The sequence below is a fragment of the Pelodiscus sinensis genome, chromosome 19 (assembly GCF_052426305.1).
Source record: "Pelodiscus sinensis isolate ZL-2025 chromosome 19, ASM5242630v1, whole genome shotgun sequence".
Taxonomy (NCBI): Eukaryota; Metazoa; Chordata; order Testudines; family Trionychidae; genus Pelodiscus; species Pelodiscus sinensis.
Genome location: NC_143070.1, coordinates 17833053 through 17904246, shown reverse-complemented (window position 1 = coordinate 17904246; position 71194 = coordinate 17833053). Strand labels below are relative to the sequence as shown.

Genomic DNA, 71194 nt, shown 5'->3' with positions numbered 1-71194 from the left:
CTGGGGCTCCAGGTTCTCCCCCATGCACAGAGGGCCGGAGGCGGCTGCAGCCAGAGGGGCGGGCAGGGACCTGAGATCCGTGCACCCGCCTGTCAGCACCAGAACGCAGCTAGGCGGGTCCCGGCACCACAGCGACCTCTAGCGGGCCCGGGCGGAACTGCAGCCCCGCCCCTGCAAGGTGCGTTTGTGACAACGGGAAATTCTGCCCCTGCCCCCAGAGGCGCAGTGAAAGGGCGGCCCCGTCGTAGCAGACCCAAAAAACCACGCACCGACCCCGCCCTCGCTACCCAGCCAAAGAGGGGAGCAGCTGGGGCCGGGCGCCCCGAGATCCGCCGCTCCCCAATACAGCCCCCCCTCTGTGTGGGTCTCGCCTCCCTCCCTGCTGGTGGGGCAGCCCCCCAGGCCACGCCCGCCCCAAACGGGGCTCAGCCCCCGGTAGCTCGGTCCCAGCCCCAAAAACAAACAAATCCCCCCCCCATTATTCTGGGGCCCCCGCGATCCCCCCCCCGTGAGTCCCCTCCCAGTAAATCTCTCCTCCCCCACCCCGGGGCTGTGTCGCGCTGCGCTCACCGCTCCCTCCATGGGCGCCACCGCGCCCAAGCGCAAAGCCGCGGGGCCGAGGGCAGCAGCCCCCGAAGCGGCCCGGCCGGAGCGATGGCTCCGCTCCAGCCCTCTGCCGCTGCGCGGGGAGGCGGCATCGCTGCCCGCGAAATTCAAAGAAGCTTCAGCTGCTTATAGTGTTGCGCGGCGGCCGGAGCTACGGGCCCCCTGCGATGGCCAGGCCCTAGGGGAGGGAAGAGGGGGAGGGACAGGTCGGATCTCTGAAGCCCTTGGGGGAGAGGAGCCGATGGGATCTCAGAGATTTGCGCAGGACCCTGCCAGTAGGGACAAATTTAGGGGCACGGAGCACGCTAGTAGCTCTGCGGAAACCCCGCCCGTCGCCCTGCCCACAGGACGCGTCAATTTCCGCTGCCTACATTTTACAGCTGTGTTTAAAAGGGAGCAAAGGGACAGAGCAGAGGACGCGAAGTCTCACAACATGTCCCACGTGTGTTCTCTTCGCTGCCCTGGTTCCCTGAGTTGCACTCCCCTGCTTGCAATGATAGTTTTGCTCCTTGGCAAATAGTATCAGAGGGGAAGTAGCCCTAACAAAAGACAGGATTATGCAGCACTTTAAAGACTAACTAATGCTGTGTCTGGACTAGCAAGTTTTTCCACAAAATCATCTGCTTTTGCGGAAAAAACTTGCCAGCTGTCTACACTGGCCGCTTGAATATCCACAAAAGCATTGACGATCTCATGTAAGATTGTCACTGCTTTTGCGGAAATACTATGCTGCTCCCGGCAAAAATCTTTTTCAAAAAAAATTTTGCGCAAAAGGGCCAGTGTACACAGCAGAGATTTGTTTTCTGCAAAAAAGACCCGATCGTGAAAATGGCCATCGGGGCTTTTTTGCGGAAAAGCGCATCTAGATTGGCCACGGACACTTTTCCACAAAAAATGCTTTTGTGGAAAAGCGTCCTGCCAATCTAGATGCTCTTCCGAAAATGCTTTTAACAGAAAACTTTTCCATTAAAAGCATTTCTGGAAAATCATGCCAGTGTAGACGTAGCTGCTGGTTTATTAGGTGATGAGCTTTCCTGGGCCAGACCCACTTTCTCAGATGAAACTGTGGAAGAAAATTGGCATGAGCATATATACCAAAGGGATACAATAAAAAAAATGAACACATATAAAAAGGACAAATCAAATTTCAGAACAGAGGGGAGACGGGGGGGGGGGGGGGGTGAGGAGGAGGTTAATGTCTGTGAGCTAATGATATTAGAGGTGATAATTGGGGAAGCTATCTTTGTAATAGGTAAGGTAATTAGCATCTTTGTTGAGACCCTCGGTGGTAAAGTGTCAAATTTAAGCATGAATGACAGTTCTGAGCCTTCCCTTTGTAGTCTTGTGTTAAAGAGTCTTTGAAGCAGGATGCACGTGGTGAGGTCGTTGAGACAATGCCCAGTCTGGTTGAAATGGCAAGAAACTGTTTTTTCTTTGTGACACTGTCTGATAGCTGTTTTGTGGGCATTGATCCTTTGGCGAAGTGGCTGAGACATTTGTCCAATGTACATAGCAGACGGACACTGTCAGCACATCATGGCATAAATTATATTTCTGGGTGAGCAGGAATATGTGTTCTTGACCTTATAACTGAATAGCCCTGTTAGTCTGGATTAGCAAAAGCCAGAGGAGTCCTGTGGCACCTTATAGACCAATAGATTTCTTGGAGCATAAGCTTTCCTGGGCAAAGACCCACTTGGTCAGACACATGTAAACTTGGCAAATGTTATTTCTGTTGCTCGTATTACTCTGTACAGGTTCTGCTGCTGGGCTGTGTTTTTATTTTGATAGCTACTGCTCAATAGCCTTTAAGTACATAGTAGTCACTGATTTTCGCAATTCTTTCTGGCTACATCTACCCTATAGGCTTTTTGTGCCAGAACACCTGTTCTGGCGCAAAAACGTGCAGAGCGTCTACACAGTACACACGTTCTTGCCCAAGTAAATTTATAGTAAAGCGTTGGAACAGAGGCTAAAATGGCCATCAGAGCTTTCTTGCACAAGAGAGCGTCCACATTGCCATGGATGCTCCTGCGCAAAAGCACATGGCAGTGTGGACGCGCTCTTGCACAAAACAGTTCTTGCACAACAATCCCCCCCAAGAAAGAGACTGGTCCATCCGGTAAAAAAATTCAGAAAATACCATGTGAAATGTCCGGTATTTTCTGTTTTCCCTGGCTTGGGTATTTGCCAGAACATGTGCCTGGAGTATGGACACTTTTTTTTTTTACACAGGTCCTGGGAATTAAAGGGGCCGCAATTGTTTTTAGGCCCCAGTCAGTTTCCTTTTTTTAGCTCAACAAGGTTTTTTTTTTGGGGGGGAGGGTTTCTCAAAAATCAAAAGGGGAGCGTGATGCGACTGGTTTAATGGTTAACTGACAAACATCAGCTTTTCAATTCCTGTTATGGAAACACAGCTGGAAGCCAGAAAACAGATGGGGCTCTGTAGTCTAAAGCTTATACTGCAGTCTTTGCACCAAATCCAGCATTAGGAGTAGGACCAAGAGCTAGGAGCCAGCATGCACTTATACACCAGACAGTATTATATAGTGATTTTGTGAAACGTTTTCTTCAAATAAAACTTCTAAGTACCTAATACTTATTTCCTGTATCAAGCCCCAGATACTGAGGAGGCTCCCAGCTTCTCTCTTCCCAGCTGCCCTGAGACCTTCCTGAACCCCAAAGCAACCCCCCCGGCAGTTGGGAGCGGTGTTAGCACAGCTTCAGCTTTCTGGAGGCTGTGCCTTGTTTTGCCTTACAAACCAGATGCCCCATCCAGGGGAGCAAAGAGAACTGGGGGCCAGTCTGCTAGGCTTTCCCGCTGCTGCTGGTCAGTATGTGTGGGGATGAGGCAGGGCCAGTCCAAAGCAAGAGAAAGAAGGATCCGGGGTGGGGGTTGTCCTGAGCCTCACCCGGCGCGCTGGGTCCTCCCTAACCAGTTGCCTCTGCTTGGAGAGTACCCTGATCTAGGCTGTGCATAGGGTTACCAAGTGTCCAGTTTGGAACCGGACAGTCCAGTATTTGAGCTTTCTGTTCGGGAAACACATTGAGACAATAGAAATGAGAATATAGAAATGTCGGGTATTTTCTAACTCAGATGGAATGTCGATTGTGATGTCATGGCAAGTGCGTCTGGTATTTTTGTTGAAACCATCTGGCAGCCCTAGCTGTGAATGATAGGACACTGGGAAGAGTTTGCAAGCGCTTTGGCCCACAAGCTAAAGAAGAGTCAACAGTGTAAAACTGCTGCCAAAAAAAAAAAATCAGTAAGAGATCTGATCAATTAATTAGGACTCAAATGTGTTTTCTTGCATCGTTAGCCCCTAGATTAGGACACAAGTGAGAGGGTAACTCTTAGCTTGTCTCAGCCTGTTTCCGATTCCAATTAAAACCAGGCCATTGAGAAGGGCGGCAGCAACTGTATAGTGTAAGAGAGGGGACTCCTGAGAGTGCAGGAATAAAAAAAGTGTAGGCTTACCCAGCTCCAACTGTTCAAAGAGCCTATGATGGAGACACCTCTGCTGAAAGAGCCTCGTTCCCTGAGTGTCCAAAACTTATCCACATATTGACTGGACAATCTGGGAAGCTATTCAATCAGACAGTAGCACTCCATGCTAAAGAACACTTCTGTCTGGGTACGACCCGTCAGTATCCTTTAAAAATGACAAGAAGTCCCGTGGCACCTTATAGACTAACAGATTTATTAGAGCATAAGGTTTCATGGGCAAAGACTTACTACGTCAGATGCATGACAAACTGGGTCTTCGCCCACGAAAGCTTATGCTCCAATATATCTGTTAGTCTATAAGATGCCACAGGACTCCTTGTCGCTTTTGCAGATCCAGACTGACACAGCTACCCCTCTGATACCAGTATCCTTTAAGTAGCTGTAATTTCTTTGCTGTTGCCTCCTTAGTACAGTCACATGGCTCCACTACTGCACACGCTAGAATATCCGCTCTGCTTTGCATTATACTTTTATTCCTTTTACTCGTTTTGGAAACCAGTAGCATTCATTTAAAATATTAGACAAATACTAAAATACAAACTTTATTTGTTTAGGCTATGTAAAAGGGAAATGGCCAGGGATAAGTTGAATATCTTCTGTTGTAAAATTCAAACTTGTATCGATAACTAGATTGTGGGTAGCAAAGGCAGCTGCATTTTCCTAAGACACTTCCTGTGCAAAGCAAAAAGAACAAACATTGCTGGTTTCCTTTACTGGGTCTGTTTGAAATCGCAACTATCTTGAGGCTTAGTTTTGGAACCATAATGAACAGCAACCCCAGAGTTTGTGACGGTGATTGGTTAATACAAACATGAAGGTCACAATATTAATACTTGGATTTCCTCTATGGGTGTTACCCTCATTTTCTAATGCCTCCCACTTACAAGTTCACAGAGAGAGAACGGGGTCACTGGTAAACAAGAGTTTGCTTTCCCTTCTATGCGAATACTAGCTGCAGCCCAATGAATCAAAAGGATTAGATGTAACTTTTCTAAAGAGCTGGTTTTTAACTTTAATATTATTCTGATAAAAACCAATCCCTTTGCCCACCACTTATTTTCTCCAAAATGCTCAAATGTATTTCCCCTAGAGGTTTTAGTTAGTGAGCTTGCTGTGAGCTGCTAGTCAAAGATACGGGAACCTTTGGCTTCCTGTTGACCTAGAAATGATAACTAAAAAGCAGTGTCTGTCAGTCTGATAGAGTACAACATTTGGAAGAGCATCTGTATGGTTGAGGTGGGTAGAGGATAAGCCTTTCCTATCTTTTGGTAAGAAACCTTCCCTCCTCCCCTTTCAAATAGTTTGTTTAACCATTTGTATGCAGTCTAATTTCCTGGATTGTTAACTCCCTGCTCTTGGTAGAAGAGTAGCTTATACAGCAGCTCTTAGGCAGCTTCCAGTTCTTCTCTTTCCCCCAATAAGCTGTAGCTGTTTGTGATACCAGGTAAGTACCAACACCAGGTAAGTACCAACAGTACTTTTGTACCATTCTCTGGTCTTCTGTACTTTCCCTGACTAATGTCTTACCCCTGGCACCTGCAGTGACGCCCAGCAGCACTGCCCACCACTCATGTTCCTACTGCACCAGAAGCTGAAAGGTGCCGGTGATGGTCTAGCGGGGCCGAGTGATGACCGGCGAGTTGCCCTACCCGTTTGCTCCGGCTAGAGCCGGGGTGCAGTGGGGCTGTCCCTCCTGTGGCAGCTTGGGCTCCAGCTATGGCAGGCAGGACGCTGTGCCCTGGCTGACGGAGCCGTGGGGCTGGGAGTGGTTATTTGAGGTTCCGGGGCCGGAGTCATGTGGTGGGGGGCAGCTGTTCGGGTGCCTCAAACGGGGCTCAAGCCACTGTACGGTGCATCGTGGCGGCCGCTCTGTCTAGGTGGGAGGCTGCCAGCCACAGCCCTTGCCTCCTTACCCTAAGAGTGGGCTGGGAGCACTGGGCAGTGCAGCCCCTGCTCCCCGCTTGTCTGTGGATCAATGGAGCCCCATCCCTTCCTCCCATAAACAGCTGCCGGCTGGCCAGGGGTCGGGCAGTGCTCAGCTCCGCTTCCCCCCCCCCCCCCAGCCAGCAGCTTCCTGGGGGGCCGAGAAGCCTAGTCCTGCAAGGAACTGCTGGAGGAATGGGCAGCCACCTCCCCAACCTCTCAGCCCCCAACCTGAGATCCTCCTTGCCCTGAATCCTGCACCCCCTGGCCTGAATCCCTTCCCCCATTACCTGATTCTTGTACCACAGGGTCATGCACCTTGTTAATGATCCCTTGGTTTACTATTTTTTCTTGTATAAGAAGTTACATTTTTTAAGGTGTGTGTGTGTGTGTGTGTTTCTGGTGGGTGCCACGGTGGCACACATCCAAACAAGCGCACATGATGTCAATGTGGGTGCACAAGACCAAATTCATTCTGCTCACCGATGGGAAATCTTTGAGGGACCACTGCTACTCACCCTGCTGAACGCCTTTCACCTCCAATTTCAAATGAGCTCAATGAATAGGTTACCAGCTAGTCTCATTTGTGTTATATACACACATGTACAAAACCCAAACATTCATAGTGTGATAGATTCTCCCCACCCCCTCATGAAATTGTCCTATGGATACAACAACACAGAACTCAAAGATGCTTTGGACAAAATACATCATATAACCTATCAATTTTCATGCGGCAATCTGCTGGATCCATATATCTCATTTTGGTGCATGTATCACTCTTGTATTTAAAATGAGAGATATGGGATAGAGAATGGTTTATGAATTTAAATACATAAATGAAAGCCACCAAAGGTGTTTCCAGTGCTCGGACCCCTCAGTGTCTGGGTGATCACCTGTAAACAGCTTCCTTTGTCCTTTAAGTCTATGCAGTGGTTGGTTGTAGGAATACGTGACCTTCTGAACTGGTAGGGTCTAATCAAGTAATATTCCATGCAGGGGGGAGAATGTAGAATCAATGAATTCCAGCCAAAAGGAAGTCTATTTAAGATGCAGTTTGCAGGCTCTGGCTGTGTCTAGACTGGCCGCTTGAATTTCCGCAAAAGCACTGATGATCTCATGTAAGATTGTCAGTGCTTTTGCGGAAATACTGTGCTGTTCCCATTCGGGAAAAAGTCTTTTTCTGAAAAACTTTTGCGCAAAAGGGCCAGTGTAGACAGCTGAGATTTGTTTTCCACAAAAAAGCCCCGATCACGAAAATGGCGATCAGGGCTTTTTTGCGGAAAAGTGCGTCTAGATTGGCCACAGACACTTTTCCACAAAAAGTGTTTTTGCGGAATAGCGTCCTGCCAATCTAGACACTCTTTTCAGAAAATGCTTTTAACGGAAAACTTTTCTGTTAAAAGAATTTCCGGACAACTTTTCCATTAAAAGCATTTCCGGAAAATCATGCCAGTCTAGACGTAGCCTCTTAGTCTTTGGTTGGCACAACACACCCAAGGAAGTAGCCAGGGAGAAAAAGGTTTTCTCTGGCTTGGAGGGTTAGCCAAAATAACAGTAGTTTAAAGATAACTTTGCAATAAGTTTTAATGTGTTAGAACTAGTTCTGCATTTTCTGTTCTTTTAAATTTGTAATTTTCTTTGCTCTGCCTGTTTTCACTTGCAACCACTTAAATCCCATGGTTTGTACTGAATAAAATCACTTTTATTTACCATTAAGCCCAATGTAAATAGTTGTTCCCCAGGAGGGTGTAATGGGGACTACTCGCATGTGAGCACCACTCTGTGGCAAAGGGGTTGTCGCGCAAGATCTAAGCCTGGTCCTGTGGCCAGTCTTCGGACATGGGCCTTGTCCCATCTAGGTTCAGCTCGCACTGGGAGCTGTCCGTAGTGCTGGTTTCCCAGTCTGGATATAGATCTGGTTGGGTGGAGCTACTGAAGGGAACTGCCAGGCACTACCCCCTCAGCTTCTTTAATACCCATCTGCTAGGTCCTGATTGGCTGCTGCAGAAACATCCACTCTATCATGCCTGGAGGACCTCTTCTCTGCTCCTCACCCTGGCTTGGGGTGCAGCAAGGCCACTAGCCTGCTGTAGGAGGCGTTGGGCCTAGTCTGGCCCATCATAGGGAGCCCCGAGTGTACATCCTCCTGTTACTGTTAAAGGGGGCTTCCCTGAATGGTTTATTTGGGGTTCTGATCCCATTTGAGGAATGGGGTGTCCTGGACGTTATGCCCAAAACTGCATTTTCCTCAGAACTGAAGAGTTTCAGTGTCCGTATTGCTCTTGGAGGGAGGGGGGGGGGGTTGATCTCAGCTCCGTACCTTGGCTGGGGAACATCAGGAGATGTGACCCAGCAGGACAGGGTGTGGAGAAGCCCCAGAGAGCAAAGAGGGGATTGTTAGTGACTTTATCAGCACTCCGGGAAGGAGCCTTGTGACCATACTTCCTTACACAAGGGGTTGTCTCTCCTTAAATAAATAATCTCTTCTCTGGTTTTAGCAACTACTTGTTAACAGTAGAACAGCGTTGGGAGGGTGGGCAGGTCCAGCTCTTTCTCTCTTCCCTCAATGGCTAATAAGCTCATAACAATGGAGAGGTTATTATCCTGTCGGGACTGACCAAACAGCAAGGGGGAAGCTGCAAGGAGACAGATCTGGTCACAGCTCGGGACTGTAATAAAGTAACTTGAACCATACCAGCGCTGAGTTACTGCAACATTTTGGCGGCAATTATTAATACATAAATACACACCTTGGAGTGTGGATCATCGGATCTGGATGTGACGGCACTTGTGTCTTTTTCTGGTACTGTAATATTATCACAGTTCAATTTACAAAGCCCCCTTAATACATATGGAAAGGAATCTCCTTCTTGCAAGATTTTAACTCCAGTGACTAGTCAAAACTACCCCAGGAGAAGGCCTTCGAGGTGCAGTGAGAATTACTCATGGTTTCTTCTTATTAATCAGTGGGAACTCTGGGTACATCTACACTACCACCCTAGTTCAAACTAGGGTGGTTAATGTAGGCAACCGGAGTTGCAAATGAAGCCCGGATTTGAATTTCCCGGGCTTCATTTGCACGTTGCCGGCTGCCGCCATTTTTAAATGTCCTCTAGTGCGGACTCCGTGCCCGCGACTACACGCGGCACAAGCTAGCTAGTTCAGACTAGGCTTCCTATTCCGAACTAGCTGTACACCTCCTTCCACGAGGCGTACAGCTAGTTCGGAATAGGAAGCCTAGTCCAAATTAGCTAGTTCGTGCCGCGTGTAGCCGCGGGCACGGAGTCCGCACTAGCGGACATTTAAAAATGGTGGCACCCGGCAACGTGCAAATGAAGTCCGGGAAATTCAAATCCCGGGCTTCATTTGCAACTCCGGTTGCCTACATTAACCACCGTAGTTCGAAGTAGGGTGGTAGTGTAGACGTACCCTCAGAGTGGTTTGAAAGACCTACATCAATGTCTTACCGCTTGTTAAAGGGCAATCTAGGTTAGGACAAACATGACTGACAGATTCCAAGGTCAGAAGGGGACCATTGTAATCTTACCTAGTGAGTCTGACCGCCTGTGCAACACGGGCCAGAGACCAGTCCCACAATAATGCCTTTTGAAATAGAGCACCCCTTTAAAAAAATCCAGTATCAATTTAAAAATTGGCAGTGGTGGAAAAAGATGCCATTTAATGTTAATGTACCCTTTGTAAATTTTTCCAATGGTTAATTATCCTCTGTGTTAAACATGTTTTATGTAAACATGTGTAGGGAATAATTCCGGACACACTGGGTGCAGGTGAAAACAAGCAGAGGATTTATTGTACACGCAGCACTGGCGGAGTGCCAACCAGGTGTTAGCCTGGAGAGCACTAACATAACCAAAACATACATTAGATTATATAGGTAGCAGATGGATGGAGAGGAAGTGATTTGATAGGTCTAGCAGTGGAAATGAGATATGCACATAAGCCAATGAACTACGAAAGTTATCTCTGCCCATTGCCAATTAAACATGTTATCACTAATACAGGTAGTTATTCCTAACAAGTTAAATGAGCCAACATAAACAGGATGGACACCCCCAAAATGGACATGTTGCTGTTAGCTCGTTAGCTGAAACTGTGATGTCTACTGCAAAATGACTCCTTCCTTGTGTTGGCACAGTCCTTGTATCCAAGCTGATTAATCTAAAATTACAGGAGACAGTAAGAAAAACCGCGTAGCCTGGCTGATACCAGCCAGGCCTTATCAGAGTACGGCCCCTTTGGAATGTGTTGCCAAGGGAACCAGGGTCAAGTTAACTGCTGTCTATGTGCTTCCCGGGCCTGACCTAATTATTTCAGATTTGAGTACTCAGTTCTCAGCAAGATACCATGGACTGCCTCAGTTTACCCTACACATGTAAGACAAGGCACATTCATTCCCCACCAAAACTGGGGATGGTTTGATTACGGATTTGGTGCTTAGGAAGGAATTTAGGTGTCATGGTGGACCACAAGCTAAATATGAATCACCAGTGTGAAACGACTGCAAAAAATGCAAAGATGATTCTGGGCTGCATTCCCAGGAGTTAATGTGAGCAAGACACGAGAAGTCATTCTTCTGCTTTACTCTGTACTGGTTAGGCCTCAGCTGGAGTCTTGTGTCCAGTTCTGGGCATCACATTTCAAGCCAGAGGCGGAGAAACTGGAGACGGTCCAGAGAAGAGCAACAAAAATTATTAAGTTCAAAAATATGACCTATGAGGTAAGACTGAAGAATTGGGTTGGTTTCGTTTAGAAAAGAGAAGACCGAGAAGGGACATGCTAGCAATTTTCAAAGTACCTGAAAGGGTGTTACAAGGAAAAGAGAGAAAAATTCCAGTCAGGGTAGTTAAACGTTGGAATAAATTGCCTAGGGAGGCTGTGGAATCTCCATCTCTGGAGATATTTAAGAGCAGGCTCGATAAACATCTATCAGGGATGGTCTTTTTGGTGCTGGGTCCTGCAGAGCAGAGGCAGCTGCATTAAACAGCAGGCTGCTAAGTACTATGCAGCTGGGTAAAGAGGAGAACGCTTCACACACTTTCCCCGCCCTCTAGCAAAATCCTTCAGGTCCTATTGTCCAGTTTCCAGCCAATAAGACTGAGACATTTTGCTAAAGGCAGGGACAGTGAATGAAGCCTCCTCCCTCCCTCGTTGTGCTGGAGCAGAGCCACTTGGAGCTGCCCACCCAGCACTCAGGCAAGGAGACTGCAGAGCTGCTTGCAGGCAGCCACCTAAGGTAAGTACTTCATGGCCAGAGTCTGTCTCTGGCACCCCACCCCTATTCTTTCCCCAACTACCTGCCCCAGGCCACCACCCAAACTCTCTATATCCCCTCTCCGCATCTTCTCCAGGTCACATTTCTCTCCCAGATCCTGCATCCCCTCCTAGACCCCTCTCCCAGGCCAGAATCTCTTCCGTACACATACCCCTCCCTGATCCTGCACCCCATAACCCTGCCCCAGATCATAACTCCCTCCTTCACCCAAACTCCCTCTCAGGCCCCACACTCCCTCCTGCACCCCAGTCCTCCATCCAAGCTCCCTTCTACACCCCACCTGTTGTCCCGGACTTCATGCCCACTCCGTAGAAATGCGGCCCTTGATCACTTTCCAAAATTTTGGAGCAGTCCCCCATTCAAAAAAAATCATTGCCCGCCCCTCTTGTAAAGCATTGTTTGAAAACTAATAACTTGTGGGGCAGTAATATCATGGTGAAACATCTGCAGCTGCATTATATGAAAAAATTAGGAGTTCCCCCAAAGAGATCTCGGTGGCACATGTTCAAAGCCAGGGAGCCCCAGTTAGGCAGATCTGCTCAGGCAGGTCAGAAACAAAGAAAAGTGAGTTCCCCTTGGTTTACATATAACTTGTATACAGGATCGTCAGAGAGCAAGAGGGAGAAGATGGGAGACAAGGAAAATCCGCCTTTCCGGAGCCAGAGAGGAGAAGAAACAGGGCAGACCATGTCACCACAGACATGTTGCTTCTTTACTGTTTGAATTAATTTTGCTGAGAGAGGTGACCTTCAGGAAAATGCATCTCGAAGGAGCACTGGACTATAGAAGTGAGGGACAAAAGCACCCCAAACTTTCCCTCCTTCTCTACCTCTCTCTTCTCATCTATGACAAGAGAAAAAAGCCATTGGATTTTGAGAGCTGATCTGGTTTGAGACCTTGGGCAGAAACTTGACTGAGACCCTGCAGTGAGGGACATCACCACGAACCAAGTCTACTTTAAATTGTGAAACCTCTAATCTGTATTGTTCTTGACGCTGTTCCTCACTTTATGCCTCTTTACTTGAACACACTTTGAATTTCTTTATAAGTAAACTAAAAGATTTACCTGGCGTTGCTCAGGTCCTTAACTCACATAAGATTTGGTTTTCTTCATTTAAATCATTGTACTGGGGTAGGGCTGGGCATGAGGGTTCAGGCTGCAGGGAGCCCAAGTCTGAGAGGACGACTCCAGCCCTCTCTTACTCCAGTACCATGGGGCCAGGTGAGAACCAGCAGCGTAACACAGAACCAGGCTGCAGCACGAAGGGGACATGAAGGGGGACCAGATCCAGGCTGTGTCACATCTGGTCTCCAATTGCATTCAGTTCACAGGTCCCCTCCCCCAACATGCACCTCTCACTATAGAGGGATATCGGGTTTGCTGCAGAGCCATTTTCTCACCCTGCTGCAGATGGAGCTGCTGATGTTGAGGTCGTCATCCAGGTAGGCAGTGTAGACAGCCCAGTAGTCTTTTCCGCAAAAAAGCTCCGATCGCGAAAATGATGATCGGGGTTTTTTGCGGAAAAGCTCGTCTACATTGGCCACAGACACTTTCCGGAAAAAGGGCTTTTCCGGAAAAGCATCCTGCCAATGTAGACACTCTTTTTCCAGAAATACTTTTAACAGAAAACTGTTCTGTTTTAAGCATTTCTGGAAATTCATGCCAGTGTAGACGTAGCTCAGTGGTTTCAGAGGGAGGCAAGACACCCTCTACTGGTCAGTTGTGGAAATGGCTGCCCCAAGGAATAATTCCGCCCCAAAGTGCAGTTAGAGGCTGGCCAGGTCCCCAAAGCCAGAAGGTTTCTATTCCTTCTAGTCGTACCCTGATCCAGAGAGAGAGCAGCCTGCCTGAAGTGTCAGGACAACACATCTCCCAGGTCACGGCTGCCTCATGGCCTGAAACATCCCCCTTTGTAGAGGACTCGGTGTCTGACTCTGGATGATCTCATGATCCACATTAAAGTCCTGTCCTATTATGCATCCTGCTGAGCTCTGGGACTCAGGAACCTCCTGTGCCAGCGAGTTCCCAAGGCTGCTAGTTTGTACTCAATACAGCCACAATTCAATCAATTCCATAGAATGGTCATCTTAAATCAACTAGACTGCACTGAGGGTGTCCACAAGAGTATGGACAGGAGTGATCCAGGGGATATCGTGTGCTTAGATCTATACAAACCCTTTGACAAGGTCCCTCACCAAAGAGGGATGTAAAGGAGAAGTCGACTTGTTGACTGCTTGCCTCCCCCCCTGAACTAAATGCTAGTAGTTTTAAGGGTAAAGCCGCTTGCCTTTCAGCAACACCCTTTAACCCCGATAGGCTTCATGACTTTTTAGCTGCGCCCTACTCAGGAGATCTCATAACCTGTTGTGATATTGACCCCATCCGCATCCCCAGACAGCATCTCTGCTTGTTCAGAAACCATAATACCTCATCTTCCATAACACCCTCCTAGCTACGATGACAGACTCTTTTTATAGACCACGCACTGTGACTTTTGGCCTCTTCCCTTTCTTCCTTCTCTTTCCTTCTATCCCAACTACAAAAGCTACTGGTCCTCTCACAAAACACTCCTCGTCCTTCACTAGGTTCATTGGCTTGCCCTTCATCTGACTGTGTCTTTAGCTGCTAAGCCTCTTGACTCCACTCATGCCCTTTCTGTTTATGCCAGTGGCATGGCCAGGAAAATGGGGTGGGCCCAGCATTGGGGTGGACAGCATTAACTGGGGCTGCTTCCTCCACCCCTGACATGAGGATTGTGGCTTTGTGGGGCCTCTCCCCACCCTTGCCCCCTGCAAGTCCCCGCTCACTCCTGCTGGAGAAATGGTGTCTAGGAATGGGGGTCGTGCCCCTTCTTCCCACCTGATGCTCTCTGGGGGAGCAGTGTCAGGGCATGACCCTGCTCTGCCTGCCAGTCTAGGCTCTTCCCGTGAGGACCAGATCCAGGTATGTCCCATTCCACCTTCCTTACCCTGTAGGAGCCAGGCAGGCACAGAAACAATTGGTAGGGTGGAGGTGTTGAGAGCCATTGAACCAAACTGTGTGTGATAGAAACCCATTGAAGCCAGGGGCTGCAGTAGGACCACTAGTTCCCTCACCCAGTGTTCCTCAACCAGTGGTACGAGTACCTTTAGGGGTACTCGAGAAATGTCGAGGGGAGGAAAGGGAGGGTACATCAACACAACTGAAATTTGAAGAAAAATGAATTTTTGTTTTCAGTTTTACAGCATTTTATTATTGTTATGATTTTTACTCCCAAAAAGTCATCACCTGCCCAGCTATGGTTAAGCTGTTTAAACAAATGTGTTAGAATGGTAGAAAAAAATGTGTGTGTGTGAAAACTGTAGGTACTAGGGGTATATATATATATATATATTTTTAAAAGGGGTACTGTATAAAAAAAGGTTGAGACACACTGCCCTCACCTATGGTATCAGGCCATGATGGGAAGATACCTCCTGGGCCTGAACCAATTATAAGGATTCTGGGTGATACATATGGGCTGTGTCTAGACTGGCCAGTTTTTCCAGAAAATCATCCGCTTTTCCGGAAAAACTTGCCCACTGTCTACATTGGCCGCTTGAATTTCCACAAAAGCACTGACTTCCTACTGTAAGAAATCAGTGCTTTTTGCGGAAATACTATGCTGCTCCCGTTCGGGCAAAAGTCCCTTTTGTGCAAAAGTTTTGCACAAAAGAGCTGTGTAGACAGCTGAGATTTGTTTTCCTCAAAAAAGCTCCGATCGTGAAAATGGCGATCGGGGCTTTTTTGCAGAAAAGAGCGTCTAGATTGACCACGGATGCTTTTCCGCAAAAAGTGCTTTTGCGGAAAAGCGTCCATGCCAATCTAGACGCTCTTTTCTGAAAATGCTTTTAACGGAAAAATTTTCCGTTAAAAGCATTTGCGGAAAATCATGCCAGTCTAGACGTAGCCTATGTAGTAATGTTGCTAGGGCATAGATTATGGCTGTATATGCTCATATTTGTACTGAGGTAACCCGCATCAATGGTCTTTGGGGCTAAGAAAGGCAAGTGTGCATGAGCAATGAGTCAGGATAAACTTACGCGTTATTAGGGAAATTATTTCCAATGTGACTCAAAGAAAAGCGCTGGGAGTCTTGGTCTTTAGTATGCCAACTTCCCGAATGAAACTCTTCACAACGGGGCATGCATGTGGCGAGAGAGACTTTTCAGGGAGTCAATCCCAGCTCCTGTTAGGCCAGAGAAATAGAAGTGGAGCTAGCAATCAAGTCCCCCAATCCTCAAAGGAGCTTCCATTTTTCTTTTGAACGTTTTTATTCCAGCTTTGAAATGAAAATAAACAAACAATCCCTTGGAATATTGACCATGTGACAGATCACAAGCAAGCCTGCCTTCTGCTTCATTTCTGCAAATAGGGGGTCCTGGATGCCTTTTTAATTATATCAGGAAAGCTTCCTTCTCACAAATCCATTTAACAACAGCACTGCAGGTCTCAGAATGAATCTGCTTTCCTTTTATCACTCCACAGCTGTTCCTTTCGGCAGGGCCCACTATTGGGAACCTAGAACAAAGGAGAAATTCATAATTTGTGCATTTGAATGTATTAAACCAATGACAGCTTTTTCACCTCAAGAACTCACATTTGTAATACCTCTTGCTTTCTTCCTTCTCCTGTGTATTTTCCTACTGTGCCCTAGGGCAGATATGATGAGCAGGTGTGTCTCAGCAGAAAAGACTTGTCGACATTACCAAAAGAGTGATTTATTCTTAAGGGAAGTCTGTGCCACTGCATAGGCGCAGAATTCATGTGTCCCGGAGAATTTTCTTTCCGTAGAAATTACAGTCTGCCCCGGAAGTGCTGCAGTTCCATCTTTTGCCCGACAGAGGTCACTGTGGCACCAGAACACAGCAGGAATGAAGAATTGCTCCAGGAGCAGAAATTCAACACCAGCACCCAGGCCACAGAATGAGGTGAGCACAGACAGAGTGGAATGCACAGGGTTTTGGGGGGCGGGGTGTTCAGAATGGCTGGGGAGGACAAACCAGGGTGGGGGATCAGGAGATAGTGGGGGTGACAGTGATGAATCAAGGGTTGAATGGGGATGGAAGTGCAAGGCCTCATGAGGAGAGGGGAGGAGACTACGGAGGCACATCAGGATGATGGGTGAGGGGGACAGGGGCAAATGCATCTGACTGAATGGGAGAGCCTTCAGGCCAACCAGGATCTTCATGGAGAGGTTTCCTGATCCCTGAAAAATCTCCTGCCAAAAAAGCATTCTGTTCTCTGCTGATCCCACCCACCCCAAACAACCCTCCAAGTTCACTCCCAGGCTCCTCAGCAATTAATTCTCTCTCCCTTAGCTCCTTTGTTACTCTGACTCCCCCCAGCCTTTGCCCGGATCCTGGTTCCGTATTGTAGCCAAAATTATTACTCGAAGTGCTGTATTGATATGTCTAATAAGGAATCCATTTGTTTTAAAAAACAATGTCTTGCATCTTTTTTGTTGTCTGAACAGTTACAGAAATACTTGCTGATGGATATTTTGAAATAAATTATGAAAATAATTCAAACCCATGTGGTTATATTGTGTTATTTCAACAAAATATGCCGGATTTTGTAGACTTTTAAAATATTATGGGCAGAATTTTTATTTTTATTTTTATTTTGTGGGGACAGAATTCCACGAGGTGTAATAACAGCAACAAACATATAATAATTCCCACAGACATATGGCTGAATTACACTGGAGTGAAGTCGAGTACACACAGCTGGAATTTAGAGAGATATTGCCACTATCCTCAAAATCAGTGTTAAAAACCCAAAACATACACAAATAAGTTTATTTTAAAGACCTGCTGAGACGTGGAAATATAGAGTTGGCAAATTAAACAACCTTAACACTGTCCTATAATGACATCATTCAAGAACTAGACAATGAAGGTATTTTACTGTTTATAGTCCTATCTTAGATTAATAGATCTTAAGTCTCAAAAGGATGGTTTGGATCATCTACTCTGAATTTCTGTGTCCAGAAAGATACATTATGATAATCAATGCCATTCAGTATCACCCATGGAGATGCTATGGATTGTCAGAAGATTATATTCTCAGATGCAGGCCCCTTTGTGTTCTTGAACACAGCGTGCAGATGTGAATGCCTCATCTCAAAAAAGATACACTGGAATTGAAAAAGATTCAGAAAAGGGCAACAAAAGTGATTAGAAAGATAGAATGGCTGCCAGATGAGGAGAAATTAATAGGATTGGCAATTTTCAGCTTGGAAAAAAGATGACTAAGGGGGGGATATGATGGAGGTCTATAAAATCATGATCGCTCTGGAGAAAGTGAATAAGTAAAAGTTATTTATTCCTTATAGTAACACAACAATGAGGGGTCACCAAATGAAATGAATAGTCAGCAGGTGCGAAACAAACAAAAGGAAGTTTTTTTTTCACACAGTGGAAAATGCATGCTCTGTGGAACTCCTTGCCAGAGGATGTTGTGAAGGCAAATACCATAAAGCTACATCTAGACTATGGGGCTACTTCAGGATACTTTCAGTAACCCAAAATAGCTATTCCACATCTTTTAAATCTATTTCAAAATAGATTTCGAAAAAATGGGCTCACTATTCCAATATCCCTGTAACCTTATTCCACGAGGGTTAAGGGACATTTTAGAATAGCGGTTTATTCTGAAATTAGATTGAAATAAGATACACAATTTGCATAGCTCAAATTGCGTATCTTATTTTGACCTATGGGTTCAGTGTAGATGCACGCTAGTAGGGCTCAAAAAAGAGCTAGATAAATTATTGGAGGTTAGGTCCATCAATTGCTATTAGCCAGGATGACAGTATTGGTGTCCCTGGCCTCTGTTTGCCAGAAGTTGGGAATGGGTGACAGGGAATAAATCACTTGATTCTCTGTTCTGTTCATTCCCTCTGGGGCACCTGGCATTGGCCACTATCGGAATACAGAACACTGGGCTAGATGAACCATTAATCTGATCCAATATGGCCACGCTTATGTTCTGAAAGCATGATCTAGTCCCATTAGTGAATATATTCTCTTAAAATCTTGAAACAGCAGCACACTCGTGTGCCTTGTGGAAGCAGGATATCGAATGATGCAGGGGAGTTTTATATTATGCAGCTGAGAGGTGTCCAGGAGGAAAACAGTGCAATTCCCAGCACTTCCGGTTGTCCGGGCACAACCAAACGCTGAGCTTTCTTTCTGTTAGAAAAAGAGGAAGCTGCAATCAAAGTTGTTGGCCCTAGCTCTGACCATTTAAGAGTTCTGGAATAAATGAACTCATGCAGAGACACACAGACGGATGGACTCACAGACAGACAAACACACAAATCTCTAAAATATATAGAGAGATATCTTAGAGAAATTACCTTTTTATTGACCTCTGTCATGATCTTCAAGTCCTATTAGTGACAGAGGGAGGGAGTGTATCACTTTTGGTCCCTGTCAAAATCAGAAAGTCAAACTATTGTTTCTAAGCTGCTAGAAAATAGTCAACACCAGCAACGCTCACCGTGTTTGATCCAGATGGGAGTTGTCCACCCAGGTCCACTTCCTCTGTGGGGATGTCATGGTGAGTCCCAGCCAAACCGGATTTGTGTCCTGAGTGACATTGGCTATGAAATCCTGTGAAGTACAAATTAGAAGGGACTGAATGAACATGCCATAAGTTGATACCATTCCCTGCAAACTCTCTTTAGACACAGGCTGTTGATTTTCAGGGGCTATCATGAGCAACGATCAGCACTACCTGAGCCAAAGCTATTTCTTTCCAAAGACAGGTCATTCTGGAGTTAGAGGGGCTCCCTAGGAACTGGCTGTTGGTGTTGGGCTGAGATGCCTGGGAGAAGGGATTACCCTGCATGCTGTTTGACCTTCTCTGTTCCAGGGCTGGTATTCCTGTGTAAATAGCAAGTCATCCCGGACTCCATGTTGTTAACTTCTCCTGCACCAGAAATCACTCAACAAGGTCCCAAAATGCTGCTTCTACTTGGCAAAGGAGCAGCAGTAGTGTTAGAAATAGGGGCGATAATATTATAACAAGTGACCTATTACCCCAGCTGCAGTGTATGTAATTTCATAGAATCATAGAATACTAGAACTGGAAGGGACCTCGAGAGGTCATCGAGTCCAGTCCCCTGCCCTCATGGCAGGACCAAATACTGTCTAGATCATCTCTGATAGACATTTATCTAACCTACGCTTAAATATCTCCACAGATGTAGGTTCCACAACCTCCCTGGGCAATTTATTCCAGTGTTTGACCATCCTGACAGTTAGGAACTTTTTCCTAACGTCCAACCGAAACCTCCCTTGCTGCAATTTAAGCCCATTGCTTCTTGTTCTATCCTCAGAGGCTAAGATGAACAAGTTTTCTCCCTCCTCCTTATGACACCCTTTTAGATGAATGAAAACAGCTATCATGTCCCCCGTCAGTCTTCTCTTTTCTAAACTAAACAAACCCAATTCCTTCAGACTTCCCTCATAGCTCATGTTCTCTAGACCTTTAATCATTCTCGTTGCTCTTCACTGGACCCTCTCCAATGTCTCCACATCTTTCTTGAAATGCGGTGCCCAGAACTGGACACAATACTCCAACTGAGGCCTAACCAGTGCAGAGTAGAGCGGAAGAATGACTTCTCATGTCTTGCTCACAACACATGTTAATGCATCCCAGAATCACGTTTGCTTTCTTTGCAACAAATTTGCCTTTTACTTTACCATCTCCTTTTCATCCTGTATCACCAGGAGGTGAGACCTCTTCGCTAAGCAATCATCATTGCTCCTGTTCCAAATTCCACTCTCTTTAGATGCCCAGTAGCATTTTCCCTCATGCATGTGCCAGTCCGTAGGGCAGAATTTGCACCCGGAGCCCTCTGGAGTAAGGAAAGAAGATAGTTTAGTTTAAGGATAGGTCTTGTTGCCAGATGGCAGGAAACACTGCAGCCCAGGGGGAAGGTGCATTGGTAGAGGTGTCAGCCAGACCTCTGGTATTGCAGAATGGAATTGCAGAGCTGGAAGTTTGTGGGGATCTAGTGCTTTTATTTGAACGTGTAAATCATTAGACTGTGTACATAGACATGGTCAGTGAATGAAGTCTCCCCCATCCACCCAAACATCATGCAAAATAGAAAACTAGAGCTGTCCAGCAAAAAGATTGCAATTTCTGCTGGCCGCCTTCTGGTGCATTTAAAAGATAAGTAGTGGGTAATGTTCCCTCTAATCTTTTCCATCCATGTGTGGGCTTTTTCCATGTATGTGCAGAATAATTTCCTCAGCTCTTACAGTTTCCTCAGCTCTTATAGTTTTTCAGGTGGTGGCATCAAAATGGGATTATTACACCTCATTGCCACTTTTGAACAGCAATGTTGCTTTGCCAGTTTGGGTAGCTACATTTCCCCCCTCCCTTAATTCCCTGTGAAATTGCAGTTGGATATTTCTGCTCTTTAGCTCTTGCATACAGTGTTGTAGTGCGCTGCTAAAGAACCAGAAAGTTCCTCCCCAGAGATGGCTGCTTATTGTTGATAGATGATTTATGGTAGGGAGGTTGCTAAACCAGTGTTTCTCAACCAGTGGTATGCGTACCTTTAGAGGTGCTCGAGAGAAGTCTGGGGAGTATGTAAACACAACTGAAATTTGGAGAAAACTGAATTTTTGTTTTACGTTTTACAGCATTTTATTATTTTTGTATTTTTAACACCCAAAAATTTCATCGCCCACTCAGCTACAATTAAGTTGTTTAAACAAATATGTTGCAATGGTAGAAAAAATATTGTGTGTCTGAAAACTGTAGGTACTGGGGGTACTTATAATTTTTATTTTTTTTAAAGGGGTACTGTATAAAAATAAGGTTGAGAAACATTGCTCTAAACCATAGTTAAAGCCATAGGGTGATCTTTTCCCCCCGCAGGACACTGTTGTGTATATGGTGGGATATAGGAGGAGTGGAAGAATCTTTCAACCTTTGGGGATGCAAGATTCACAAGCAATGAGGGTATTTATGGCACATATGGAAGCAACCTGTTCTGTGTGTACTGAATTACAAAGTTGCCACTAGACGTCACCGCAGTGCAGGAAGCTGCAGTGGTACCTATGAGGTTACCTTCTGAGTGACTGTAGGAAGGCTGACACAGAAATTGTTTCAAGTGAGACAGGAACTCTTCCAGGTTAGTGGTGTGTCTGGTTCCATTGGTGAAAACGTAGGTGGCACCGTCGTTATTCATGCTATTCGTTGCTGCTCTGGTCTGTTCTTCACAACGGACGTGTAACTGGAAAACTTTACGACAGCACCAACATCAGTGACAAGAGGGGGTCAGAGAAAAGTTTCACCATGATTTCAACAGCTTCCACCCCACCATCAACCTCAGCATGGACCAATCTACACGGGAGGTCCATTTCCTGGACACCACGATACAAATAAGTGACGGTCATATCAATACCACCCTATACCGAAAACCTACCGACCGCTATACTTACCTGCATGCCTCCAGTTTCCATCCCGGACACACCACACGATCCATTGTTTACAGCCAAGCACTGAGGTACAACCGCATATGCTCCAACCCCTCAGACAGAGACCTACACCTACAAGATCTTCAACAAGCATTCTGTAAACTGCGATACCCACACGAGGAAGTGAGGAGACAGATTGACAGAGCCAGACGTGTACCCAGAAGCCTCCTGCTACGGGACAAGCCGAAGAAAGAAACCAACAGAACACCACTGGCCTTCACCTACAGTCCCCAGCTAAAACCTCTCCAATGCATCATTAGTGATCTTCAACCCATCCTGGACAATGATCCCTCGCTTTCACAGGCCTTGGGAGGTAGGCCGGTCCTTGCCCACAGACAACCCGCCAACCTGAAGCATATTCTCACCAGCAACTACACACCGCACCATAATAACTCGAACTCAGGAACCAATCCTTGCAACAAACCTCGGTGCCAACTCTGCCCACATATATACACCAGCAGCACCATCACAGGACCTAACCAGATCAGCCATACTGTCACTGGTACATTCTCCTGCACATCCACCAACGTAATATATGCCATCATGTGCCAACAATGCCCCACTGCTATATACATCAGCCAAACAGGACAGTCCCTACGTAAAAGAATCAATGGACACAAATCTGATATTAGGAATGGCAACATACAAAAACCTGTAGGGGAACACTTCAATCTTCCTGGACACACAATTGCAGATCTAAAAGTAGCCATCCTGCAGCAAAAAAACTTCAGGACCAGACTTCAAAGAGAAACTGCTGAGCTACAGTTCATCTTTAAGTTTGACACAATCAACTCTGGATTAAACAAAGACTGTGAATGGCTTGCTAACTACAAAAGCAGCTTCTGCTCTCTTGGAATTCACACCTCCAGATCAGCTGCTAGAAGTGGGCCTCATCCTCCTTGATTGGATCCACCTGGTTATCTCCAGCCTGATCCTGGCCTGCATATTTATTCCTGCCTCTGGAAATTTCCACTACATGCATCTGACGAAGTGGGTCTTTGCCCACGAAAGCTTATGCTCCTACACTTCAGTTAGTCTATAAGGTGCCACAGGACTCCTCGTCGCTTTTGCAGATTCAGACTAACACGGCTACCCCTCTGATACTTGAGAGAAAACTGAGTGTTTAATGGGGTTGTCACCTTTGCGGAACAAATATCTGGGACCTCCAGGATGATCCTGAGCCTGTGTAATTAAACAGCAGACTGGCTGTGTACACGGAGCATCTAGACTGATTAAAAGAATGACCTTGGGAAAACCTAGCCAGGAGTTATGAACCTGAGCAGATACAAAATTCGTTTGTAGATCCCTGCAAATTTACAGATATCTGCTTTATATCCACCGGTATCCGCATCCACATTATTGTGGCTGTGGATACCAATTTTGTATCTGCGCAGAGCCGTAACTGTAAGTTGTAATCCCCTTTTCCCTACACATTTAACTGGGACATGATCTAGGCACATCCCAGGACTCTCATGTTTCCAGCTCTGATGTACATTTTGTTCATAGAATCATAGAATCATAGAACACTAGAACTGGAAGGGACCTTGAGAGGTCATCGAGTCCAGTCCCCTGCCCTCATGGCAGGACCAAACACCATCTAGACCATCCCTGATAGGGGTCTATCCAACCTGCTCTTAAATATCTCCAGACATGGAGATTTCACAACCTCCCTAAGCAATTTATTCCAGTGTTTAACCACCCTGACAGTTAGGAAGTTTTTTGTAATGCCCAACCTAAACCTCTCTTGCTGCAGTTTAAGCCTCTTGCTTCTTGTCCTATCCTCAGAGGACAAAGAGAACATTTTTTCTCCCTCCTCCTTGTAACATTCTTTTAGCTACTTGAGGAACTGCTATCATTCCCTCTCTAAGTCTTCTCCTTTCCAAACTAAACAAGCCCAATTCTTTCAGTCTTTCCTCATAGCTCATGTTCGCTAGACCTTTCATCACTCTTGTTGCTCTTTTCTGGACCTTCTCCAATTTCTCCACATTTTTCTTGAAATATGGTGCCCAGAACTGGACACAATACTCCGAGTGACGTCTAACCAGAGCAGAGTAGAGTGGAAGAATGACTTCTCATGTCTTGATCACAACACTCTTGTTAATGCCTCCCAGAATCATGTTTGCTTTTTTTGCAACAGTCTCCCACTGTTGACTCATATTTAGCTTGTGGTCCACTATGACTCCTGGCTATCTTTCTGCATTACTCCTTCCTAGGCTGTCATTTCCCATTCTTCATATCATATGGTGACCTGCAATGAGGATGTGCCGGGGGTTCTGATCACATAACACATTGGAAGCAGAAGTGGAATCTCAATGGCATGTGGGAAAAGGAGAATTCATGGTACACTGTTACATACCTGTGCAAAGGGTTATAAGCCCTGGAACTACTCACCCCACAGTCCCAGTGCTATCACAGCAGCCAGCAGGACAATATTCCCAGCCCATCCGACCCCTAGAGCAATTCGAATACAGCGGGCACGCTCACAGGAATCTGCAACAATCCATATGTGGAGCTCATTCTAACACCCCTTCTGCTTCTCTGCCAAGCAGAAGCAACATGCCAGGGCCTTGTTGGGTGGTTTCCAGTGTAGGAGAAGACAACAACATGGAGTCTGGGACTACTTGCTATATTTATACATAAATCCCAGTCCTGGAACAGAGATGGTCAAACAGCAGTCAGAGATAATAACAGTGAGACATGGGATGCTGTTGTATAGCCCATAGCGTATTTATGTAACACCAGAAGCAATTATTTGAAGTGTCTTACCAGAATACCATATGTCAAAGCTGAAGATATACTAAAGATAACTATGGGTATGTCTACACTACAGCACTAAGCTAATTCGAATTAGCGCAAACAGACTTAAAAACTAGTTCGAATTAGCGTTTTGCTAATTCGAACTAGCATGTCCACATTGAGAGGACCCTGAACCGAGGTTAAGGATGGCCGGAAGCAGTGCCGGCAGGGCATCAGATTAGGACTTAGAGCGTGGAGCTGCTGTCTCAGGCTAGCCGAGGGATGTTCTTAAAAGGACCCGACCCCCACCCTGGACAGACAGTTCTCAGGGGTTCCCCGCTTGCAAAGCAGTCCTGGTTTGGAGTGCCCTGAGTGCCCACACTCGGCACATCACAGCACTCGGCCATCAGCCCGGCTGCACTTGCCGCAGGCTGCCATTCGGGGTGAGGGGTCAATCGTGGGGCTGCAGGAGAGCTTCCACCCCAAGGAGCCTGCAGAGCCAGCCCAGTCCTCCCCATCGGGGGCTCGTACCCCATTCCACCCTCACCTCCTTCCACTTACCCCTCCCTAGCCCCCCTTCCTGATGTACAAAATAAAGGACACGTGTGTTCAAAAATAGAAGCTCTCTGTATTGAACAAAACTGGGGGAGACTGGGAAAAGGAGGTGGGAGAGGGGAAGAGAGAGGGTGGGAGAGGGGAGGGCAACTAAAATGATGAGGGGTTTGGAACAGGTCCCATACAAAGAGAGGCTAAAGAGACTGGGACTTTTCAGCTTAGAAAAGAGGAGACTGAGGGGGGATATGATAGAGGTCTATAAAAGAATGAGTGGTGTGGAGAGGGTGCATGCAGAAAAGTTCTTCATTAGTTCCCATAATAGAAGGACTAGAGGACACCAGATGAAATGAATGTGTAGCAGGCTTCAAACTAACAACAGAAAGTTCTTCTTCACAAAGCAAATAGTCAACCTGTGGAACTCCTTGCTGCAGGAGGCTGTGAAGGCTAGAACTAGAACAGAGTTTAAAGAGAAGTGAGATAAAGTGATGGAGGTTGGGTCCATGGAGTGCTATTAGCCAGGGGGTAGAAATGGTGTCCCTGGCCTCTGTTTGTGGAAGGCTGGAGATGGATGGCACGAGAGAAATGGCTTGGTCATTGTCTTCGGTCCATCCTCTCCAGGGTACCTAGTGTTGGCCGCTGTCGGCAGACAGGCTACTGGGCTAGATGGACCTTTGGTCTGACCCAGTACAGCCATTCTAAGCTCAGGGCTCAGGGTCAGCGGTCTCACTGGACCACTTTGATTTTCATGCAAACCTGCTCCTGGGTGGCCAGGTTGGCAGCTATCCTGCCCTAGACGGCCACTTTCCTGTGCCTAGTGCGGAGGTCGTGGATGAGGTCCACGGTGTCTGCACTAGACCAGGCGGGCGCCCGCCTCTTGTGGAGCTGAGCAGGCTCCCGGGAGCCGCCAGCCTGGTTCCGGGAAGAGGCGGAGGCCTGTGTGGCAGCGGGTGGCTGGCTGGAGCCGTGCCAGGTGCAGGGTCTGCTGGCTGGGTGCTGGCAGGCTTACACCTGGCACGGGCACCGTAGCCAGCCCGTGCCTCTTTAAGGGATCCGGGTCTGGGAGGGGGGCAGAAGAGTTTCCCTGGTGGTGCCCAGAGTGGCCACCAGGGAAAGCTGGGGAGGGCTAGCCTCCCTCTAGTTCGAATTAAGTGGCTACACAGCCCTTAATTCGAACTAGTTAATTTGAACTAGGCGTTAGTCCTTGTAGAATGAGGTTTACCTAGTTCAAATTAAGCACTCTGCTAGTTTGAATTAAGTTCCAACTAGTGGTTTGTGTGTATAGACGCTATGAAAGTTAATTCGAACTAACGGCTGTTAGTTCGAATTAACTTTGTAGTGTAGACATACCCTATGAGAGAAACAAGGAAAGTGAAGTAACATCATTTAAGGGATCAATTTCTGTTGGTGACAGACAAGTTTTCAAGACACATGGAGTTCTTCTTCAACGCTTCTCTCTTCCATCAAGAGAAATTGGGCCAATAAAATATATTACCTCACCCACCTTCTTCTTCGAATATCCTGGCACCAACACAGCTGTACTCCACTGCAAACAATTTCAACCCGTTAACAAATGAACCGTTACTGACTGGTTGGCTCTGTCACATAAAGGGTGAGGTCCTAGGTACTTCCCTTTGTGGCTACACAGAGAATCTGTGCTTCAGCCATACCAGTTGAGGCAAGTGGAAAGCTGTATTAAAACTACAAGCTAGCTCGGAAAATAAAACAAGACAAGGAGACCAGTGGAACCTTAAAGGTTAACAATTTTATTATGGGATAAGCTTTTGTGAGTTGCAGCTCACTTCATCAGATGCATGAAGTGAAAGTGACAGAAACTGACAGTAGGGCTACAGACATGGAAGTGTTGGTAGAGTTACAGAGAAGGGAATGTTACCTCAGAGCTAACTCAGTCAAGGTGGATGTGGACAACAAGGTCAGAATACCTAAAGGGAACGATTGCTTATTGTAATGAGAGAGCTTTTCCCAATCCCAAATTCAGACCCATACTGATGGGGTGCGTCTAGACTGGCATGATTTTGCATAATTGCTTTTAACGGAAAAGTTTTTCCGTTAAAAGTATTTCTGCAAAAGAGCGTCTAGATTGGCACGGGTGCCTTTGTGCAAAAAGTGCTTTTGCGTAAAAGCATCCGTGGCCAGTCTAGACACGATTTTGCGCAAGAAAGCCCCGATTGCCATTTTCACCATCAGGGCTTTTTTGTGCAAAACAGTTCTTCCCTGTCTACACTGGTCCTCTCGCGCAAAAATATTTGTGCAAGAGGGCTTTTTCCTGAGCGGGAGCGTCAGTGTATTTGTGCAAGAACACTGACAATCTTACATGAGATCGTCAGTGTTCTCGTACAAATTCAAGCAGCCAGTGTAGACAGCTGGCAAGTTTTTGCCAGTCTAAACGCAGCCATGGTGTCAAATGTGCATATGAATTCCAGATCAAAACCAGTCTGCAACATGAAACAGCGGAAATAAGTAATTTTTCCCTTTCAGTATTCTCGCCTTCTTATTCATATCTGTCCCAATTGATTAGCTCTAATGTAACACCCTCATCTCTGTAACCGTACCACCTGTTTCTTTTTCTTTCACTTCATGCATCTGACAAAGTGAGTTGCAATTCACGAAAGCTCATGCCATAATAAAATTGTTAGTCTTTAAGGCATGACAGGACCCCTTGTTGTTTTTGATGAAACACAGTGTAGACGTAGCCAATATGTCGGGCTCTGCCCAAGAGCATGTGAGCTGATTAGAACAAGCAAAGAAAGAATTATCATCTTCACGCAAGGATCCCCTTCACTTTCCGTATTTTCTGATTCTTCTCTGAACATTTCCCAGGTTTTGAAAAAGCCGAGACTCAAGTTTTCCCGATTTTTTTTTCACGCAAATTTGGCTTTTTTGAGACCCAAGAATTTTTTGGCAGAAGAAGTAGACCTGAAACTTAAAATCAAGTGGGAGGAGGAAGATTCCACACCTTGACTACTGACCACTCTTTGAGGGGAGGGCCCTTCCGGACCCTGGCCCTGCACCACAGCCTAACCTGCTTCCTGTGCATGAGTTCTGTCTGACTAGGGTCTGTCTGCCTTGGAGAGCAAGATGGAGAGACGGTCTGGTACTGGCAGCCAACCCGACCCACACAGAACCACCTTCCTGACTCTATACAGAGCTTCAGTGTGGTCCCAGGGAGCAGATGGGGCTGTGCTAAGGGCCGAGATCAGGAGAAGACTCTGTCTGATCGAAGAGCCAGTACTCACAGGCTATGTCTACATTTCGCTCTCTTGTGCAAGAACATATGCAAATGAGGCATGCCTCATTTGCATATGTTCTTGCGCAGGAGAGCGCAATGTAGACGTAGCCACAGTGTGCAGCACTCCATTCCCCTCCTGATCAATGTTCCCTCTGATCTTTTCAGTCCACATGTGGAATAAATTTTGTTCTGTGCACTGAGGCATATGCCAATGTGCACCACTAGTAGAAACAAAAAAGCTAGCTGTCAGCGCTCTGCTAATTGGCTGGTGGTATTTGAATCCCTCCTGAGTCGCCGCACAAGCGCATAGCTCACAGGGAACACTGCTCTTCTTGATCCCAGCCCTGTCTGCTTCCTCTGAGCAATGGGGGAACAAGATGAGCAGGGAGCATGATCTCAATAGCTGAGACCACCAGACTGCTATATTGTAAGTACCCCCTCTTCCATGGCCTCCAAGAGTATCAGGTTCCCCTTGGACCCATGTTTTGTTTTCAGTTTTGACTATGTGTACTCCTTTTAAAAATTTTAGAATAAAGAGTGATAAAATCCCAGCAATTTTTTTTAATAAGGGCCTTTGTTTTCATCCCCATGCTACAAGGGGGAAACTGAGGCACACAGGTGATTTGCCCCAGGACTCTTCAGCAGCAGGCGAGGGTCTCAGCCACAAGAGCAATTTTCTTTGTTAAAGACTAAAACAACTATGGAGTTTACAGCGCAAACTATAGGCAGTGCGCCGCAAAATAAACAACAAAACAACCTTTGTGTCGGTCTTTGCGTGGAAAATACAGCTTGTTGATGTGTGCCAAAGTTTCCTCTCACCTGAGAATGACACACACACTTCAGAGAAAACTTAAAAAACAACAAGTGGTCTGGTAGCACTTTATAGACTCACATGTTTTGTTAGTCTATAAAGTGCTACCAGACCATTTGTTGTTTTTTAAGATTATCTTGTACGGACTAACTTGGCTACCCCCAATACTTTAGAGAGGCGAGGGAGAAGAGATGTTATCTTTTATTGGCTCGCTTGATTACTTGTGTGACTGGGCCCTGTCCCATGCTCTCTGAAAATTGGCTTATGCATATGCATCTCTCTCTCAGGGTATGTCTACACTACAAAGTTAGTTCGAACTAACGGACGTTAGTTCGAACTAACTTTAATAGGTGCTACACTAGCGCTCCGCTAGTTCGAATTTGAATCGAACTAGCGGAGCGCTTAGTTCGAACTAGGTAAACCTCATTTTACGAGGACTAACGCCTAGTTCGAACTAGCTAGTTCGAACTAAGGGCTGTGTAGCCCTTTAGTTCGAACTAGTGGGAGGCTAGCCCTCCCCAGGTTTCCCTGGTAGCCACTCTGGCCAACACCAGGGAAACTCTATTGCCCCCCTCCCGGCCCCGGACCCCTTAAAGGGGCACGGGCTGGCTACGGTGCCCGTGCCAGGTGCAAGCCTGCCAGCACCCAGCTAGCAGACCCTGCACCTGGCACGGCACAGAGCCACCCACCCGATGCCCCCCAGCCCACCCCCTCTTGCCGGGACCAGGCTGGCGGCTCCCGGGAGCTTGCCCTGGACCGCAAGAGGCGGGCACCTTCCTGGGCTAGTGCGGACATCGTGGACCTCGTCCACGATCTCCGCACTAGGCACAGGAAAGTGGCCGGCTAGGGCAGGAGAGCTGCCAGCCTGGCCACCCAGGAGCAGGTGTGCATGAAAATCAAGGGGGTCCACTGAGACCCCCGACACTGAGCCCTGAGCTTACAATGGCCGTACTGGGTCAGACCAAAGGTCCATCTAGCCCAGTAGCCTGTCTGCCAACAGCGGCCAACCCTAGGGACCCTGGAGGGGATGGACCGAAGACAATGACCAAGCCATTTGTCTCGTGCCATCCCTCTCCAGCCTTCCACAAACTTTGGGCAGGGACACCACTCCTACCCTCTGGCTAATAGGACTCCATGGACCCAACCTCCATCACTTTATCTCACTTCCCTTTAAACTCTGTTCTAGTTCTAGCCTTCACAGCCTCCTGCAGCAAGGAGTTCCACAGGTTGACTATTTGCTTTGTCAAGAACAACTTTCTCTTACTAGTTTGAAGCCTGCTACCCATTCCTTTCCTTTGGTGTCCTCTAGTCCTTCTTTATGGGAACTCAGGAAGAACTTTTCTGAATGCACCCTCTCCACCCAACCCCTGCTTTTAGAGACCTCTATCCTGTCCCCCCTCCGTCTCCTCTTTTCTAAGCTGAACAGTCCCAGTCTCTGTAGCCTTTCTTCATCTGGGACCTGTTCCCAACCCCTGATCATGTTAGTTGCCCTCCCCTCTCCCAGCCTTTCTCTTCCCCTCTCCCACCTCCTTTTCCCAGTCTCCCCGAGTTTTTTTCAATAAAGACAGAGTCAGTGTTGGAAGAAACGTTATCTTTATTTTGTACATCAATAAGAAGGGGGGCTAGGGAAGGGTAAGTGGAAGGAGATGAGGGAGGAATGGGGTACGAGCCCCCGATGGGGAGGACTGGGCTGGCTCTGCGGGCTTCTGGGGGTGGAAGCTCTCCTGCAGCCCCCCAATTACTCCCTCTCCGCAGATGGCAGCCTGCGGCAAGTGCAGCCGGGCTGATGGCCGAGTGGTGTGATGTGCCCAGTGTGGGCACTCAGGGCACTCCAAGCCAGAACTTCTTTGCAAGCGGGGCACCCCTTAGAACTGTGTGTCCGGGGTGGGGGTCGGGACCCTTTAAGCGCAGCCCTCGGCTAGCCTGAGACAGCATCTCCATGCTCTAAGTCCTCCTTTTATGCCCTGCCGGCACTGCTTCCGGCCATCCTTAAGCCCTGTTCAGAGTCCACTCAATGTGGACTTACTAGTTCGAACTAGCAAAACGCTAGTTCGAACTAGTTTTTAGTTCTAGATGCGTTAGTTCGAACTAGCTTAGTTCGAATTAACTAATTCGAACTAAGTTAGTTCGAACTAGCGCTGTAGTGTAGACGTACCCTCCTTGATAAAGAAGCTGCGCCTTATGGACTCTCTCTGTGTAAAACTGTTATACAGAGTAAGGCGGATTTATCTGGGGTTTTGATCCTCTTCGGGGCTGAACTCTTGACTTCTGTTAATGGCCTTAGAGCTGGGCCTTCTCAGGGCTGACCTGATGTGTGTATGTTGCTCTGATGGGGGGCGGGGGCTGTTACTTCCGTGTCTTGGCTGGGGGAGACCAAATCATGGTGGAGAGCACCAAAGGGCAGGTAGGTGGGCACTGTGGCATGGTCACCCCCAAGGGGACCTCTGAGTTACAACCCATCACAACCAATTCTGTTTATTCCCTCGGGGGCATCTGCCGTTGGCCACTGTCAAAAGACTGGATGGTCCTTTGATCTGACCCAATATGACTGCCCTTATGTTCTTATTGGATCAAGTTCAGTTGGTGGAAGAGACAAGCTTTTGAGCTGCACACACCTGAAGGAAAGCTCCGTGTGGCTGGAAAGTTTGTTTCTTCCACCAACCCAAGTTGGTCTGGTAAAAGCTTTGCCCACCTATCTCGTCTCTCTCCTATCCTAGGACCAACACAGCTACACTTCATGTGCACAGCTCAAGGGAGACAGAGATTTTTCTGCCTCTAAGACAGTTACACGGGTTGGGGAAGCTCATTCAGAATCAGGCCTGTGCTGATAAATGCCTGCTGTTTGAAGTCTGTTTGGAGGCCAGCTGGACCGCTACTGGTTTTAATGTCAGCCCTCGAGAAGAATTAGTTCTCATCTGACGTTTAGGCCCGGAACGGTGCTATGCAGCGTAGTTAACCCTACCACACATAGTGAGTAGCAGGGGTGGATATAGGGCAGGGCGAACGGGGCGACCGCCCCGGGCCCCGCGCTCCAAAAAGCCTCACGCATGCGCCGTGGCAAAGGGGGGGCCCCACGAAATTACGCTGCCCGGGGCCCTGCAAAACGGTCATCTGCCCCTGGTGAGTAGTTGCTGGAACAAATCTTTAGCTGTGACATTGGAAATACAAAATTAAAGGGCAGATTCAGCCAGTCTTACTCCCTGTGAACCATCCACTCACCCTGAGATGCTTTCACTCATCTCTTCTGAAATGCAGCACATAAAGGATCAGGCGAGGGCTGTTAGAGCCGTCCAGTGGAGTTGGGTGCCCGATTCTAGTAAATTGCAGCTCCGCTGGTTTTCTTTAAAGCCAGCCTGTAATTGCTGTGTTGCAAAAGCAGGTACCCAGGGCGCTCGAAGACTTACCATGGGCCCCACCTCCTGCAGCGTGGCGGCCTGCCTGTCTCTGCTTCTGCTGGAGGTCTAATGCCATGTAGCCCTCTTCGTCTTCCATTGGCCAAGTGTGTCCCTGCTTTGATTTCCCAGCAGGGGCTCAGAGCGGGGCAAGGAGGTGCCCCATTAACTGGCCATCAGGCATGATCTGTGCAGCTCAGGGCACCTACAAGCACTGACCGTTCTTCACTAGAAACCACACAGGAAATGCAGACATTGCGTGGTGTGCATTAAGTGGCTACCGCTCTGTCTTTCCTCCTCCCCTGGATTGTTCTGAGAACTGAACGGGCCGGGTAGATCGGCTTTGAATTCAAGCGGGTCAGGGCCCCCCAACTAGCCCTGCTGAATGGGGTTTACAACCACTGAAAGTTCGCCCTGTGTCCACACTAACCGCCTCCTAAATCATTTCCACCGTGACGTCCTCTGGGTACCAAAACCAATCTTCCCAGCTCAGCCGCAGAAGCAGTGCATTCTGGGAAACTCCGCAAACCCTCCTCCCCCAAGGCACTGAGGGGCAGCAATGGGAGGGGAGAGATGGACATGTATAAATCACTGGCCAAGACGTGGTCTGTGACCCCAGCTATGGGTGACCTGCAGAGGCTATAGGTCTGTTACAGCCCTGCACACGGCCTCTGGCTCTCTTGTGCACACTATAGGGGCTCACACTTCTAGCTCTGAAGCTGCCTGGTTCAATTCCTGCTGGTGCTCATCAAGTAAGTGCCCATTTTTCCAGTCCTTTTACCATTCTCATGGCTCTCCCCAAGCCTTTCCAATTTAGCAACATGTTTCCTGGATTGTGGGCACCAGATCTGGACACAGGATCCCAGCAGTGATCACACCAGGGCCAAAACCAGATGTAAATATCTTCCCAGCTCCTTCAAGAGTCCCCTGTTTCTACATCTCAGGGTCATCTTAGCCCTTTCGGCCACAATGTTGTACTGGGACAGGAGTACGTGGGAAGACAGCCTCATGGTATGTGTGTTAGTAGCATTCTGAGGCAGGCCTTAACATGGGCAGAGTTAAGGTTGTTTTGTGGGTGGAGCATTCTCCCTCTTATAGATCAGTGACCTACGTTCCTTTGCTACAATAGCTGCATATCACATTGTGTATTGTTTAACCGGCCTTTGCTGCTACAGTCTGGCAGGTGAAGAGTGTGATTTTCCAAAGTAGTGCCAGCGGTTTGACACTAGAAAGAATTGTAACCAACCAGTGAACTTGCTGGAAATTGATTCGAGGCATTTCAGCTAACACATGAGCTGAGCCTGCCCATGGGACTTTCTCAGGAAATTGCCGTTGGTCAAGAAATCGCTTCACACAAAGGAGTTGTTCACACCACCAGCATCCTTTGATGCTGCAGCAGGGCTAGTTCAGCTCAGCACTTCCTGTCAGTGCGGGGGGTTGCCATTCGCTGCTCTCACTCTCCCCCTCCCCTGCACGCGCGTACACACACACACACACACAGCCTCATGCTCTAGATGTCCCTAACATCCTGCCTGCTAGAAGCTGGGACAGAACAATATGGGATGGATCACTCGGGAACTTTCCTGGTTAGTTCATTCTCTCCAAAATACCTATTGCTGGTGAGTGTTGGAAGACAGGTCACTGGGCTAGTCTGAAACAATTAGCCTGTCATAAGACGGGATTTTCAGGTGTTCTCTCCAGAGCGCATGCGCTCGCTCTCTCTCTCTCTCTCTTCCTACTGCCTCCCCCCCCCCTCAGCTCTTCTCCCCCTCCTGCCTCTCTCTCCCTTCCGTCTCTCCCCGCCCTCTTCCCCTTCCCCTCCGCCGTGGTGCTTGGCTGAGTGCTGCCTGCTCAGCTGGGCTGCCGCGAGGGAGGGGGGCGGGGCGGTGACGTACACAGCCGGGGCCAGGGCCATGTACATCACTGTCCTCCCTTCCCCTCCCACCCCGGGGAGCCCAAACAGCCTCCTGCACTGCTGGCTCCCCCGGCAGCCTGGCTGAGGGGCGCAGCAGGAGGGGAAGAGGGGTGGTGATGTACACGGCCCCGCCCCCTGGCTGTGTATGTCACCGCCCCGCCCCCTTCCCCTTCCTTCATGGCGGCTTGGCTGAGTGGTGCGTTCTCAGCCATACCACCGCGGGTGAGGAGCGGAGGGGCGGGGCAGTGACATACACGGCCATGGGGCGGGGCTGTCTACGTCACTGCCCCCCCCTTCCCTCTCCTGCAGCGGCCTGGCTGAGGGGTGCTCTACTCAGCGCCATGGCGGGAGGAGGAAGGGGGGGCCGCCCCCTGGCCGTGTACATCACTGCCCCACCCCTCCTCTCTTCCCCTGCAGCCGGCCCCTACAGCCCCTGATCCTCTCCCAGCTCTGCTTCCCACCCCCCTTCTGGCCAGCCCCACCCCCTTCCCCTCCCTGCGTGGTGCCCTGCCCCGCCCTCCTTCACTTTCCTCCGTGGCACGCTGTGCAGCTCCCAGCTGAGCGGAGCTCCCTCCGGGCCCCGGCGGGGGAGCAAGAGGTGGCAAGTGGTCCACCCAGAGCCAGAGGCTGGAGGTCTGGGGGTGGGGAGATCCCAGCCTGCCCAGAGTGGTGCTGGGCCTCCTCCCAGCCCAGCACCTGACACTGAGTAGTCAGATGGGTCAGTGGGGGAGGATTTGCCTGTGGGCCGGGATCCCGCCCTGTGCCCAGGTGGGTCGTGCTGGGTCCAGGTCTGGCGGGAAGCTGGGTCTGAGCGGCTGGATGTCACCACCTCCATGGGATCTGTGCTGCTGCCGTTTAGCTCCAGCTTCCCCAGCGCAGCCTGGTCGGCCGGGCACCTGGCCTGAGAGCTGATGTCAAGTGCCTGGGGAGCCTTGACCCCAGCTCTCCTGTGCGGTGTCACTGCTGCTCCCCTGGAGCCCGTGCCTGGGGCAGTTTGGGTGCTGGGGCAGCTCGGTGGGGTTACCAGGTAGTCTTAAAAAAAAAAAAACAGATGGGGTGGGGGAGGAGGGACCAGCCAGGAGGAGAGCGGGGCTGGCTGGGAGGAAGGGGAGGAGGGTCTGGGGAAGGGCGGCTGGCGGGAAGCAGAGCTGGTCAGGGGGAGAGGGGGTCAGGGGCAGCGGGGCTGGCCAGGGAAGATCAGGAGGGGGAGGAGGAGGAGGAGGGGAGAACTGGCCAGCGGGAAGCAGAGCTGGCGTGGGGGAGGGGTTGGGTGCAGCAGGGCTGGCTGGGGGAGATTGGGAGAGAAGGAGGGGAAAACTGGCCTCCGGAAACAGGGCTGGCGGAGGCAGTGGGGCTGGCCGGGGAAGATTGGGAGGAGAAGTGGGGGAGAACCAGCTGGCTGGGAGGGTAGCGGGGGAGCGCCCGGCCATGTGCAGATCCCAGGGCACTACCTGTCCCGCGCATGGTCCTGTGAGTGAGTTTGGCTGTGGCTCCATCACACGCTGGAACAGCGCTCAGGAGCAGAGACGGGGCTTCCCCTCCTCTCCAAGGCGTCACTCCAACCAGAGGCCCCCCAGCGCTGATCACGCCCCCCTCCCAACCACTCCCCCCCGCCACCAGCCTTCCGTCCGACGCCCAGCCGGAAAACCAGGAAATACCGAACATTGCACGTCTGGTCTTTTCTGGGTTTTTTTACTGGACAGAGGGTCCGAATACCAGACCCCTGGCAACCCTACAGCTGGGTGGGGTGGGGAGCAGGACCTGAAGTTAAACCATCCCCTTGGTATACGTGCTCCATGGAGGTCAGTTCCTCTTAGAATCTCTCTTGGCCCTGCGGCTGCACTGCCCCCTGTGGAACTGTCTCTTTTGGCTGGGGGCCGGGGTTGGGGGCAGGGTGCGGGAAAGGGAACTGAGGGGTGTGAAAGCAGCAGCTTCCTGCCCTGTGGGAGTGTCGCCCCCTGTCTGTGACCAACGGGAAACACCCGGCTCCTGCCTCACACCCGCTCCCTGGTTTCTGCCCTGCAGGTTTGTGATCGGAGGAGATGGCGACTGCGTGTATCTGAACAAGGACATTGGGGTCAGCAGCCTGCGATGCACCAGTGAGAGACGCTGGATCTGCAGCAAACCAAAAGCACTTACAGCAGCAAAGGAGACTCCAGCAGGACGAGGCTCGTAACAGGAGTGTTGGACAATTGGTCCTGGGAAGGCTGGACTGGTCTTTCTTCAGCATTACACCTGAGCCTTTCCAGAGTGTCAGGGGCTGGTCTGGTAGCACTTTATAGACTAACAAAACATGTAGATGGTATCATGAGCTTTTCAATGAGTCCACATCCTTTTTGTAGTGGGGGGCCCAGAACTGGACACAATACTCCGGATGTGGCCTCACCAATGCTGAATAAAAGGGAATAATGACATCTCTGATCTGCTGGCAACGCTCCTCTTAATGCAACCTAATATTCCATTAGACTTCTTGGCTACAAGGGCACATGGTTGACTCATCCAGCTTCTCATCCACTGTAACCCCCAGGTCCTCTTCTGCAGAATTACTACTTAACTGATTGGTCCCCAGCTTGTAACTATACTTGGGATTCTTCCGTCCCAAGTGCAGGACTCTGCACTTGTCCTTGGTGAACCTCATCAGATTTCTTGTGGCCCAATCCTCCAATTTGTCTAAGTCATTCTGGACGCTATCTCTGCCCTTAAGCGTATCTACCTCTCCCCCCAGCTTAGTGTCATCTGCAAACTTGCTGAGGGTGCAATCCATCCCCTCATCCAGGTCATTAATAAAGATATTGGACAAAACCGGTCCTAGAACCGAACCTTGGGGCACTCCGCTAGAAACTGACTGCCATCCTGACATCGAGCCATTGATCACTACCCGCTGGGTCTGGCCTTCTAGCCATCTTTCTATCCATCTACCGTCCATTTATCCAATCCACATTCCCTTAACTTGCTGGCAAGAATATTGTGGGAGACCGTATCAAAAGCCTTGCTAAAGTCAAGGTATATAACATCCACTGACTTTCCCATGTCCACCGAGCCAGTTACCTCATCATAGAAGCTAATCAGATTGGTCAGGCACAACTTGCCTTTTGAGAATCCATGCTGACTATTCCTGATCACTTTCCCCTCTTCCAAGTGCCTCAAAATGGATTCCTTAAGGATCCCTTCCATGATTTTTCCAGGAACCAAGGTAAGACTGACTGGCCTACAGTTTCCTGGATCGTCCTTTTTTTCCCTTTTTTGAAGATGGGCACTACATAGACATAGTCCTTGTGTCTGTCTTTATATATGCTAACAGCTTCTCTACTGTACTCTCAGTAAACACAGGGTATTGCCTTCTCCCCTGGAAAAGATCCCGTGTGCTTCTTATAAGCATAACAAGTTTCATCAGCCGACACCCCCACTCCCTCTGTGCTGTTGGTTTGTATTGTGGGAACAGGTCAATCCCACTTCTCTCCCCACTTGTTTCTGCACCTTTCGTCCTTTGATAGACATCCCTCAGATCCCTTGGTAGCTGCGTCGTCTCTAAGCTGGGCAGCCTGATGCTTTTAGTTGCTCCTCATACGGACCCATTGCATGGTTTTTGTCATCTTTGGCCCCTGGTTCTGAATTTTTTCCAGTTCATCCAGGGTCCTTTACTCTAAGTCACCAGCCTCTAGATCAGTGGTCTCCAACCTTTTTACACCCAAGATCACTTTTTAAGTCTCAGACCAGGCGAAGATCTACTGCCCCGCCCCTTCCTTGAAACTCCGCCCTCTCTATTCTCCTGTCCATCACTTGCTATCCCCAGCTCTTATACACTCTGTTAAACAGTTTATTTTTAAATTATGCAATATATAAAATTAAAATCACGTTTATAGTTATGAAATAAATGCTCTGTTTTTAATTCATGCTATTTAAATGTCAAATGAAGAATTTACAATGATACATTCTGTTCTCTGCTATTTTGTAAATCTAAAATCAAGTATTGATAATTATATATTTTTTCTTCCAATAAAGTCTCAGTGTGACACCTGTGACTGAACAGTGTCTGGGTTGTAGTCTGAGATTGCTAGTCGTATACAGTCCATCAGATGGGCATCTGTGATCCTGCGCTCAGCCTGGGAAGCTTGCTCCAGCACAGCTGGAGTTAGAGGCAGCCTCCCTGGGCTGAGCACAGGGCAGCCAGGCTGGAGGGAAGAGAAGCGGCCAGCTGGCCATGGCGCTCAGCCAGGGTGCACCAAGCTCCACGTGGGCAGGTGCAGAGGAGAAGCTGACGATAGCTGGAGCGCGGGGCAGCCTTTCAGCTGAAAGCCACAGTCAGCTGGCTGGGGTGTTTCAGCCCTTCGGATCGCTCAGCTCCCACCATTCCTTGCAGCTACTCACCTGTGTTGTTGCTCGGTGAGTAGCTGCTCCTCAAATGAGGCGTGCAGTTCAGAGAGGGCTCAAGAGCTACTCTTAGAGCCCCTGAGATCTACTGGTTGGTGACCACGGCTCTAGAGCCTGAAGAACCCATGCTCAGAGGGTCACGAATTTGGCCCTTCCTGACTGAGGGGTGCGTGTCCAGTACTGGATGGGGACTCAGAGACCTGGGTTTACCATTTTCCAGTGGGGTGACTTTGGGCAAGGTACTGACCCTTTCCATGCCTCAGTTTCCCTATAATGAACCTACTCTCCTTTGGGAAGTCGGTTGAGCACTGTGGATGAGGCGAGCTAGAGGCAATTGCCAATGTATCATTCAACTACTGATAAAGTGAGGGAAGGAAAAAACTACCAGGGAGTTGGTCCTACCCATGTGAAAGTTTCTGGCAGGGACTGATTCCAGCTCAGGACGTACATTACACTCTAGCAAGAGAAGGGCCCCTTATAGCAGTGCCCGTGTGTCCACGCCAGGGCTTAGACCAGTATCGTTAACAATCCCTCCTAGTTACCCTGGTCTGACATCTCTGGTGTTGGCCTGGCACGTGGTCTGCAACTGAAGGCGAATTCCAGGCTGTCAGACGGGGGCTGTATCTCTCCCAGAGCCCTCTGGCCAACCCTAAGTCCCAAGGGCGGCCAGTGCCGATGGGGGAGGGGCAACTTTCCCTGTGATTCCAGAATGGACCGATCTGGCCTTACATTCTGCTAAGGACCAACAAGCTGGGTGGGGCCGAGGGAGCAGCCCCGGGGGCGTTACTGCCCAGCTCGCTTGGCCCCACACCCAGCTGCCATTCAGTGGGGCCCAGGGGAACCCCTCAAGCATCCAGAGGGGCCAGCCAGGGCCAGGACACCAGCCTTGCAGGGGAGGGGTGGGTGTGGCAGTGACATCACAAAGGCCTGTGGCAGGACCTCAGCCTATTGGGGGACAGGGATGACCTCAGAGAGACTCTGACAACAGCCAATCAGGACAGAGGCGCAAGGCCGGGGCAAGCTCAGAGATTCCCGCGGTTTGGCAGCAGCGCGGCCCCTTCCCAGGGTCTCTGCGGTGACCAGATGGAGAATTGGGACCGAGGGGCGGGGGCAGGAGGAGCCTCGTCGGCGTTTTCTACTTCCCTGCGGCCGGCAGTGTCGGACCTGGTGAGACGGTCGGAGCCTCAGAGAGGTTTGGAGCCTGCTCAGTCTGGTTCCCCTTTGCCCCCTCCCCTCCCTCTGTCTCGCCTTTTTCTGCGTCTTCCCCCCTTTCCCTGCTCCACCAAGCAGGGTGGGTGGGTGTTGGGGCGGTCGGAGGCCTCACTCAGAGCTGAGCTGGCAGAGTGCTGGGAGCTGGAGGTGACCTGGCCCGTCCTTTCGGACATCTGTTGAGCCCTCTCCCCTCCCCCTGCTGCCGCCGAGCTTCCAGTCTCTCTGCGGATTGGTCGAGTGGGTGGTTATTGACAGGGGAGACTCGCGGCCTTTTGTTCTCTTTAAAACTGTTCTCGGTGATTCATTATTAATAGTTCCCAGCCATGCTGGAAGGGCCTAACACGTGGGGCTCTGCAGGGGTCTGTTCTGGGACGGTTCTCTTCAATCTCCATCAGTGATTTAGATATTGGCATGGAGAGGGCGCTTATTAAGTTTGCAGATGATACGAAGCTGGGAGGGGTGGCAAGTGCTTTGGAGGAAGGGTCAGAATTCAAAGTGATCTGGACAAACTGGAAAAATGGTCTGAGGTAAATAGGATGAAGCTTAATAAAGACAAATGCAAAGTGCTCCACTTCGGAAGGGACAATCCACGTCACACACACAGAACAGGAAGTGACTCTCTAGGAAGGAGTCCTGCAGAAAGGGATCTAGGGGTCAGAGTGGACCACAAGCTAAATAGGAGTCAAAAGTGTGACACTTGCAAAAAAAAGCAACCATGATTCTGGGAGGCACTAACAGGAGTGTGGTGAGCAAGACAGGAGAAGTCGTTCTTCCGCTCTGCTCTGCGCGGATTAGGCCTCACTTGGAGTCTTGTCTCCAGTTCTGGGCACCATGTTTGAAGAATGAATTGGAGAAATTGGAGAAGGCCTGGAGAAGAGCAACAAAAATGTGGAACAGTTTAGAAAACATGAGAGTGAAAGAACTGGGCTTGTTTAGTCTGGAAAGGAGAAGACTGAGAGGGGACATGAGAGCGGTTTTCACGTACCCAAAAGGGTGTCACAAGGAGGAGGGAGACAAACTGTTCCCCTTGGCCTCTGAGGACAGGACAAGGAGCAATGGGCTGAAACTGCAGCAAGGGAGGTTTAGGTTGGACATTTGGAAAATGTTTCTGCCTGTTGGGAAAACTTCCTGTCAGTGTTGTGAAACACTGGAACAAATTGCCTGGGGAGGCTGCGGAATCTCCATCACTGGGGATATTTCAGAGCAGGTTGCACAGACACCTGTCAGGGATGATCTAGACGGAGCTGGGTCCTGCCGTGAGGGCAGGGAACTGGACTTGATGGCTTCTCAATGTCCCTTCCCATTCTACTGTTCTGTGATTCACAGACCAGACGGATCAGTCCCAGACCAGCAGGGCTTGCGGGGGAGGTGTGTGTGTGTCGGCAGGAGGGGGAGTGATCAAGCTGTTTCTCTACCTACCTATCTCTGGGCAGTTCCCGAGTCTCTCTAAGGGCCAGGGCTGCTCACACACTTGCTGGCGGTGCCCATGAGCAGTGGTTGGGCTGTGGCTGGTTGTACAGCTCTGGGCTCTGATTGTCCAAGTGTCCCAAGGTGCTGGCTGGGGGCAGGACACCAGCCGTGTGGGGGGAGGGGACGGTGATGCCACAAAGGCCTGGGGGGGAAGGAGCTGGGGGGGGGGGCTGAGCTCATGGAGATCCCCTGACATCAGCTGCAAGGCAGGGCAGCCTCAGACACCCCCCCCCCCCAGCCCTTTCTGGCTGTGTGGGAGCCCCCCAAAGAGGCGGGGCTGGAATCGCTCTGAGACCGACCCCTCGGGGGTGACCTGGGCCAACCCTTGGGACGTCCCCTGAGACCTCTCGGCCGCCCCCTCTCCCAGTCTCACTGCTGATTGGCTGAGCAGGGGGCCATGGCGAGGGAGGAGGTTTCCCAGCGGTGACCCCGGCTCCTCTTCCTTTGCAGGCTCCGCACGGGTGGGTCTGGCCTCGGGCCGGCCCTGTGGGGGGACCTGCGGGCAGAGCCCCACACGGGCGCGCAGACAGCGGGGAGGTGAGCATGGGCGAGCAGGGGGAGGCTGTTTTCCTTTAGCACTGGGGGTGGGGGACAGGGAAGGGGAGACTGGGGACCCTTGGGCAGGGCTGTGTTGGGCCCTTCCCCCTCCAGGGTCAGGGCTGGGAGTGGAAGTTGATCTCAGGGCCTGGCTGGTTCTGGGAACAAGAACCTCAAATCCCATCCCCTCCCCCTCACACTCCCCCCTCCCCCACTATGGGATCCATCCACATTGCCCTAGCCTGGAGAGACAAGGCCCTTCCCAAGAGCCAGGCCCCATGGATCCGACTCGCTCCCCTGAGCACCAGGGCCCAGCCCCGGGGATGGGGATGGGGGCTCGTTGGCACAGGCTGGGCACAGGTCGTGGGGAGGGAGGCGCCTGGCTCAGGGGGGTTGGGAGCAGAACTCTGATGGGCCCCGGCTCCTCCCTTCCATCCCAGCTCAGCACAGCCCCCAGTAGGGAGCTCGGGGCCCAGCTGGGACGGTCCCTTGGGGGCCCAGCCGAGGACACCGGCCGGCCGGCCAGGGAGGGGGCTGACCCCTCTGTCCACTGCTGCTGGGCCAGAGGTGAGGGACCCCGCTGGGCAATGGGCCGCTAGAGCAGACACCGGCAGATGCCAGGCCAGGGGCCCTGTGGAAATGACCCGCCCAGGCTCCCACCTGCAATGGGAGTAGGGTTACCAGGTGAGTAAAAAAAATATTGGACACACTTGATCTCAGATGAGGGTGGGGGGCCGGGCCGGGAGGGAGGCAGGGCTGGCCGGGGGAGGGAGGGGGGTTGGGGCGGCCAGTGGGAAGCAGGCCTGACGGGGGGGAGAGGCGAACAGGTGAGGGACAGCGGGACTGGATGGGGGCCCAGCGGGAAAACCAGAAAGTCCCGACATTGCTCATGCCCGGTGAGTTCTGACTGTTCTCACCGGGCAGAGGGCACAAAAACTGGACTGTCTGGTCGAACGCTGGACACCTGGGACCCTGAATGGGAGCCCTGGGGCAGCCGGATGCTGTGGGGGAACAGCTGGCATGGGGGGGGGGGAGGCGGTAGCAGCTTCTGCAGTGATAGGCCAGAGGGGTCTGGCCCTGGGGGCCCTAGAGAGGCGCCGCCCAGAGCCAAGCCCCCACTTCCCCTGGGTCCCGGGCCCCGCATATGACAGGCCCTTGCTGTCTTGGGACAGGAGGAGCCCGGCCACGGGGATGCACCAGCTCCCCCTTCCCCAGCTTGGCTCCAGGGCCGGTGTTGCCTGCAGGGAAGGAGCTGCCAGCGGGAGTAGGAGCATCAGTCGGAGCTTTTCCTGCTCACGCCGGGACTGGAGCCACGGACCCGACCCGGCCCTGGACCGGGCACCAGGGGAGAAGGAGGAGCTGCCCCTCCCCCCCGCGGGGGATAGAACCTCCCCTCCCCCACCTCCTGTCCCTGGACAGGGACCTGCACAGCCCAGTGAGTCAGGGCCAGCTTATGGACTGTAGCCATTGGGCTGCACAGCCCTGACTAAAGGGGCAAGGTACCGACACTGGCCATTGGGCCACACTGGTTGGACTAAAGGAGCAAGAAACTGACTTTGGCCATTGGGCCACACTGCCCTTAGAAAAGGGGCAATTACTGACACTGGCCATTGGGCCACACTGCCCTTAGAAAAGGGGCAAGGTACTGACACTGGCCATTGGGCCACACTGCCCTGAGAAAAGGGGAAATATACTGACTCTTGCCATTGGGCCACACTGCCCTGAGAAAAGGGGAAATGTACTGACTCTGGCCATTGGGCCACACTGCCCTGAGAAAAGGGGCAATTACTGACACTGGCCATTGGGCCACACTGCCCTGAGAAAAGGGGAAATGTACTGACTCTGGCCATTGGGCCACACTGCCCTTAGAAAAGGGGCAAGATACTGACTCTGGCCATTGGGCCATACTGCCCTTAGAAAAGGGGCAATGTACTGACACTGGCCATTGGGCCATACTGCCCTTAGAAAAGTGGCAATTACTGACACTGGCCATTGGGCCACACTGCCCTGAGAAAAGGGGCCAGTACAGACTCTACCCACTAGGCCACTCTGCCCTAAGGCAAGCTCTGCCAGAGGGAAGTTGGGAGCCTGCAGGCTTTGTGGCGGGAGAAGCTGCCGTCCCCTCGGAACCAGGCGCGGGCTGGACCCAGCAATAGGATGGAGACGATTCCAGCCCAGAGACGGGGAGTGTCACGGCGCAGACTGAAGACTAAACAACCCGCCCAGTAGCCAGGACCAGGCGAGGTCACAGACGGGACCAGGGCAGTGGAGGAGGAAACCGGCCGGCCAGGCAGAGAGGGACCTGCTGAACCTCGGGGACCTGCTGAAGCTGGAACAGACGAAGGGGCCTCCCCGTCGCGCCGCTTCCCCCAGACCCGAGCTCGAGCTGCCGGTGCCCTTCAGCCAGGACGCCGGGCACAGAAGCCCCAGCAACCGCGGCGCCTCGCAGCCCTGCCCTCGGCGTCGGAGGCCTGGCCAGGCCCTTCCCAGGGAGACTCCCATCCAGTGCAGATCCCTACGGCGGGGGTGGGGAACCTCAGGCGCGGGGGCCGGATGCAGCCCCGGCTGGCGGGGATCCGGCCCCTGAAGGTCGGGGCTCTACCCTGCATTGGGGGCCCACGCTGGGAAGGGGAGGGGGGCTGTTTCTCACTTGTGTGCAGCCCCCCATAGATTTTTCTGTGGGTCAGTGGCCCCGACCCAGCAAAGGTTCCCCATCCCTGCTCTGTGGGGGGTAAAGGTCCCTGGGAACCTGACTAGGGCCCCACCCATTTCACAGCCAGGAGACGTGCAACGGGGGGAGAGGAGGGGATGGAGGAATGGCGAGGGGAGTCTGAGCTCCCCACGTGGTGAGGGGCCTGGGGCGTCAGCTGCTCCCTGTCCTGGCTGGGATGGGACAGGAGTTGTCCTGCCCCAACATGGGAACTCGCGGAGGGGGCAGATCAGAGCCACCCTGAGGGGCAGGGAGACGTGAGGGTGGAATGGCTCTAGCTCTGCCCCACAGGCTGCTGGGAAGTGAAATTGGCACTCTTGGGACGCCCCCACCTCCATTGCACACAATCCTTGTTTGGGTCAGGACTCAGCCGGTCAGAGAGCCGGGAAATTTCCCACGGAAGCCCCCGGGAGTGTGCCGGGGAGCAGTGTGGACACGGTCTGGCTGTGAAATGGGCGAGGTTGCAGGGGACGCGATGGGGCCCTAGTTCCGGCGTATTCCCTGGAAGTTGTGGGAAAGGGTCTGCCAGAAACTCCTGGCCCTGTTGGTCTCCAGGGTCATTGGGGAATCCCCTAGTGCAGCCTTTCTCCAGCTGGGGCTCCCCACCCACAAGGGGGTCCCAGGGCCAGGGGAGGGGGCTCCCGAGCAGGGTCACTGGCCGCCTGGGTTTTCCCAGCCATGACCTTGTCTTCAGGCCACAAATCTTCCTCTGGGCAGATGTTTGGAAATATTAAAAACTGTCGGATTTCTCCCGGCTTTCCCAGCTGAGTGGCTGGAGAGCAGCGGCTACTGTCTGGCCATCCGGTTTGGGGGCAGCCCCATTGACAGCAGCAGCACAGGAGGAAGGGAGGCCTGTTCCGGTGTTGCCATGCTTCCTTCTGCACTGCTGCTGGCGGGGGGGCTGCCTTTCTATCTGGGTGGCTGCAGAGCAGCGGCCCCTGGCAGGTCACCCAGCTCAAAAGTCAGCGCCACCACCAGCTGCAGCGCAGAGGGAAGGGGGCAGTGCTGCAGGGTGTGGGGCTGCCTTCTGACCCGGGTGGCTGGAGAGCAGTGGCTGGTGGCCAGGGGCCCAGCTTAGACGACGGCGTCCCTGCCAGCAGCAGCACAGAAGCAGGGTGGCTCCGTGTGGTGTCACTCCTACTTCTGCACCACTGCTGGCGGGGGCCCTGTCTTCCGAGCTGGGCGCCCCAGGAGCAGCCACGACTCTCTGGTCACCCGCTCGGCCGTCAGTGCTGCCCCAAGAGCGGTGCAGCAGGAAGTGCAGGAGGGGCGGGATTGCAGCACTTCCTTCAGCACCGCGGCGGGTGTCAGCCCTGCCTCCCAAACCGGGTGACCAGAGAGTGGGTGCCACTGGCCAGGGGCTACCTCAGAGGGCAGCGCCGATACCAGCAGCAGCACAAACTAGGGGTGTCAACGTGTGTAGCTGGCTACACGATTAACCAATACGTCTGGGCTTATTGGTTAATCCTGTCGCCTCCACACACCCCTCCCCCGGCTGCCTCAGGAACAGAAGCAGCAAGAGAGGGGGAAGGTGGGAGCTGGTGTCTGCGGGGATCCAGCTATTAAGTTGCCTCCCCATGAGCACCAGATCCCATGGAGCTGCCTGGCCCGCACCATGGGCTGCTGCCTCTCATAGAGATGCAGCAACACGGAGGGTGAGGGAGTCAGGCAGGAGCTGGTGCACACGGGAAGCAGCTTTTAAGACAGCTCCCCATGTGTATCAGCTCCTATGGAACCACGTCTCACCCATCCCCCTCCACTGCTGCCTCCCTATCAGTGTGGGGGCAGGGCAGACATGAGATGAGATGTTCGGGGAACTATCTTCTAAGCCGGCTCTCCACACAGGCCAGCTCCATGGAGCCCCCTTTCCTCCCTCGCTGTCTCACATAGAGGCGAGGGGGATGGGGGGGTTGCTCGAGAGGAGCTGACTTAAAATCTAGTTCTCCGTGAGCACCAGTTCTGCGGAGCTGCCTGCTCCTGCCTCTCACACTACAGAGGAGGCTGCTGCAGAGGAGCCTCTGTCCGGGGCTGGCACAAGCTCTCGTCGCACAGAGGCTGCTGTGTGGGATGCCGGTGCAGCCTCTGTCTGCTGTGTGGGATGCCGGTGCAGCCCCTCATTGCTGACTCAGGCACCAGGGACTATCGAATAATCGTGGAATTGCTACAGTTTGATGCAGTGACATGATTGTTCAGTGACTCCCTGTCTGACATCCCTAGCAAACAGGGAGGGCGGCCCTGGACGGTGCTCCCCTCGTCCTTCTCTGCCATCGCTGGCAACAGCGCTGCCACTCCCGCCGGGCAGCTGGACAGTCCGTGCTGTCTCCGGTAACAGTGCAGAAGGCAGGTGGACTGCTGCAGCTTTGCCTCCCTGCCTTCCGCGCCGCTGCTGCTGGGTAAGGATGTTAAATAACGATTCATGGACAAGTTGAGGAGTCGATGGAATTTCCATTGGCTACTCGACTAGTCGATGGGCACTTTCTGCACTTTGAACTGGACAAGGGCCCCAGCAGGGCCTCCTGTGCACTTCAAAACGGGAACTCCGTGTGCAGCCCGGGGCCAGCAGGAAGTCCCACTGACTCGGCTTTACGAGGGTCCTTCCGCTTTGAAAAGCTCAGGATCCTGGAGGCTCTTGTGCATTTCTGAGTGGAAGCACCTGGAGTCAGCAGGGGACTCAGACCCCTGGCCACCCCGAGGTCCATGTGGCGCTGTTCCTTTGGAGAAACCCCTTTTCACACCTTTTCCCATGAGCAGGCAGCGCCAGCACCACCAGCAGTGCAGAAGGGAGGGCGGCCTGGTGTGGCGGTGCCTCCCTTCCCTCTGCACTGCTGCGGGTAGAGGCTCTGCCTACTAATGGGGAGGCTGAGGAAGTTATAAGGGGTCAGGTGCCCAACCTGGATGGCAACCCCACCGCCAGCAGCAACGCAGGAGGGAGGGGAGCTGGTCTGATATCGCCACCCTCCCTGCTGTGCCGCTGCTGGCCGTGCCTCTCACTTCTCAGCTGGGCAGCTAGAGAGCGCAGGCACCATGTGCACAAGGCCGCCTGACCCAGCAGAGCCACCCTCCCTTCCGTGCCCCTGCTGGGGGCAGCCCTGCCTGCCACACTGACGCTACGTCTAGACGACAGGCTTTTGTCCACAGAAGTTTTGTCGACAGATACTGTCAACAAAGCTTCTGTCAACAAAGAGCATCTAGACTACGTCCAGTTCTGTAGACAGAGCAAGCCGCTTTGTCAACATGACAGTGTAGACGCAAAGGGCAGTGGAGATGCAATAGCGCCTTCTGGTGACAGAACTCTCTCGACAAAAGGCGTTATTCCTCGTAGAATGAGGTTTACAGCTGTCGACAAAACAGCGGAGACAACAGAACTCAGCAGCAGTGTAGACGCAGGTATAATTGTGTCGACAAAAGTCCACTTTTGTCGACAAAACCCTGTAGTCTAGACACACCCTTAGTGGCCTGCGAGAGGCCCATGCTGGCAGGACTCCCAGCTGCAAAGTCACCGCCAGCAGCAGCACAGGAGGAGGGGAGGCCTGGTCTGGTATCTCAGCCCTTCCTTCTGTGCCGCTGTAGGCGGTGGCGCTGCCTTTGGACCTGGGCAGCAGCAGGGCAGCGGCTGCTGTTGTGGGGCCCAGATCGGAGGGGGCCCCACTGAGCAGCGAGTGAGGGGTGGTCACTGACGGGTCCCCCAGCTCAGAAGTCAACGCCGCCCCAGCAGCAGCGCAGAGGCAGGGTGGCCTGGCATGTTGTTGCCACCGTTCCTTCCGCACTGCTGCTGGCAGGGCTGCCTTCTCCGCTGGGGACCACAGAGCAGGGGCCACAAGGGAGGTGCCCAGCTCGGAGGGCAGCTCCGCTCCCAGCAGCAGCGCAGAAGGAAGGGGGTGTGGCTGCCATTGCATCCTTCCCTCTGCCCCCCTGCTGGGGGCATCGCTCCCTTCCAAGCTGGGTGGCCAGAGCGAGCGGGATCCCAGCTGTGGGGTCAATGCCAGCAGCAGCAGCAGCGCAGGAGAAGTGGAGGCAGCGATGCCGTTGCCACCCTTCCGTCTACGCCGCTGCTGGCCAGGTTGGGGGCAGAGAGCAGCTGCCCCTCCAGCCACCCAGCTGGGGAGGCCAGGAGAGATCAGGGACATTTCTTCTTATTTCCAAACTCCGCCGGGATGGGGACCTGGGGACTGAACACGAGGCCACGGCTGGGAAAGCCCAAACGTCCGGTGCCCCCGTGAGCGACCCTCCTGCCCTCGCCTTGCTGCCCCCTTCTGGGCAGGGACCCCCAGGGGGAGAAACGCTGCACTAGGGGATTCCTCTACGACCCCGAGGGCCACCACGGCCAGGAGTTCCCGGCAGCCCCTTTCCCACCACTTCCAGGGAGGAGGCGGCAGGTTCTCAGGGGAGGTTTCCCCAACTCAGAGATCTGCCTGGATGGAGAGTGGAGGAGCAAAGGGAAGGCCTGGCCAGGAACGCCCAGGGCCAGGGCAGGGCTCACACGGCAGCACCCATGGCAGGGAGTGGCCAGCGACTCCTGGGAACAGACGGGTGTGTAAAGAAACCTGCTGCTCAGCCAGGCCCAAAACTCTGTGTCTGCCGGCCACTGGGGCCAGCCCAGATGTATCCAGCCTCCCACTGACTCTGGAGTCCCTGCTGCCTTCTCCTGCATTGCCGGAAAGAGGAGAAGTGATTCGCGGGATCCAAGAGATGCTCCCTCGATGCCAAAATCTCCCCCCACCTCAGGTGCAGCAACAGCAAGAGCCAAGTGAAAAAATTGTGAGATTGGTTTAAAATAAAGAGAGTGCAGAGAAATAAACCGACCATTGATTTAATGAGCTTTGCTTTCTGCACGCGCGGGTCGGTCTCAGCCATTCCCTGAAAATCAGAGGACTTGAAACGCTTTTCCCATGACAGCCGAGGGGGCGGCTACACCCCAGGGCCTGTGGGGACAGAGCGGTGCCAGCAGAGCCCCTCACTGGGATGCAGCTCACAGGCACAGCCCCCTCCCCAGGCAAAGCCCTCCCAGACTCCTGGCTGGAGCAGTCATGCCTAGGAGTCAGAGCAGGGGCTGTGGGTCAGAGCTGGGGTCAGGAGTCCCAGAGCAGCCCAAAGGCCGGTCTCCTGGTCTCAGACTTGAAGGGCCAAAGGAACCATCATGAGCATCTGGTCTGACCCCCTGCACCTTGCAGACCCCAGAACCTCCCCCACCCCACCGGTCCCAGCCCCACTTGCCCTGGCTGTTACTGAGGCCCCCACGTCATGGCTCAGCGATGGCAAGGGATGGAGAATCCCCCATTGACACGACTTGACCCCAGCCTGGGACTCTGCAGAGGGAGGCAGCCGCACCCAGCCAACCCCCAGGGGCTCTGCACATCTGACCCCTTGACAAGCCCTTCCCACCCCCAGACACGGGGTCAGTCCCTGATTAACTGCCCGTCATTCCCCACAGAGGTGCTATGTACCTGACTAACTGCCAGTCTGTGCCCCAAAGGACAGAACCCCCCTGCCAGCCCCTCCCCACGTATCTGAATACCAGCCCCCCACTGCCCCACGACCCTAACTACCTGTCAGTTTCCACAGAGCCCCCTCTAACAGCCCCTCCCCCACGTCCCTAACTGCCAGTCTGTGCCCCACATCCCTGACTGCCAGTCTGTGCCCCACACATAGAGCCCCCTTTCTACCTCCTAACTCACATTTCTGACTAATTGCCAGTCTGTGCCCCACACACAGAGCCCCGGTCTGCCAGACCCGGTGAAACAGGGTGTGCGGGGCTCATGGTCAATTTGCCCTCCTGCCTGGCTTCTCTCCGCGGCTGCTGAGAGGCTCCCCCTGCACCCTCCCGCGTCGGGCCCGGCTCTCAAGGCCAGGCTGTGATGGGCGACGGGGTCACCGCTCCCTGCTGTGTCCTGTCCAGCCACAGGCCGAGGGGGAGCCGCACCCGGCTGGAGTCCTCCCGCCCTGAGCTGGAGCTAAGCTGAGGGGGTCAGACGCTTCCTGCAGCCCCCCAGCACCCAGGAGAACATGGACGGTAAGTGGAGTCGGGGGCCGTGGTCATGGGGAGCTGCTGCGCTCAGGGGGGCTGGGGAATTCCCGCAACCTCGACCCCCAGCGAAATCTCCCCCGACATTCCCAAGAGGAGGGGGCAGGGAGAAATCTCTGCTGTCCTGCTCACGGGCATGGAAACCTCAGCCCTGCCCCCACCCCACACACACAGCGGGAACCCAGAAATCATCTCTCCCTCCCCTCTCAGTGTTCAGTCCCTTCTGCCCCCCCAGCCTGAGTTCCTGCCTCCCCTCCTCTGCCAGGCCGTTCTCTGCCTCTTTGCAAAATATACTGCGAGGCAGAGACTTTTTGTGGGTTTTCCTGCCTCCAGCCACAGTTTGGGGGCCTCTTGATACCCCTGTCCCTTCCCCTCCCAATGCAGGATGATTTAGCCCATCCTAACATGTCACAGTGTCGGCCTGTTTACCCCCCTGCACTCCTGAGAACTTTCTAGATCCCCCTCCCTCCAGGGAATGTGGTTCCCAGCTTTGGACTCTCAGTGCGGATTCTTGCCATGTCCACCTGTGATGCCTGCAGGGAAGTTGTGACGTCGCGGGGTCTGTGTTCACTCTGTTTGCCTGGTGGTGCTGTATGTGATTCTACTGTCTTGTGCTGTTCTATAATAACACTGTGGCTACGTCTACACTGGTATGATTTTCCAGAAATGCTTTTAACAGAAAACTTTTCCGTTAAAAGTATTTTCGGAAAAAGCGCGTCTAGATTGGCAGGATGCTTTTCTGGAAAAGCACTTTTTGCAGAAAAGCGTCTGTGCCAATCTAGACACGCTTTTCCGCAAAAAAGCCCCGATCACCATTTTCATGATCGGGGCTTTTTTGCGGAAAAGAAATCTCTGCTGTCTACACTGGCCCTCTTCCGGAACAGTTTTCCAGAAAAAGACTTTTGCCCGAATGGGAGCAGCATAGTTTTTCCGGAAAAGCACTGATGATTTTACATTAGATCGTCAGTGCTTTTCCGGAAATTCAAGTGGCCAGTGTAGATAGCTGGCAAGTTATTCTGGAAAAGTGGCTGATTTTCCGGAATAACTGGCCAGTGTAGACACAGCCTGTGTGTGTGTGCCTCAGTTTCCCTGGGCACTGCAACACTGCTTGGTTGAGGAAGGGGAAGGCTGGACATGACCCACTGTGGAGGTGAATGCATCTCTCCTGTCCTGAGTCTCCTGTCCTGAGGACCAAGGGGCTGCAGACAAGACCTTTGGCCAGGAAGGGGAACAAAGGAGCAGGCGGAGCTGATTCCAGGCTGGTGACTATGGCCTGAGGGGAAGGATCAGTCTCCGCTGGGTTAGGATGAGGGAGGGGATTGAGCAGGAAGGGGGGAGCCGGGCCCAGAGCCCTTTTCCCAGAGGAATGGTCCTGCCTGCTCCTGGTCCCTGTGTTAACAAGGATTCCGCGCTGCGCTGTGTCCTGTGAACCAATAAACCTTCCGTTCTACTTGCCAGTGAGAGTCACGTCTGGCTGTGGATGGGGGTGCAGGCTGGTGACTCCTCCACACCCCATGACAGAAGAAAAGAGCCAGGATGTGCGAGATGGGGCCTCCTGTGTCCTCCCCCCGCCCTGAGTTAACAGGGCTTCCCCTCCCCTTTGAGCGTGTGCAGAGGTGGGCGACCGGACCTGGCTGTAGGGTTTGTGCTGGGGCTTGAGGCTTAAACCTGAGCTGTCTGCTCAGTGGCAACCCCCGCAGGCCCCTCCATAGCCCGGCCGGCAGAGCGAGGGTTGTAGCAGGCGCTGAGCTAGTGACCCTCGGGGGCTGGCTGGACTCTGGCTCCAAGGGGAGTGTCTCTGCCTTTCCCTGGCTGCGCAGAGCGAGAGAAGAGAGGAAGGGCTTGGGGGCCAGCTGCCAGCTGCAGCCAGGGCACCTGGACCTGTGGGTGCCTGGACATGCCACTTCCCTCACCCCTGGTCCCAATCCTGCTGTAGCTGAAACCTGCCATGGCCCAGTCACCCCTTCCCAGCCTGAGCCCCGAGGCCCAGACAAGCTCGGGCAGACCCCTCTACCTAGCTTGAACCCAGCCATGGTTGGTCTGCTCACACCTGTGGTGACTCCCCTCCCCCGGCCCAACCCAGCCCGGGACCGGCCCTGCCGTGGCTGGGGAGGGAGGCCTGTCCTGGGGCCCAGCAGCAGGGGAACCCCCAGACATTGACCCAGCCCTCGTGGCTGCCGACTCTGCCTGGGAGCGGGGCCCAAAGGGGACCCCAGGCCGTCGTGCCCGGGGCCGTGCACCCGTCAGACAGTGGCCGGCTGGGGCAGGGCTCTGGAGGCTGCTGGTCCCCAAACACGGGAAAGGCTCCCCTGCCAGTGCTGGGCCTAGGTGGCCCATGGCTCCCGTTCCGGTCTCCTCCCCCACAGGAGCCCAAATCCCCCCCCTCCTCCATTGCTCCCCTCAGAGGGCAGAGGGTGTCAGGACTCTTGGAAGCTCCACCCGTGTGAGTCACCAAGAGGATACAGCAGGGCCTGTCCCAGGGGACGGTGTATGTTGGGAACAGGCTGGTGTTGCCGGCGGGCTCCAAGGTGCTCCATGTGGGGGATGAGGACACACCCCTGGGCTCTCTGGGCCGGGCTCCTCTTCACTGGGGCGGCATCTCCCCCCCAGCACCCGCCTGTAGCAGGGGGTGGCGGCGGCGGGGGGCAGGGAGTGGGGCTGGGCTGTCTCTCCCTCTGCGCTCGTGTGGGGAACAGAATCGTTAACAATTGCTATTTAAATGCCCGTCCCCGGGCCCTGAGCTCCCCCTCCCTGAGGGACAGGGACAGGTCTCACAGCTCCCTGCGCCCCTCCCCATGTGGCCACCGCTTTCAGGTTTTCGTCACAGACAGGGCGGCTGGAGTTGCAGGTGAACACCCTGCGAAAGCTGAGACCCCGGAGCACGAGGCTGTCGCAGAGACGGGTCGGCATGGCCTGGCGGTTCCTGGGCCCTGCCAGCGAGCTCACAGGCCAGGCTGGGTGTGACCTAACACTCAAGCTGCTCTAGCTCCCGAGACGCAGCGCAGGCCTGGACATGGCCTGGGAGTTCTCGGGGCAGAGAAACGGTCAGTGGAGGGGGGACTTGGTGCAGAAATTTGGGCCAAACCTCCCTGTGAGGAGTCCAAGACCTCCCCTCCCTTCCCTCTGCAGCCCTGGGTAGGGGCCCATCTCCCGCACGTGTGCTCCCCTATCTCCCTGGTGGGGGCAGGAAATCTCGGCAGCATCTCATCCCCGGCCACCCGCTCGCCAGCACAGACACAGCCCCACACGCAGACACAGAACTTTATTGTGCTTCCAAACGGGATTGTTCCATCCGCGCTGCCCAAACGCGAGCGTCTTACAGCCCAGCAGGCCCCGAGCTTTGTCAGAGAAGCACAGCCCCGTGGGGGCACACATGCTGTGTAACACAGGGTATGTCTACACTACAGAGTTAGTTCGAACTAACTTAGTTCGAATTAGTTAATTCGAACTAAGCTAATTCGAACTAACACATCTAGAACTAAAAACTAGTTCGAATTAGCGTTTTGCTAATTCGAACTAGCATGTCCACATTAAGTGGACCCTGAACAGGGCTTAAGGATGGCCGGAAGCAGTGCCGGCAGGGCATCAGAGGAAGACTTAGAGCGTGGAGATGCTGTCTCAGGCTAGCCGAGGGCTGTGCTTAAAGGGTCCCGACCCCCACCCCGGACAGACAGTTCTCAGGGGTGCCCCGCTTGCAAAGCAGTCCTGGCTTGGAGTGCCCGGAGTGCCCACACTGGGCACATCACACCACTCGGCCATCAGCCCGGCTGCACTTGCCGCAGGCTGCCATCTGGGGAGAGGGGGCAATTGGGGGGCTGCAGGAGAGCTTCCACCACCAGAAGCCCGCAGAGCCAGCCCAGTCCTCCCCATCGGGGGCTCGTGCCCCATTCCTCCTTCACCTCCTTCCACTTACCCTTCTCTACCCCTTTTCTTGATGTACAAAATAAAGGACAATTGTGTTCAAAAATGGAATCTGTCTTTATTGAACAAAACTGGGGGAGACTGGGAAAAGGAGGTGGGAGAGGGGAAGAGAGAGGCTGGGAGAGGGGAGGGCAACTAAAATGATCAGGGGTTGGGAACAGGTCCCATATGAAGAGAGGCTAAAGAGACTGGGACTTCTCAGCTTAGAAAAGAGGAGACGGAGGGGGGACAGGATAGAGGTCTCTAAAAGCAGGAGTTGGGTGGAGAGGGTGCATACAGAAAAGTTCTTCATTAGTTCCCAAAAAGAAGGACTAGAGGACACCAAAGGAAAGGAATGGGTAGCAGGCTTCAAACTAGTAAGAGAAAGTTGTTCTTCACAAAGCAAAGAGTCAACCTGTGGAACTCCTTGCTGCAGGAGGCTGTGAAGGCTACAACTAGAACAGAGTTTAAAGGGAAGTGAGATCAAGTCATGGAGGTTGGGTCCATGGAGTGGTATTATCCAGGGGGTAGGAGTGGTGTCCCTGCCCAAGGTTTGTGGAAGGCTGGAGAGGGATGGCACGAGACAAATGGCTTAGTCACTGTCTTCAGTCCATCCCCTCCAGGGTCCCTAGGGTTGGCCACTGTCGGCAGACAGGCTACTGGGCTAGATGGACCTTTGGTCTGACCCAGGACGGCCATTGTAAGCTCAGGGCTCAGGGTCGGGGGTCTCAGAGGACCCCCTTGATTTTCATGCACACCTGCTCCTGGGTGGCCAGGCTGGCAGCTCTCCTGCCCTAGACGGCCACCTTCCTGTGCCTAGTGCGGAGATCGATGCTGCTACTGAGGCCCTGATCTTCACTTCCCCACCGGGCTCCCTCTCCGGGGAGAGAATCCGACCCTGGCTCTGCATGGGGAGGAAAGCCCAGCTCAGCCTTTGCCCCTGAGCTCAGCCGCCAGCTTCACGCCTCTGACCTCTCCGTGTGGACTTCCTGTCGAGCCGTCTCTGACCCTGGCAGTTGCGTCGGGTCTCAGGTCTGCAGCCTCTGGACTGTCACGTTGGGGCATGGAGCGATCAAGGCGGAGAAAGGAGTTCTACCCCCAGTGGTGGGGACCCTCCCCTTCCCCATCTGTGGTGGGTCCTTCCAATCAGCTCATCCCACCCAGAGCCTCCTGCCTGCCACCATCTGGGACCATTGCTGGTGGGGAGCAGGTGGGACAGGGGTGAGCCTGGGAATACATGGTCCAGATACCACAAGTGTAAGGGGCAAGACCAGCCCCTTCCAGACCAGATGCTGCTACGTAGCCCTGCCTGGGAGAGCTGGGTTCAGGAGGTGACTTCCACTCCCTCCCTGGAGAAGCTGCCCTCTCCATTGCCAGAGTGTCTCAGCTAGAGTAGAAGGGGACAGCACTGAAATGGGCTCTTTCCTGCTCCCCTGGTCGCCTCTCCATCAGATACAGCAGCAGAATGTGCCGGGGGGGGGGGGGGGAGGGGTAATGGTCCCTGTAATCTGGGCATTTGTGTGGCCCTTCAGAAGAAATTCAGGTGCTGTCCAGCTGATTAGTGGAGCCCTCACAGCTGGGTTTTGCTTTGTTATTGGTGGTGCATATTCCACATGCCTCAGTGCATGTAACAAAATTTATTCTGCACCTGAATAGACAAAATCAGCCAGGGATGGAAAAGATTAGAGGGAACATTAGCAGAAGGAGGTGCTGGTGTTACCAGATTTGCCCAATACTCTGGGGTATGCTCATTTATCAGGGTTACCCTTATGAGACTGGGGGGAGGTTAACAGTTCTATCAGTGTGCTGTTGGTGCTTACTTGGGCTCTCATATGGAGCTGAATTCTCCCTGCTGCCAATTCCCCCTCCCACTGGAGCTCTCCTGCAGGAACTAGGTTCCTCAGGATGGGGTTCTTCCCACCTTAGCAACACACACAGACACTCACACCCACTAACAGAGCATGTCTGAGAGGACTGGGTACTCAGCACTCACAAGCTGACCCCCTCATATGTCCCTGGACTCAGCTGGCTGGGTTTCACAGCAATGCCACACTGCACCCTCATGTGCCTTTGGACTCCGTGGGCTGGATTAAACAGCACTTTAAGCTGCTATCCTCATAAGCCCCCAGGTTCAGCACCCCCTATCCGCACTTTCACACCACAGTCATTCACAGGTAAACCACACGATGAGCAAACCCCACAGGATTTTGGGCACTACAGGGATCTTTTGCTTGGGTACAAGAAGCGTTGTTGCAGAGCGAATGGGGAAGCCAAAACAACACCCCTTAAGGAAGAGCGAGCAAAAGAGAAAGAAAGAGAGAGAAGCAACCAGCTTAACAGTGAAAGTGATTTATTTCTGAGTAGTGAATAGATATCAAACAGTTACAATATTAAATCTAACAATTACAATATTAAATCTAAATTGAAGCTGATTACAAATGTTAGGTAACCATATAACAGTTTACACAGGGCAGGGTCAGGAGGCTGTGCTTAGAGAGATAGGAGAGAGAGAAAGAGAGAGAGAGAGAGAGAGAGACCTCACCACTCCACGGAGCTTGCACTGATCGGGGTTCCCAGATGATGATGGTAGCCGGGGGTCCAGAGGGCAGGAGAAAAGCAGGACAGAGCCCCCAGCACGATCAGACAGGAGATGAAGAAGTCTCAATGGAACTGATGCAGTTTAAGTCCAGGTATCAGAACAGTTTTCTTGGGGCAAGGATAGGAGTTTTATAGGGATAGTTCAAAGAGAAAGAGGAGAGACAATAGAGACTGATCACCCCTGGTTATGGGTGATGTTCCTTGAACGAGCTCACAATGCAACTTGGCAGTTTCAGTATTTTAGATGTCAATAGGATCGTTACTAGAATTGGTCTGATAATGACTAATTTGGGTGTGAGCAGGCCTAGGTTCATTAGCATCTGGAGCAGGGATTTCCCATCAGGCAGTGCTTCTCTGCTTTCGGTGTCCCATAGTTCAGTGCAGTTCCTGCCTTGGAAGAGCTGCTCTCCATTCTGTATGCTAATGAGATGTCCCTCTGTTCCATCTTTAATGTAAATGAGGCTGGGGTGTTTCCTTAATTGTATCACCCTTGTCTGAAGCAGTTTAGGTGTGTCTTCCCTGGCCTTTTCTTTGCTTTGTCTTTGATTCTAGCAGAGGCCTGAGGGAGGGGAATGGTTTTCCATGAGTGCCACTCCCTGACTCCCCAAGAGCACAAGGCTGACAGGTGACCATGTTCTGGTTCCCCAATAATCACAGAGCTGGTGGGTAACAAGTCCCCCCGTTGATGGGGTGCTTGCGCTGAGCAAGTATCCCCATCACATCCTTAGTCCATGATAGTGAGTTTGGTCTTCAATCCATTGTAGCCGTCGCATCAGTCGTTGGATCCAGCAAACCAGTAGAATCAGACCAATTACTAGTATAATTTGGAAACCCATGATCACCACAAGGGGGTGAAGCATAATATTTAAAAGACCAGTTGCACTGGGGCTCCACCCAAGCAATGTCTCCCACCAGGAGTGATGGCCTGTGTCTGCAACTGTAGCTGCTAGCCTAGAGATCTCTTGGTTATAGTGCCGAATCTCAAGTTTACCCTTTTCTCCCAGAGTTTGGAGCTTCTGAAGCTCAAGTTGTAAGGAGGGATGATTTAATAGTCCCTTAATAACATTGAGACCCATTCCCAGTATAATGGGGGAAATCTCCTTGTATAGCTCAGGGTAGGCTTTGAGATGCTGTACAGTCCATATAGGCACAGTAAACTTGCTATCACAGGTAACAATTGTGGTTACATTACAGAAACAGCGATTAATGTAAGGCACCATGGGTTGAATCCAATATCCATTAATTAGTACAATGCTACATCTTGTTCTTACACAGACACATGCTTTACCAATATAGACAATAACAGACCCCTCTTCCTGGATAACATCAAAGGAACAGTGAGATTCATTTCCCGGTTGTGGGAAGAAACACTCATCATGTTCCTCTAAGGCTTGGTCTTCACAAATGTAGCCCAACCCTTCTCTCCTCCTACACCCTTTTACATTTACTGTGTTCCATACATTATCCTTCTGCCAGGCCCAAGTGTTGGGATCCTTGGAGTACATTACTGAATCATCATTAATTTGTAATCCCAGTGGGACAACAGGGTGAATTACTCTGATTTCTTTCCCTGCCACGGTTATGAGGAATAACTGAAAGCTTTGTTTGTCATGATTATATGAAGCATTAACTAATCTCCACCAAGGCTGGAGGACTAGTTCTTCGTCTGTTACATGGGGCCGTATTAAGTTGATTACCTCCATGGGAATCTGTCCTGCTAAGGCTTGCCGAATCATTCCCATGATTACATTTTGGGTGAGAGCCTGAGCTTGCTCACATGCAAAAGTCAATGAGATATTATTTTGGAGAGATTGCACACCAGATATGATTGACTCTTCATCTTTTTCTATGAGTTTTTCCCACCCAGGAAATACCTTACTTATTAGCTGCTGTTCCTCACTTAACTGTTTCAAAGAGGACGTTAAGGGGATTCCCATGTTCCCCATATTTTCGGTGGCATATGATAACTTATTAGCCAGAACCTCTATGTTTGCAGCATCAACTAAAGAAATTCCGGTTCCTACAGGTGCGAGCCAATCTTTTAACTCTCTTTTTACCCTATTTACATGATTGATCCCTTGCCACATTTTTACCCATTCACCCCAACCCCTATGGCTAGCTCCAATCAAGGGGGCACATACAGGTGCAATGTGAGAGATATTCATGCCTTCCAATTGGATTTGGAGTTCCTTCAGAGAAATCCGAGGTTGAACAACCAAATGTTCTTGTTGATCCAATTTTAACACATGAGGTCCAGAAATTGGGGCTTTTAAGTGTTGGAGGGGAGCAAGGTTTATAATCAGTGGGTCAAACTTTAAAACCGTTTTTGGTTGTGGACCCAATTCTAATGTGTACAAGCCAGACTCATAAAGTCCTTCTGAAATGGAAAGGTGCCCATAGAATTTGAACCGAATTGTTGGTGAGTTTGTCACAGCGTGTGCCCTGTAATGGAACTACCCAGTCTGGGGGACCTTGCTGAATCATGTCATGCCCTGCTACAGTCCAGTTTAGTGGTTCCCAGTTTACAAGGGACCGTGTGATATTCTTGCCGCTGGGTGTGATTAGAGACAGCTGCAGCTCCTCTTCGGGTAATGGAGGTGTCTGGATGCCAGCAACAATGACGACATGCAAGGGCATGGTTGGTCCCCAAACGGCTGAAGAAACCAGGACTATTCGGCACCTTTCACCACCTGGAAGGCTGTTGTTAGTGGCATTGGATGGTGCCACAACCCGACTGTGCTTTCGAGACCACAACGGCTTACACAAGAAGAGGATGGAGTCTGGTGTGGTCTTTGTTTCATAGCAAAACTTGAGTGACTCTCCGGTGGCAACCTGTGTGCAATTGGCCATACTTTCCCAGGAGCACCCAGAGGAGTTGCCAATAGCATGGAATAGGTAGTGCCGCTGCAGGGCCCAGGGATTGCTCCCATTTCCGTAAAATCCATGCATGTGACACAATAATTTTACTTCCTGAGCTTCAGCTGGCAAGCACCTCCATAGGTTCAGGGGGATCACAGGTCCAGCATAGAGCCTCGGTAACATCAGACTCCACATACTTAGGGCCAGCAGAGTGCTGGGGCAACCGTGAGCTGTCATGACTCTTGTTCAGGATCTGTAAAAGGGCAGAAAAGAGAGAACAAACTCCACACTCCCCGCCATATATATGTCGAAGCAAACGCCTCACTCAGTTTACGCGGCTAAACAGACAGTTTTATTGGCCAATAAAAGCAAAGTGAGCCAAACGTGGTCCCAGCAAAGCCGGGTCCAGTAAGGCTGCTTAATACAATCAATCCTAGTATTTTATACCCTTAACCAAACAAGTCTGACGTCAGGGCAAGAAATCAAAGAGAACTTCAAAGAGGAATTATTATCAGCATAGAAAGAAACAGGTTAAAAGGGAGTTCGAGCTTCAGCTCAAAATAGTTCATTAACACATTCCAACAGCGCATCCCTCTGGTCTCTCCCCACCTCGGTGAAGGCCAGTTCACTCCCTCGTGCAGACACAAGAAACTGAAATGGCTTTTTGTTATACAGAATGGCTTCTAGCTAAATATGAAATAGCTTCTACAATCTCCCCCCTTTTAGCCTTTTAAAGGCTAACCATTAAACCGTTTTACATCTCCATTTTTATCAAAGCCTTTATATACATTTCTTGTTCCTCTTTCTGCCCATCATATTTTAACATCATTACTTCCACATTCCCTTTAGTGAGGGTCTGTCCCTTGTTTTCTAGAATACAAGAAATACAGCATTTGATTAGCAAGAAACAAAAATAAGCACAAAAGAATATAGCCAATACTAAAACTACTCCTTGCAAAATCCAAGTTCCCACATGTCTAAACCAGCCTCCCAACTAAGCCCAGAGGGTCCAGTCTTCCCCTTGCTTTAGGCGTTCCACAGTTTTTTCAATCTCTGAGGCATCTTCCTCTACTTCTTTGCTGGTGTTAGAAATATACCCACAGCATTCTCTTCTTACTAAGGCACAAACCCCGCCTTTACTAGCTAGGACATAGTCTAGGGCCATTCGGTTTTGGCTTTTTCTTACCTTGGCTCCTGAACCATTACATGTCCAGCAGTACTTTCCAATTGGGGTCAAGGCTAGGTGGATATACCTGGGTTAGTAAACCTTTTATCCTGCCAAGTATCATTTGGCTTTGTTCACTAAACAGTGTGCCATATTTGAGTGTTGTTCAGTGGGACTAGAATCATTGGGATGCCTCTTTCTGAATGTACAGGACTGTGAGCACATATCTAGCAACCTGTGGAATTAAATTCTTGGGAAACTTGGTTCATTAAAAGCATAAATACATTTAAACCATATAGGTTATAACTACTAGGTATTAAAAACAAGATTAAGCATAAGCTCAACATGAATTGTTTGTCCAGCCTCATGCTGGCTGTTCTTCAGGACTTCGTAGATTGCTTCACCTATCGCTGGCAGGTCCTTCTGGGCCGCAGCTGGTACCTTGGCCTCGGTCTTTTAGGATCGTCTGCTTCAGGGCTTGGATTGCCGGTACCAAGCCTGTGCTGATCCTCGTCTACTTCTGGACCTGGATTTCTGGTACCAGGTCTGCGGTGATCCCCATCTGCTTCTGGACCTGGGTCTCCGGTACTAGGTCTGTGGTGCTCCTTGTTGGGGCCAACTTCTGTAGGGGCCAGGACAGGTTTGCAGTGGGATGCGTGAATCCAGGTGGGCAATCCTTCACACTTTACAGCAGTATGGGTGGTCAGAAGGACTTGGTAGGGACTCTTCTACCTGGGTTCCAGGGCAGTCTTTCGCTGGTGAACTTTCACGGAAACCCAGTCTCCTGGATGTAGTTTATGGCACGGCTCAGTCGGGGCCTCTTGGAAGGCGTCCTTAACCTGTGAATGATAGGACTGTACACACCTCATAAGTTCCTGACAATACTTGACTATGCTTCCTTTAATGAGTATGGCATCAGCCAGGTTAATGTCTGGGCTGCTTAACAGTCTCATAGGTCGGCCACATGCAATTTCATGTGGACTGAGTCCAGTTTTCCGATTAGGAGTGGCTCTCATGCTCATTAGGGCAATCGGAAGTGCTACTATCTATGTTAAGCCAGAGTTCTCACATATTTTAGCAAGTTTGTTCTTTAAAATCCTGTTTCATCTTTCTACTGCTTCTGCGCTCTCCAGGTGTCGTGCACAGTGCAGTGCTTGTCTGGTAGAGTAGTACTTTTCCAGTTTTTTTTTAAAACAATTTTGCCCAGTAAAGTGGGTACCTTTATCACTGGAGATCACAAGGTGTATTCCCCATGATGGGATGTAATGATTTAGAAGTTTCTTAGCTACTGTGATGTCATCATGTTTCCTGCAGGGATAAGCTTTTACCCATCCCAAAAACAAGCAAACAATAACCAGCACATTATTCAAAAGATTGACATTTAAGCAATTGAATAAAGTTCATTTGTAAATTCAGAAATGGTCCCAAAGGTGGAGGTCTGGTTGCCGGAACTGTCTTTACAGGTTTACCCACGTTGTGGGCTTGGCAGACAGGGCAAGCCAGACAGTAATCTTTGGCTGCTTGGGAGAATTTGGGAGCAAACCAATTTTGTTTTAAGGATTGCTACCATCCCCCCTTTTGCCAACGTGCGACAATCCAGGGAGCACGGGGGCAAGGTGAGGTAGCAAGACCACTGGGGCAACAATGTGGCCATCAGAGCTGCACCACAAGTGGTCTGGGCGCAAGGTGCACCCTGCCAGTCTCCACTCCTGCTTTTTTGATTCTGGGGCTTGGTTTCGCAGGAGGGCCAGTTCTGAAAGAGATGGCGTAGGAGCTGGCAATGGTAGGAGAAAAGGGAAAAACAGCAGGTAGAGGAGCAGATTCCGCTACATTCCAGACAGTACAAACTGCATAGCCTGCTACTAAAACTCTACTAGAATTATAAAGGCAAGAACCATTTATATAAAGCACAATGTTAAGATTATTCAAGGGACTTAAATTATTCTTTCATTAAAACAACAATATTGTACACACAACAATATTAGAAATACATATATCACAATTAAGACACACACAAGACAAATCTGGTCAGAACACAGAACACAAACTTATTATGTCATGACACAGAACTATGATTTTTTTTTTCAGTTAATTTTCAGCTGATATTAGCGCTATTTGATGATCTAAAAGACAAAGAAAACACTTGTACCTCCATTGGGGTGGCCCATTATAACTTAAAATACTGCCTAAGATCTGTTAGGAGAACCGGTTACAGCTAGTGCCTTACCACTTCTATGGGCGAGTGAGCTGCAAATTTCTGAGAACAAGAGCGCTTCATCGGTACTCGTGACCTTCCACTCCCTTGAATTACCTCAGAGATGCTAGCCCTCTCCAACAGTGGCATGCCTCAGTTTTCCTCTTGTACTGCAGACCAGGCTTTTTCTTTACTGCTACAGAAACTCTTAGAACAAGGTGCTTGCTAGTTACTATTCCAGCAAGCAAAAAGGTTTTTCTTTCCTGAAAAGAATCACATGCAATGTTACAGACTTACTTATGGGGGACAGTGCTCCCCCCCTTCTAGAACAGACAGGCAGTTTGCAGACACACACAACCTTGGATCTGAAAGCAAGCCAAAGGTGCTATCAGCTCAGCCTTGAACAGAAACACTGTGAAGTTTCTGGGCTTGGATTTTTTTTTTTTAAACAATAATTAGGTTCCTTGGAAGACACATTTAACCCTTAGGGTGCAGGTTTTACAAATTTACAATGTATAGATTCTATTCTTATATGCGGTTAACCAATTAAGTTTCAGTAGAATTCCTTATTTTCTCTTTAATAGATTTAACAAAGTGTCTGTAACCAAATGTTTAACTTGGCTGTTTCATTGCTAAGATGATAAAAAGAGACGACAAGAAACAAGGAGTCATTTCTTAAAGCAGGTTTCCCTTCATATATAACAACAATCGCTTAATTCCGTCCACTCTCCTATGCAGTCACTTCTCACCTTCACATACTCTTTAATCACTTGCTTCGTCCTTCTAAAGAAAAACATTCCTCATTCCTAGTAACTTTCTAATGTCTGTATTTCTACTTTCTTTATTCCTTCTTATGGTTTGTCTTTGCTGAGCTTTACTTTCATCTCTCAGGGCTTTAATTTTTCCTCTTTTCCAATCTGTTAAATGCTTACAGGTCCTTGGACCATTATGCACGTACATGTAGTACACAGGGGTGCTTTTCGGCAGTGTGGGGGGATGTTTAGACTAACCCCCACCTAAACTAACTTTACACACTCCAAAGAAAGAGTCTGCCGGGTCTAGAGTGTCAGACCTTAGCAGCTTATGAAATAAGGGGAGTCGTCACTCCCTCACATATTCATTGAGTCTTGAGGTTCAGCTGACCCCCCCTTGCGTTCAGAGCTCCCTCATGGGAGAGCCCTGGTGCAGCTGGGATCAGCTCAAGTCTCAGACCTATACAGCGGCATTCATTCTTCACTCATTACATTCATACTCATTTTCCACACACAATTTTTTTTCTCCTTTTTCACATTTTTCCTACAGTTTCCACATTTAGATGCATCTTTATTTATTGTCCAGTTCCCATGGGTTTCTATTAAGTGACGCTGCCCTAAGACACCCGGCACTTAATATCAGACTTCATTAGGATCCTATACCAGAAGGCACTTAACATAAAGGCACTGGAATTCCTGTAGACTGACCTACCCCCATTTCCTGCGCGCGCTTAATTCTGTAAGGCACCGAACCAAAGTCCGCCTGCTTACACCATATACTGCAAGTCACCGAATCAGGATCCGCCTGCTCGCTCTGCAAGTCACCGAATCAGGATCCGCCTGCTCGCTCTGCGAGTCACCGAAACAGGATTCGCCTGCTTGCTCTGCGAGTCACTGAATCAAGATCCGCCTGCTCGCTCTGCGAGTCACCGAATCAAGAATTCACCTGCTCGCACTGGTCCCCCCCCCTTTTTGTTGCGAAGCACTGGACTCAAGGTCTACCTGCCTCGCAGGGGTTTCCGGCACCTGCTCCAGCCCGGCAGAACACCACGCCCTGGCGCCTGGAGACAGCCTGGCGGAATGGGGCACTATGGCCTGGGGTTAGCCTCAGAGGTCAGTACTACGCCCACAAATAACAGAGAGAGACAACAAAGCTTCCCCACAGTTCCGTGTGCCGAGAGAGAGTAATGGCACCACACCAGCTTTTAGCGTCCGAACACAGAGGGTCCAGCGCATGGCTGCCTCACTAGAGACACCGGTGTGCCCTTTTGGAACTGTGACACATAAGACAGGCCTAATAGACAAAGACAGACACAGACAGACAAAAATGTTAGCCGCTCCACAAAATTGAATTCCGTAGCTCCTCTTACCCCGATGGCCGGCCGTCACTCCAAATCCCAAGCCCTCAACCAGGAGATTTCGTAACAGGTATCCCCTTTACCTTCTCTTGAGCGCTCTGAGAGGTTTGGAAGTGGAGTGCCGGTCCGTCCATATGGGCAAGTGGCGCGTTAGGAATCTCAGTAGAACCTCCAAATTGTCGAAGCAAAACGCCTCACTCAGTTTACGCGGCTAAACAGACAGTTTTATTGGCCAATAAAAGCAAAGTGAGCCAAACGTGGTCCCAGCAAAGCTGGGTCCAGTAAGGCTGCTTAATACAATCAATCCTAGTATTTTATACCCTTAACCAAACAAGTCTGACGTCAGGGCAAGAAATCAAAGAGAACTTCAAAGAGGAATTATTATCAGCATAGAAAGAAACAGGTTAAAAGGGAGTTCGAGCTTCAGCTCAAAATAGTTCATTAACACATTCCAACAGCGCATCCCTCTGGTCTCTCCCCACCTCGGTGAAGGCCAGTTCACTCCCTCGTGCAGACACAAGAAACTGAAATGGCTTTTTGTTATACAGAATGGCTTCTAGCTAAATATGAAATAGCTTCTACACTGCTAAACTTTCTGCCAGGGAACTGAGTAAACTTGCAGTCACCAATCACGTTGCGACACGCTGACCAGAAGGAATGTGAAATCTATACAAGTTTCAGCTCAGGCGATGCTCAAGGTCGACCTTGCTTTGAGCACTGAGCTCCTCGGCCAAACTTGTTTGCAAACAATAAAATAGAGTTGGACCCAGCCTGAAAGTGTGACTCTCTTCTTGAAGCAAATTGAACTAGCCCCCAGGGGACGAAACTAGCAATTTATGCAACAGGTGTCCCCTTTGGGCCCCGCTCCCAGGTAGAGTCGGCAGCCACAAGGGCTGGGTCAGTGTCTGGGGCTCCCCTGCTGCTGGGCCCCAGGACAGGCCTCCCTCCCCAGCCACAGCAGGGCCGGTCCCAGGCTAGGTTGGGCCAGGGGAAGGGACACACCACAGGTGTGAGAAGACCGACCATGGTTGGGTTCAAGCCAGGTAGAGGGGTCTGCCCGGGTAGGTCTGGGCCTGGGGGCTCGGGCTGGGAAGTGGTGACCGGGCCATGGAAGATCCCAGCTACAGCAGGATTGGGTCCAGGGGGTGAGGGAAGTGGCATGTCCAGGCACCCACAGGTCCAGGTGTATTGGCTGCAGCTGGGTTTGGGCTGGGAGCGCCCGAGCCCTTCCTCTCTCCTCTCGCTCTGCCCAGCTAGGGGAGGAAGGAGACGCTCCCCTTGGAGCCAGAGTCCAGCCAGCCACCGACAGTCACTAGCTGAGCACCCGCTACAGCCCTCGCTCTGCCGGCCGGGCTATGGAAGGGCCTGCGGGGGTTGCCACTGAGCAGACAGCTCAGGTTTAAGCCTCAAGCCCCAGCACAAACCCTGCAGCCGGGCACCTTCACTTACCTCCGCAGAAGCTCAAAGGGGAGGGAGGGAGCCCTGTTAACTCTGGCTGGGGAAAGGAGACAGGAGGCCCCATCTCTCCTATCCTGGCTCTTTGCTTCTGTCACGGGCTGTGGGGGAGTCACCGGCCTGCACCCCCATCCGCAGCCAGACACGACTCTCACCGGCAAGTCGAACTGAAGGTTTATCGGTTCACAGGACACAGCGCAGCGCGGGATCTTTGTTAACACAGGGACCAGGAGCAGGCAGGACCATTCCTCTGGGAAAAGGTCTCTGGGCCCGGCTCCCCCCTTCCTGCTCAATCCCCCTCCCTCATCCTAACCCAACTAAGACTGACCCTTCCCCCAGACCCTCGTCACCATCCTGGAGTCAGCCCTGCCCGCCCCTTTGTTCCCCTTCCTGGTCGAAGGTCTTGTCTGCGGCCCCCTGGTCCTCAGGACACGAGACTCAGGACAGGAGAGACACATTCACCTCCACAGTGAGTCATGTCCAGCCTTCCCCTTCCTCGGCCAAGCCGTGTTGCAGTGCCCAGGGAAACTGAGGCATGCACACACACAGAGTTATTACAGAACAGCACAGGACAGTAGACTCACATACAGCACCACCAGGCAAACACAGTGAACACAGACCCCGCGACGTCACAACTTCCCTGCAGGCATCACCGGTAGACATGGTAAGAATCCGCACTGAGCCCAAGGCTGGGAACCATGTTCCCTGGAGGGAGGGGGATCTAGAAAGTTCTCAGGGGTGCAGGGGGGTAAACAGGCCGACACTGTGACATGTTAGGATGGGCTAAATCATCCTGCATCGGGAGGAGCAGGGACAGGGGTATCCAGAGGCCCCCAGACTGTGGATGGAGGCAGGAAAACCCACAAAAGTCTCTGCCTCACAGTATATTTTGCAAAGACAAGAAGAGGCAGCGAACAGCCTGGCAGAGGAGGGGAGGCAGGAACTCAGGCTGGGGGGGAGAAGGGACTGAACGTTGAGAGGGGAGGGAGAGATGATTTCTGGGTTCCCGCTGTGTGTGTGTCTGCGGGGGCAGGGCTGAGGTTTCCATGCCCGTGATCAGGACAGCAGAGATTTCTCCCTGCCCCCTCCTCTTGGGAATGTCGGGGGAGATTTCGCTGGGGGTCGAGGTTCCGGGAATTCCCCAGCCCCCCTGAGTGCGGCAGCTCCCCACGACCACGGCCCCCGACTCCACTTACCGTCCATGTTCTCCTGGGTGCTTCAGGGAGCATCTGACCCCCCGGCTCAGCTCCGGCTCAGGGTGGGAGGACTCCAGCCGGGTGTGGCTCCCCCTTGGCCTGCGGCTGGACAGGACACAGCAGGGAGCGGTGACCCCGTCGCCCGTCACAGTCTGGCCCTGGGAGCCGGGTCTGATGTGGGAGGGTGCAGGGGGAGCCTCTCACCAACCATGGAGAGAAGCCAGGGGGGAGGGCAAATTAGCCATGAGCCTTGTACACCCTGTACCACCGGGTCTGGCAGGGGGGCTCTGTCTGTGGGGCACAAACTTACAGATAGTCAGGGACATAGGGCAGAGGCTGGCAGAGAGGGGCTGTTTGTGGGGACAGACTGGCAGTTAGTTAAGGACATGGGGGAAGGGCTGGCAGAGGGGGGCTCTGTCTGTGGGGCTCAGACTGGCAGGTAGTCAGGGATGTGGGGCAGTGGCTGGCAGAGGGGGCTGTGTGTGTGGGGCTCAGACTGGCAGGTAGTCAGGGATGTGGGGCAGTGGCTGGCAGAGGGGGCTCTGTGTGTGGGGCACAGATTGGCAGTTTTTCAGGTACATGGGGGTTTGATTACTGATAATAGGAGACTAGCTGGTCTCGTGGGGGTGTCTGGGCAGGGAAGTTTCTAGGCTGCGGGAGACGGGGGTGGGGTTTGGACGGGGGGCACAGGCAGTGCTGGGCTGTGTGTGCACTGATGGTTCAGGATGCAGAGTTAACGGGTAGAAAATCTTCACCCCTGGCCTGTGTTTCGGGGGCAGCTGGACCAGCCGACGTGGTTTCTGGTGCTTCCTTTGAGCATCCCCCCGGGAGCAGGTCGGGGCTGTTGTGTTCACTAGTCTGATGATGATGATGATGATGGAGGAAATGTTGCCGTTCAGCTGAGTGTGAGCAAAAGCAACACACACGCCCAGGAGAAACCACGTCCTAGTTCCAGTGCCCAGTGCACCCCTCAGATCCCTCTTCTAGCCTCTAGGCCTGGTGCTCCTGGGAACCTCTCCTGGGACCCCCCTCTCTGCCCCGGTGCAGAGTCCTAGAATCACTGGGCTGGAGGGGCCCTGAGGAGTCAGCTCGTCCTGTTCCTGCTCAGAGCAGGGCCCAGCCCAACTCACTCACCCCAGCCAGGCCTTTGTCCGGTCTGGCCTTAAAATCCTCTCAGGACAGAGATTCCCCCCTTCCCCAGGCCTCCCGCTCCAGCGTTTCACCAGCCTCAGTGAAATCGTTTCCCCTAATACCCACCCCAGAGCTCCCCAGCTGCAACTCGAGACAGTCGCTCCTTGGGATCCCCTCTGGCCATGGACAGACCCTCTTAGGCCTCTGCCTGGCCTGCATCCTCTGCCTCACACACCCCCAGCACAACCGGCTGTGAGCCCCAGGCCGGACCTTCCTCCTCAGCCCTCGCTCTGGTCACACAACAAATGGCCTGGGAGCACTTTACAGACCAATAAAACATGCAGGTGGGATCATGAGCTTTGGCGGGCACAGCCCCCTGCTTCAGATGACCGGGGCCTGGGGGTGCATCAACCCTGCCCTGCGAATCAGCCCCCCCGTCCTGCTGGGCCTGCCCCCCGAGGGAGCGGAGTAGAAAAGCCTCTGGAGCCGCTCAGGCCGGGCCGTCTGCAGGAGGAGGAGGATGCGCAGGGAGCTCCGGGCCCAGGGGAGCCGAGGGGGCAGGAGCCTCCAGCAGCAGCCGTGGCCAGGGAGGCCCTCGGACGGGCCGTGCCCACAGGCCGCGTGAGGGGAGAGATGCCAGGGCTGCTAGGAAGGGGCCCAGGGCGGGGATTGTTCCTGGGGGCTCAGCATGTGGCTGTCGCAGTCCCTGCTCCTCGGCCAGCAGGGCCCAGGGCTTGGGCCCAGGGACACGGGGGCTCAGGCGACGGGGCGGGAATGGGAGCGTTTGTGCTGCCAGCTCCCATCGGCGGCCCTTGGACTGACATGGGCGGGAGGAATTGGACCGGCTGCCCCGCGCTCCGCAGAGGGAAACGGGGGCTCCCCAGTGCTGAGCTGCTCAGACAATTCTTTCCCCGCCGTGTGGCTGGGGGCTCCGGCCAGAACACGCCTGCTCCGACTGACCCCGTGTTGGGGGGGGAAGGGCTTGTCAAGGGGTCAGATGGGCAGAGCCCGTGGGGGTTGGGTGGATGCGGCTGCCCCCCTCTGCAGAGACCAAGTCGTGCAATGGGGGATTCTCCATCCTTTGCCATCACTGAGCCGTGACGTGAGGGCGTCAGTAACAGCCAGGGCAAGTGGGGCTGGGGGGCAAGTGGGGCTGGGGGGCAAGTGGGGCTGGGGCCGGAGGGATGGGGGAGGTTTTGAGGCCTGCAAGGTGCAGGGGGTCAGACCAGATGCTCATGATGGTTCCTTTGGCCGTTCAAGTCTGAGCCCATGAGACCGGCCTTTGGGCTGCTCTGGGACTCCTGACACCAGCTCTGACCCACAGCCCCTGCTCTGACTCCTAGGCATGACTGCTCCAGCCAGGAGTCTGGGAGGGCTTTGCCTGGGGAGGGGGCTGTGCCTGTGGGCTGCATCCCAGTGAGGGGCTCTGCTGGCACCGCTCTGTCCCCACAGGCCCTGGGGTGTAGCCGCCCCCTCGGCTGTCATGGGAAAAGTGTTTCAAGTCCTTCGGTTTGCAGGGAATGGCTGAGACCCACCCGCGCGTGCGCTTAAGGCCCAGAAATCAAAGCTCATACAATCCATTATTGGTTGATTTCTCTTCAATCTTTTTATTTTAAACCAGTCTCACAATTTTTTCACTTGGCTCCTGCTGTTGCTACCCCTGAGGTGGGTGGAGATTTTGGCGTTGAAGGAGCATCTCTCGGACACCACGAATCACTTTTCTTCCAGGCAATGCAGGAGAAGGCAGCAGG

The 71194-nt window shown here is 51.9% G+C and overlaps 1 long non-coding RNA gene across 1 annotated transcript; it reads left to right on the top strand.

Annotated features, from left to right (window-relative positions):
• The first annotated feature begins 61005 nt into the window (after positions 1–61005).
• Positions 61006–65652, top strand: LOC149522234 (uncharacterized). Its single transcript, XR_016347288.1, has 2 exons — positions 61006–61901; positions 61950–65652. It is a non-coding gene; the product is annotated as an uncharacterized LOC149522234 (long non-coding RNA).
• The last annotated feature ends 5542 nt before the right edge of the window (positions 65653–71194 follow it).